Source organism: Heloderma suspectum, chromosome 1 (genome assembly GCF_057233095.1).
Source record: "Heloderma suspectum isolate Gila_16-S chromosome 1, 16-S_ref, whole genome shotgun sequence".
NCBI classification, from domain to species: Eukaryota; Metazoa; Chordata; class Lepidosauria; order Squamata; family Helodermatidae; genus Heloderma; species Heloderma suspectum.
In genome coordinates this window covers 190,456,559-190,528,647 of record NC_139458.1, presented here as the reverse complement: position 1 = coordinate 190,528,647, position 72,089 = coordinate 190,456,559, and the positions used below count along the sequence as shown (strand labels likewise).

The 72,089-nt window shown below is 44.2% G+C and overlaps 1 long non-coding RNA gene across 1 annotated transcript; it reads right to left on the bottom strand.

Moving 5' to 3' along the window:
- Window positions 1-36,710: 36,710 nt before the first annotated feature.
- LOC146358555 (uncharacterized) lies at window positions 36,711-70,388 on the bottom strand. Its single transcript, XR_014787106.1, has 3 exons — window positions 70,256-70,388; window positions 42,165-42,248; window positions 36,711-37,870 (listed from the first exon to the last, which is right to left on the bottom strand). It is a non-coding gene; the product is annotated as an uncharacterized LOC146358555 (long non-coding RNA).
- Between the last annotated feature and the right edge of the window lie 1,701 nt (window positions 70,389-72,089).

Sequence of the window (72,089 nt, the reverse complement as noted above, 5' to 3'; positions counted from 1 at the left end):
CCATGCTCTATGGACTTGAGCACGCTCCGGGAGAGAGCGCAGGACAGGAAGGCCTGGTGTGCTATGGTCCATGGGGTCACGAAGAGTCGGACACGACTGAACAACTGAACAACCATGCTCTAGCTATCAATGGCGTGTGTGTGTGTGAGTGAGAGAGAGAGAGAGAGAGAGAGAGAGAGAGAGAGAAGGAACAGTGAGGTATGGCATACAGGTAGATGGCATAAACAATCCTCCCATGTCATTTCCTGTCCCCAAGGAAATTGGCTAAGAAAGAGGCCCTCAGAACAAGTTTCTAAGAGGCCCTCACTACTGCTCACGCTTCTCCACAGAATAGGCCTACAGAACTCATGCAGAAGATTTATGGTTATACCAGAGTTTCTCATACTTTTTGAACCCAGGCCCCTTTCTGAATTTCACTGTGCTCCACAGCAATCTGAGACTGGAGAACATGCCCAACACAGGTATTAAGAAGGGAACAAGGTACCTCTCCAAGCAAACCTACATATGGTGGCACAACTTCCATGTGTTTTTAGTGCCTCAGCTATGCAGAAAGAGGGAGACAGGGTAGCCCCACTCAAGCTGGTGAGAAACAGCGATTCAATCACATTTCTGTTTGTGAAACTGATCCAGTGAAATCCCTTCCTCAACTTGGTTTTGCGGATTCATTTTGCAGATTCTTCTGTACATTTTCTTGGGAGTAAGTCCTGCTACTCAACAGGGCTTACTTCTAATTGATTACACATGCATAGGATTGCACTGTTGATCTTCAATCCCCCCCCCCCACACACACACACACAAATACAGCATGTGATGCCTTTTAAACCTCTGGGTTGGCTTTCGAATAAGGCATCTTTGGGTTTTTGCAAGACATTCTTTTTTATATTTTTAAATAAACACAAATATTCCAAAATCACCAAGAAGCCTCCAGTGGCCTCCTTCCAAAACCAGCCAAACCTGGGTATGCACTGCACCCCTGAAATGTGTCACTGCTCAGAGGTCTGGGGTGAGGGGCATAAAAAATGTTCCAGAAACTTCAGTTAGTGCAAAACAGGGCAGCTAGACTGCTAACTGGGACTGACCAGTGTGATCATATAATGCCCATACTTTTCCATCTCCACTGGCTTTTGACAGTCCATTTCAAAATGCTGGTTTTAACCTCTAAAGTCCTAAATGGCTTGGGACCAGTTTACCTGAAGGGATGTCTCCACCCAGATTTATTGACCTGGACATAAAGATCATCATCTGAGGCCCTCCTCCAGTTCCCCCCACCAAATTAGGCGAGGCGGATGGCTACAAGAGAGAGGGCCTTTTCACTGGTGGCACCCCATTTATGGAATGTTCTCCCCAGAGAGGCTCACCTGGCACCTACGTTATGGTCTTTTCACTGCTAGGTAAAGCTCTTTTTATTTTCCTAGGCATTTTAAGAACTGGTTTGGGTTTTGTGTGTGCGCGTGTGCTTTTGGTACTTTATTCTGCTGGTGGTTTTAATTTGGTTGTATGCGGAATGGTTTTATTCTTTGCTGTTGGTTTTTTCTTGGTTTTATTCTGTGCTGTTATTCTTTTTTACGGTTTGTATCTTATGTTTTCATAAGAACAGTTATTATATACTAATTTAGTTGTTTTACCCCTTGCTATTTAGGCTGCTTTTAACTGCTGTCTCTGTCTCTATTTTTACTGTTTCATTGTGTTGCTAACTTTGGGGCAAAGCAATCCTAACTCACGTTTACACCAGGGGTTGCAGGGGAGATACCCTGAAAACTCACTTGCAGAGCAACTGCCACAGCCATTGCCCTATTGTTTTGCTGTGGGTAGGGTGGGAGGCAGCTGCTGCTGCTGCTTTCTCTTCTCATTGAGTGCAATGAAAGGAACTAATGACACCAGCCCCAGGGCTGCTGTAGAGTTGCACCATTTCTGTGGGTGCATCAGAAAAAGCATGGGCTTTGGAAGTGGACATAGCCATGCCCATGCCAACACACCCCATTTTCCCCCAACCCCACTGGCAGAGCATCACAGACAGAACCTCTGTGCCAGCGGAGCTTTCCGCCAGTGTGCCAGAGGGGACTTCCAGCAGCATCAGTGTCATTCTGCTGGTGCCCCCCCCCCCCGCATCTCTGCCAGCAGTGCAGTACTTACGCTGCCTCCTAAAGCCCCTTGGCCAGCTTAATGGTAGGGTCAGGATTTCTCCTTTAAATAAATAATTTCAATTATAACATTCTAGTTTTCTGCGCAAGTCCTCCCACCCCTTACATATACCATGTTCTTTAATTGTGAATGTGACATATGTATGCTGGACTTTCCCTGTACATCAGTCCCATTAGAAAACTAATTTTCATTAGAATTAAATCTGAAGCCCACTGAGGTGCCCCCTTCCAGTCACATGCTGGTATATAATGGGAATCAGTAAAATAAGGTCCCCCATTTTTCTGAGGGAGATCCTGTAATGCCACATTCTCACAGAGCTGACTTTGATCCAACCACAGGAATCCCAGTCCCATGCAAAACTCACACTGCAGCTTTATCCCAAGCGTGGGATATATTGAGTGCTGGTGAAATTACATTGTTTTCATTGGGAGAGCTAATCACCTGCTTAACTCTCTCCCACTGAAATTGATGGAACTTCAAAGTACTTTGACGTGATCATGGCCATTATCTGTTTATTAATCTTGGATGTACATTTTTGTATTGATGTTTTTTTCCTTTTTTATAATCTTATTTTTCAGAGTGAAGAGCCACTGTGCAATATGTATGGATAGGATCCATTTGCATTGTAATTAGGGATAGGGAAGAAATTCATTTGGCTTGCTTTCAAACCAATAAGAGAGCAATCCTATGGCCCCTAGCCAGGGTTTTGGTGGCCACAGGACAGTTTGGATTCCTGGATCCCAGGTCGGGGCAATGCTCTGACCCGGGCCCAAGTGTCCGAGCTCCCCTCCCACTTGCAGCCGGCGCAGAGAACCGTGCCAGCTGCTGCTCCGAGGTTGCAGCAGCAACCTCAGAGAAGAGGGAAAGGTGTGTGCTGGTGGGCAGGGAGGGGAGAGTCCTCCTTCCTTCCCCTTCCCCAACGCCTCAGCTAGATGGGCGGAAAGGACTGTCCAGCTGAAATGCAGGGTGGGAGACATGGCAGAGGTGTGGCAGAGGCATGGATCGCCTCTGTGGCACCTCCTACTTGTGCTCTGGATGCTCGTAAGCCTCTGAGTTTGAAGGCTAATGAGTACCAAGGGCAGATCTGATAGGGTTGCTCCCTAAGCAAACCAAAGTTCAGTGAACTTTTGAAATTTGCACTTTGCCGAATTTTGCAATGGAGTTCTCCAATCAAATACAGTGTGCCAAAAATGCATAAATTAGGGGAAAGTGCACACACAAATGTGTATATTCATTAAAAATGCATCTTATAAGGAAAACTGTTTGCAAAAAATATGTATATTAGGGTGCAAAACTATATGTATGATGAGAAATGCATACAAAAGTGCACACAAATTTCCTTCAAACCTTTTTCTTTAAAAAGTACTCAGAATTAAGGACAAATCAAACTTAAGACTGGAAACATGATAAACTGAGTGAAACCGAAATTAGCAGATTTGTCCAATCCTAACTGTAATAGACTTATCTATCACAGACAAAAGTGTGTGTTTTTCAAACCTTAAACGAGTCCATAACTACGTACGCTTTTCAATAGTCCTGATCCTATTGAAATAAATGAAAGGAGCCTTAATTTCTATAGAGCCAGTGATTGGTGTATATATACTGAACTGACTATATGCTTCTCTGTAATCTGTTAAATAAAAATAGTATTTGGACTGGCTCTGCCACGCCATAGAGATTACCCACTTCATGCCTCCAACAAACTGGAGCTTCCATGAAAGTCTATGGGCAATATCTGTTAGTACAATGACATTGCCCAAGCAGAAACTAGGCACTGAACGATGTGCAAGAGGAGAATCCAACTAAAATTATGTTTATGCAAGCACGGTTGCGCATTATGCTTGCACAACTGCCTGCACAAGCAGTTGTGCATTATGTTCACGCATTACACTTGCACGAGCATAATGTGCAACCTCTTGCACAATGGAATGATTCAGCAGACCTTGGCTAGTGCGGCTTGAGTTTGTGGAATGTCACCGTTGGTCAGGCCAACATTAGTTGCCATCATTAATTTGTGATTTGAAGTGCGACATGACTCTTTGTTGAATTGCATTCTGTTTTCCTTGGAAAGGAAAACTCTGGAGTTAAAAAAAAAAGGTTAAAGTTGATGCAGAAATGTGTAAGATATCATCTGACAGATACCATGAATGCAATTTTTTATACATATATATATAAAAACAGGCAAGTATTGTGTTCCCCATCCCCTGTAGCAAATGTTTCCTGTCACACAGTTGGCACTCAGTCTGGACAGAGACCTCCCATTTCCATTGACGTCACTGGGAGTTCCATGTGCAAAACATGTTGCCAAGTTCTCTTTAGCTGTACAGACAGTGACAAGGATTGAAGGGTGAGGCTTTTCACAAAGCTGTTGGCATTTTTCCCCAGAGACCCCAGGGAGAATCATGGGTCACACTTTCTGGCTTCTCCTATTTCATGGAAACAATTCCATAGAACAATTGGGATAGAATTTTAAAAAAGACAAGGAACCAAGGCTATCCCCTGCAACTCTTTACTCATACATAAGGCCCTTGAAGTCAATGGGTTGGATCCAGATTTACACTGGATCAACTGCATTGGCAGAATTGGACCTCTACCTTCTCATGACAGGCAGCTCCAGCCCCCTGAAAATGCTACACAGAATCACAAGACCCTGCTGAATGGGTTGAGCTGTGTTGTGGGGGGGATCCCCCCAAATCACAGAAGGTCCCTTTCCTCACGGAAGTTACTGGATCCAGCCCAATGAGATTTGCACATGCATAGTAGGGTTGCACCCCAAAGCCCTATCAAGTCCAATACACACATACAAACCACTTAGCTAGGAGTAGGCTCCTTCGAACTCAGGGGGTAGACATGTATAGGATTGTGTTGTTAGTATTTTATTATTTATTGTTGTGAGTTTTAAACACTTTACTGGGGCTTCATGTGCGTGACTGCTATGTTGCAAAGTCCTTTGTGGGCCCAATGGGCAGAAAAAAAAATGGGTTATGGATTAAAAATAAAACCTACTTCAGTTCTTTCCCCTCTCCCATGTCATGGTTTTGCTTGTTGGGAAAGTACTAGAACATCTCACTCTGTTCTGGTTTTCTTGGGAATATATAGTTCAGGAGTCTTTTGCTCTCCCTAGCCCCTGAATAGGAGGATAATGTAAGCCGCCTTGGGTTCCTTGTAAGAGGAAAAAAGGCGGGATATAAATGCAATAATAAAAATAAATAAATAAATAAAAAAATAGTGGCATTCCAGACAACCAGATCTGAAGCATGGTTTTGGTACACCTTCATCTGCTTGGGTTGTCCCTCCTGTTGCAGTGGCTGAGAGCATGGGCTGGCTGTCAGCCTCCTGGCCAAATACAACTGAAAAACTGAGCTGGGGAATGCCCACAAAAAAGCTTCCATTTCCCATAGCAGTTGCCCAGATCTCCACAGAGAGGCTCACTTCATCATTTGGAAAGCGATGTGCCTGATGATATTATGGAAGACAAAGTCACTTGTTCTTAAATGTTGCCAGCATTTGGAAGACAAACACACAACACAAGTGCATTAGAGACTTGGGGTCTGAATAGTTTTTAGTGCTGAAATATGTTGTGTTGCATGAATCATACACATATAGGGATCGGTTTCCTTCCTTCCTTCCTTCCTTCCTTCTTTCCTCTTCTTTCTTTCTTCCTTTCTTTCTGTCAGCCTGAAAATCTGTGAAAATAGGCCACTTCCTTTTCGAGTGTTTCACATCAATGTCAGGCGCAAATCTCCACTGAGGCTATTATAAACATGTGAATGAATAGTGTTTCCAAATGATTAAAAAACAACAATAACCTAAAACTTGTATGTTGAGAAATATATGCCAGAGAGAAAATAATGGCAGGGAAGGGGGGGAAAACATGTATCATTGTTTTCATTGGTTTCCCTCTATTTTTGGCGATGCTGCCACTGCTGCTGCTGCTTTTTCTGAAACAGCAGGGGGGGGCATGGAAATTAAACAGAGTAAATTTAATTATGAAACAAAGTCACCCAACTTGCTTTCAGGGCCAGGAAATATAATCACCTCTGCTTTTGACATAAGAATGAGTTGCACAACATATGTTAAGTGAGCTATTATTTCAAATAAAAGGAAATGACCTTTAAAACAGCTGCAGCAGTTTAGGCTGGAGACCAGAAAGAATACTGTAGGGGTGTGCGTGCGTGATAGCTAATTGTGTAAATGTGACATGCCATACATACACACACAGATCCGAATACTCCTTCAAAAATCAAACCTGGCAAACAACCTGAAACAGAATTGGACTACAACTTGTGTTGCACTTTATCTCTCCGCTATTTCCTTTACAGTGGTTGATTCCTGTAACACCATGGCTTGTAGCAAAATTGTGCAAAGGAAAAGAGAGGCATTCATGGTGAAGAGGCTGGGCCCCAAAACAAAAGGATTTGTGGCTAAAAATTCATCATAACATTAAAAAAAAAAAAAACTTTTTACTGAAACATCCCAGAGTCATATGACCAAACTTCTCATATGCATCAACAGCAAGAAGTCTCCACTTGAAACAGTGAAGAAATTAACCCACTCTGCCTCCTCCTCCCTTCTACTCCTCACACCATGCTGATGTGTGGCGTGTCCATCACAGCGCATCTGTACAGCTATTAAATTGGATAATCCCTCTGGCCTTTGATACATTTCTGGACATGATTATTTCATTACTAGCAGTATATCAGTAGGATCATAATAAAAAGGGACTTCTGACAGCCTGCCAAGAGTTTTGTGGCCTTGTAAACACAAAAGTGCTCTAATAAAATTTTATTAAGTGTTAAAAAGTCATAAAAAGTGAAATAACATAAACTACAAAATTTACTGTCCTCAGCAAATGCTGAAAATATCGTCCATAGTAAAATTAAATTAGCATGTAAAAGAGAGAGAGAGAGAGAGAGAGAGAGAGAAAGAAAGAGAACCGGTGTGGTTTAAAAGATGCTAGGAAAATAATCGCATTGCAACTAAATATGGGTCATGGGGATTTAGCTTATTGAGAGCCTTCCTTTTTTTATTGGGAAGGGCATATTTGACTAAATATGCAGGTTAAGGACCAGGGTTCTAAGGTCACTTATATTCCTGAAGTTGTCAATACTTCTTTGGTGAGAAATAATATATTACGTAGGCGGGTAAGAAACTATGGACTAGGGAAGAGTTGGTGCCTGCCGCTGCCGTCCACTAGGGTGCGCTGTGTGCCCAAGAATACCGACGCTATGCGGAGGCCGGGGATGGAATCGGTCCTACACCGAAACTCTCCCTAATACATCAAAAAGAATGCCGCCACTCCCCCGCCTTAAAGAAACTGTATTTAGTCTTTTTTCTTTTTGACGTTTCCTTACAACTAGGAAAAAAAACACACACAAAAAAACACGAAGAGCAGAAAATAATGCAACAGTGTGTACAGCCGCTTCCTCCTGGGAAAAGGCGTGCAGGAGACAAATCCCCACCGGCCTGGGGTGCTGCGGCTTTCGCTCCACGCTCCCCACACAACTTGAACTCCCCGAGCTCCGAGAGGAGGCACCCGCCCCCCGCCGCGCCTATCGCTTTTAATGGGGTCCTGTAGCAACACGCGTCTTTCGCTTCCCTAAATCTCAGCCACCCCTGCGAGAGGAGAATCCGGCCCAAGTAAGTTTGGAATGCGTTAGGTTTCTCCTTGGATCCCGTTAACAGATGCAAATTGGCCCCACGATGGGTGGGGGCGGGGCACGGCCAAGGGGAGTGAGCGGGACAGAGGGTCTCTTTCACGTCTTCTCCCATCTGCTCAGGAAAGGAGAAAAGAAAAAGCCCCGTGGGTCTAAGCCTCCTCCTCCCACTGAACTCAGTGGGACTTACTTCCGAGTAAACATGCCTAGGATCGGGCTGCGGAGCACGCGTCGACGCCCGGTTTGGACAACCCACAGCGCAGCCCTATACCCACGTCTACTCAGAAGTAAGTCCCACACTGAGTTCAACGGGGCTTGCTCCCGGATCAGGGATTGCGGCCTGAGGTTGTTGGGAGTCGGCCACCCCAATCGCGGGCCGGACCGGGCAGCAGCGCAGCGCCTGGTTCCTTGCGAGCGAGCCTCCTCGGCGGGACTGACCCCCAAGGGCGCGCGCCAGAGGATCGGGCCGCGAGTCCCGGGGACTGCGCGGAGGGCGGCCGCCGAGGGTGCGCGCGCGCGCGTGCCGCCCGGGCGGGAAGCGCAAGTGCGCGCCGTCCCCTGCAGCGGGCGTCCGGGCGAAGGTGCGGCAGCTCTGGGGGCCGTGGCGTGCCAGGCAGGGCGCGCTCGAGAGCGGCTCGAGCATGTGCAGAGAGCGAGCAGGCGACCGCGGGGGCGGGGGCGGGGGCGCGGCGGCCCTTCGCTGTCACCCCCTGCCCCACGAAGAAGCCCCCCGCCTCCTCTCGTCCTGGCTGCCGATCAGAAGGGAAGCAGCAGCAGCAGGCTTCGGAAATCCGCACGAGAGCCGCCGCACCTCCGGCAGCCCCGGGCCGCCTCTCCCGCGCCGGGCCAAAGGAGGTGTCGGTGTCGGGAAGGCGAAAGCGCCTCTGGGCCGGGGAGGTGGGCGCCGGCCTCCTTTCCTGCCCGCACATCCTCTGATTGTGTCCCGTATCCAACGCCGCTGCTGGGGCGCGAGGGGCAGGCGGGCGGCCAATTCCTCCGAAGTGGCCGAGGTGGGATTCAGCGTCGCTGGCTGTCTTCGGGCCAGCACGGGGAGCCCCGAGAGGAGGCACGGCCGAGTTGACCTGCCGTCTTCTGCAGGATGGCCCTTTTTCTTGCCGCTGACCCCGTCCCGTCCCGTCCCGCGCCGTCCCGCGCATGTGATTTTCTCCAGAAAGGAAACGCGTTCCTACGAGGATGGTCCACGAACCTGGCTTAGGTTCTGCAACCGAAAGAGGCGGCGGGGTGGGGTCAGGAATGCACTGTCTTTCTGCGAGGACAGAAGCACGTTCCTGTTCAGAAGGGAACTGAACGGGAGTTTCACGTTAGGAGGCCGATGTTCAAGGCCAAACTGGAGGCCGACGCGGAATGCATCGCGTTTAATCCCAGGCGGCCTATACATACTGCAGTCCTTATGCTGCATACCCAGTTTTTTGGGAAGACGCCCCATTGTATTCAGTAGGACTTACTTTTGAGTAGGCATGTATGGTAACACACTCCTAAACAGACTTCGGTGGCAGGTGGTTCCAAATACACGCAGTGACTGTCACGTCGGAACACAAGCCAAATGTATGGTGCTCTTTAATGCAAAAGCATTACATGGTCCTTTGAAAAAACGACGTGAGAACATTTACTGGGCAAATGCACTGATGCAGACTATTTTGTGAAGCATTCATTGAGCAGAAGTCCACTCTGGGAAAATCCTAGACAAACGCGTAGGAACCATTTTCAGAGTGAGCCTTTTTCTGTGGAATTGTTTTAGTAAGAGATGCAAAACATGGCACAGTTCCAACTGAAGTTAGTCATGAATTCGCAGGGGTGGGCAGACCAAGTTTTGGGATCTACTTTGTTTTTATGTTTTTTATGCGAAAGCGTAGGATCCATCAACTGCAGCCTGCTGGTGCAGAAGATATACTCTTAGAATTAAAGAATTCTGAGCCCTGGAATTTGTTTTAAAAACCAGAACGGCTCACGTTCTTTCCACACCAAAAATCCACACCTGGTTACCCCAAGCTTGCTTCATTTCAGCAATATAATTCAAGGCATGAGAGAGTTGTTTTGTTGTTGCTGCTGTTGTTAAACCATTGGGGGTCAGAAATCCTTGCTGATCACCCAGAGATCTATCAGTAGATCTGATCCTGATATACTTTCTGCCCACCACTGGAAACCAACTGGGAAAGTCTGTGGTGATGTAACTGAAGTCCCACTGCTGTCAATGAGACTCGATCGGGAGTCTTGAGTACTTTTAATTGGCTTAGGAAGTGCAGCAAGAATCAATGAAGGCTAAGGTACAATACAGATGCAGTTTTACATTAATTGTGTACTTTCAGCTATATGCAGCCATACTATGTGTGTTTACTCAGACGTTCCACTGGTTAAATGGTTCCACTTCCTAGTAATTTTGAATAGAATTGCAGCTTTAAAGTTACAGATGCACGTAAGTACCTCCTCCTCTCCCACCCCAGCTCCCAATTCTACACAAACTTACTTTGGATGGAGTATGTGCCCTTAATTCAATGGGACTTGCTTCTGAGTTGATATGCTTATGATTGGACTACACCCATCTTAGTACAAGGACATATAACACGTGGAGTATATTTTTCATTACATCTCAAGATTACAAAGTTGTTGTTGGGTTTCTTTGTTTTAAAAAGCCTTGTATGCTCCTTTCCCTTTCAAGCGGAAATAATACTGTTAGGGCACACAATCCTATACATGTTTAGACAGAAAAACAGTCCTACAACTCCCAGCATTCCCCAGCCAGCACGGCTGGCTGGAGAATGTTGGGAGTTGTAGGACTGTTTTCTCTGTCTAAACATGCATAGGAGTGTGCTCTTCGGTGATCTTGATTCAGTTACAACAGCGATTTATAAAACTGGGTAAGGAGTGAACATTTAAGTTTAACCCATTATAAAGTGGTCTTTAATACCAGTTAATTATCAATGCCGGCTTGCCGCAATCCACGTACTTGAACTGTAAACAGGACTACTTTAGAGCAAGTGAATTGTGGGTACAGACTTAACAGGCAACCTCCACCACAGAAATCTATAATGAATTCTTGGTAGCCTGATCCTAAAACATTTGTTTGAATGGAAACCCCATTAAGCTTATTTCTGTGTACCTAGAACTTGGTTTAGACCACATTTTGAGAGCACTTGAATTTTTTTTTTAAATAAATATTTAAAAAGATACATCTGATTCCCTATTGCACTGCAGGCCGCTGAATATACTGTCCTGTATAAGAGTGTGTTTTACATCATGGATATTTCAAATGGTTACTTGCATATTGTACTTAGTAGACTGCAAACATGTAAATGACTACCTAAAATAATATGTATACTAGAAGCTGTAGAACAGCCTATTTACCACTCTTAAGTCCTAAGCATTCTATATCCAAGAAAGCCTTGTTGAAATCCTTGGCATTTGCAGGCATAAAAGAAAAAAAACTCTTGATGAACTTCTGTATAAATATATAGAATTTTAGAAACAAAAATGAATAGATACATTAAATAAAATAAATACATTTGTTTTTATAAACTGTGTAAGAACCCAGTCATTAAACCAGAAGTCGTGTAATGTCTCTTGATTTTGGAGAAGAAATCTGTTTTGGAGGTGAAGCTGGAGCTGGCATTGGGATACATGGCATTTTCCAGTTTTCTAGCTCTGCCAGTTTTTTTCTTAACAATGCATTTGGTTATTGCTTTCGCTCACAACTCTAAGCAAGGTGCTTAACATCCTCTATATGACAGTTGTTGTTATATGCAGTTGTGTTCGTTTTGGGTTCTTAGACAGAGTTTGGCCTTAATATGCCTGAGAACTAGTTTCTGTAACTTCTGGTTTATGCAGGTCACTTGTGTTACCCACTACAGTGGATTTTCTAAGCAACTTCACATGAAATATCACTGCTATTCCCTCCCCCCACCCCCAACCTAAACTCTTTGGTGACAACAGCAAAGAGAGCAGCAGGCATGGCCATGAATCCATTCCCAGTTCAAATGGGAATAGATATGATGCAAGGAACTAAATGACTGAGCTTGAGGGACGACGGACAGACATGCAGATAGATATGGCTGGCAGAGAGAAAAGTAGCTCTGACTCTGGTTATTTGAGGTTTTTGTTATTTTGTTTCGTAGCACTGAAAAATGGACTGGAACGGAATAAATTACAAATATGTCATAGACTAAACTTACTGTTGATTATATCAACCTAGTTAAGGCTGTCAGGAAGGCAAGTCCAGTACAGACAGAGGGAAGAGAATGGGGCTATATAAGAAAGAGCAGCTCCAGCTGCTTTTCATTTAGAAATAAGGTTGCAGACACATCTCTTTTTTGCACTTATATATGGCATTCTTCGTGTTGTGCATTTTTTCAGGATCCCTTAGGACTTCAGATTCCCCCCTTTAGAATCTGGATGAGCCCATCTGACATAATCAGATACGTGCCGTATTTCTGCACTAAAATTAATAGCATCACATCTTTTCAGATACCTGTTTAGTAAAGGCATCAACTGCATGGTTTCGGACTGCGTTCAAAAGAAACTTCATTTTCATACATGTATTCCAGTTTGCTAAGTCGTTTTTCTCCAAAGTAATTATAAAGTCAGCGAAGTAAGAGTACTTCAAAACATGCTGCAAGTCATGAATATAGTTATTTGATTTTGTTTAATTGGTCAGACCCTATAACTATATATATGTTTCTAATTTACTGTGGCAATATACTGGCTGAGACCTAATTTAATCCCTTTGACCTCAGTAGTTTTTAACCAACTAATAGAACTCCAATTTAACAGTTTTGTGAACTGGGAAGATAGATTTTTTAAAAGGGTATATCTCAGATAAGCCAGTGAAAGCCAAGATATTATATGGGGGGGGGGTTGGTTTTTTTTCTGTGGCACTGGGAATTTGGAAACGTCAGACATTATACATAAAGCTGGCATGGAGGAACAACTTGACTCAAAAGATGCAAACTGCATCTTTTCAAAAGAAATGGGTTGAATTCACTTAATAATCCATACAAACCCATGTGTTTAGAAAACTGGTTTCCCCAACATCTGACTGAATTTCTGAATCAATTAAGGAACAGAGTTCTCATTCATGGAGCATAGGTCTATCAACCTCTCTTAACCAGGATTGCGAAATGGGACCTCCATGTTCAGAAGCAGTGTGTTGTTGTTGTTGTTCAGTCATTAAGTCGTGTCCACTCTTCATGACCCCATGGACCATAGCACGTGTGTGTTAGTGATGGCTATATGCTGGGACTGAACCATAACAGATCTCCATCATCTTCATGCCCTGCCTGTGAGCTTCTAGAGGCATTTGGATAGTCACCGCTAGAATCACCATAGAAAGCACACACATGGGAGTAGCAAGACATTTATTGTGTTCTTATGCTTTAATTTGCTGGCTTGGGTTCTGGTCCTGAGCAGCAAAGCACAGAAGAATTCATATGCCGTATATTTTATGTATTTTTAATTACATTTCTTTACTACCCAATAGCTGAAGTTCTCTGGGTAGTTCACAACAATTAAAATAACAAAATACAACGTACAACCATATGCATTCTCATGCACTGTGATCAGGATCAGCTCCCTCCAGTGAAATCAATGGGAAAGGATTCCAGTGTGCTTTCAGTTTCCCATGTCTACACTGGTTTAATTTTTAATTTAACCTCAGTTAAGAAAAATTACTGTCTTTTTTTTCTTCCAAAGAACACTGCTTACCATCCATCCACCCACTTACAATGGCCCAGCTTGGACATAACAACAACCCATGGGTTTTTAGGGCCATGTGAGAGCTAGTGAGCTGGACTGCTGGTTGCTTCTGCTTTGTTTCCAGATTACAGAGCAATCCAGGAAGGCCCCATTACTGGGTTGTGCTCTGTGATGTGTGAACCCAGAACTCTGGGTTGTTGAGGAAGAAACAACCCAGATTTTTAACCCAACAACAAACCATGGGTTGTTTCCCCCTCAACAACCCAGAGTTCTGGGTTTGCACAGCATGGAGCACAATCCAAGAATGGGGCATTCCTGACTTGTTTTGTAAAGCAGAAACAGTACGCACGTCTGCTCCCGCACGGCCCCAGCTAACCATAAGTTAAGCAATCTGGTTAAACAACCTATGGTTCGTCATTATGTATGAATGAGGTAATTCTTTTCTGTAGTTTGAGAGGGGTGTTGGTCTTTTGACAGTTTTTATTTTGGTTTAGATAGAGCAGTGAGTCTTTGAACATACTGTACTATGGCATTGTACAGTTTGATGCAACCTGGGGATTTTATTCTAGGTAAATTCAGATAATAGGGTTGTTGTTTTTCTCTCACAGAAGCATACCTGATATTTAGCAACAGGCAGGCTGGAAATCTTAAGAAATAGGACCAGCTTGAGAAGGTGGCAGGGTTGGGCATTTGCCAGGGGCGAACAACCAGCAGAGGCTCCACTGCCCTAACATTTCCAATTTGCATAGAGTATCCAAGAAAATCAGATGCAGCCTAGCTTGCATATGCTGCCTGTCCCAGGTTATGGGAGCCGATTGAGGGTGCTATGCCCGCAGACTCCAATAAACCTGGAGCCAGCATGGATAGCAAGAAATAATAATGATTTAAAAATACATAATGTGTTCTGATATTTTTTAACGTAGATACCAATCTCCCATCAAATTCGTCCCTGAAATTAATTCTCCAGCAACTACAATGTCAGTAAACAGGACCAGAAAAACACGCATAGGTACATGCATATTTCCACACAAGCTTAATGCACCCTTCCCCAACTTTCTGCCCTCCAGCATAGCTGGCTGGGGGATTCTGGGTAGTCTAACACATCTGGAGGGCGACAGGTTGGGAAAGGCAGACGTAAAGCTAGATTTTCCAGCCAATTTCTTAAATCAGGAGCAGAATTTTCATGAGAATGTAACTTTACATGAGCATTGAAATAAAGGGCGTGATCCAGCTCAAGTTATGTATTGCTACGTCCTTTGGGCTTCAATGGGAGAGATGTAAGCACACACTTAATTTGGGCTGGATTGTGCCCACTTTTCCAGTTTGAAGATACTAAGTACCTGGAAACTTCCACTGCCCCTTATTATATTAAAGAAGATCTTAGGAGCTTGTTCTGTGAATGGTGGCTGAGCATTTGGAAGAACAAGTAATAAAGACAGTAAGGCAACCTTGTACTCTGTTCTGAAATGTGCTCACTTGGTCAAAAGCAAGTCCCACCAAATCCAACGGAACTTACTTCCAATTAAATATTGCTATGCACGTGTCACTTCCAAGCGCTGACAAGCTTTGGGGTTTTTTTTTAGCACTTCCCTGGGGTTAAATTTCCTTAGAAGGAGATCACAGGAATTGTGGTGTTTCTGGGATGTTTTACCCTGCTACAACAAGGTGGCTTAAAGGGCTTTCCCCCACAATGCTCATTTCGTTGCAGAATTTACACAAAAGTAGACCTGCAACATAGTCCTCCCAGGGTATTGTCAACTGTTGTCACCTGCATAATATCCCCAAATGTTAGCGACATATGACTTACCATTTACCCCGCCACAACAAGGCGGCTTAAAGGGCTTTCCCCCACAATGCTCATTTCATTGCAGAATTTACACAAAAGTAGACCTGCAACATAGTCCTCCCAGGATATTGTCATCTGTTGTCACCTGCATGATATCCCCAAATTTTAGCCACATATGATTTACCATTTATTTTCTGGAAACAAACACACCTGGGGCAAAAAAATATGCCAAGTATCTTCATTCTGCATTTGGGGTGTAACATATGGGGGTAAAAAATGCCCCATGAGTTTTTTCAAAGAAAACCAGTATAGGGAAAACAGTCTTAAGCGGTCTGGAGATAAAAATTTGTCCTGTCATTGGATTTGCACAATCCTCCCATTGGTGGGTTGGTGCAAATCCCCCCCCCCTTTGTCACTGAGTTGGCACATTCACCAGAGACATCTGTAGGGTTACAAAAAAACCCACAACACCAAAAATGTCAGTTCTTAATTATAATAAAGGTTTATGTAAAGTTTTACCTTGACATTTTATGATATTTTCCGATATTTAGAGTTTAAAACACAGTGTTATTGTTGCAAATAAAAATAAAAATAATAGCTTTTTAAAGGCATAATGTGTTGCTTACTTTGTATGCAGCAAGGAGGAGCAAATATGTACTGAAAGGAAACATTCCACTTCTTGTGAAAGTTTATTTTCTGGCTAAGGGTGTTTGAATATTTGAAACACTTCTTCTGAAACCACAGGCACATATTTCTTCATGGAATCCTAATAAGGCAGAGTCCGTAACCACTTGTATTTGAGTGACTGCGAGTAGAGCTCCCTTTCAGACCTTGTCAGTTCAACACAGCAAGGTCTGAACTGAGGGGAGCGGGACCAATGCACCCAGAGACATAAGGGGCAGGGCCAGCATGCAGGGTCCCGACTCTCTACCCACTTTAAGCCCTCACATGTTCAGGTGAATGCCTGTCAGGGCTATTGAAATCAATTAAACTTAAGTTTGGCTAACTTAGGTCCTATTAATTTCAGTGGGTCCCATTCTAAATACGACTTAAGTCTGGACTCAACACCAAAATTACAGTCTAAAACCAAAGAGAACAATGTTTGTTTGTTTTTAAGAGGGAGGGGTTAGTAGCAATTTATATTAAAAAGCAGAAGAAGAGCAAAATGCCTGGGTAAATAGAAAGGTCTTTTCCAGGTGCCCCAAAGACAAGATACTTGGTGCAACACACTCCTCTCACATCACCTGTAATGGAAGGCTTAGAGGACATACTGGTGAGGAAACTAGGCAAGAACTTTATTGTCTGTCTCCGACAAGAAGAGAACAGACACAGGAAACTCCTGACTTCACCCAAGGAAAACAGAAGTCCAGTGCCACCTAGTGACTAAACTAGGTAATGACATTATCCACATTCCACACTTCTCACCTCTGTCAGTAGGGGCACCCGGAGAAGGGCCTCTTAATACTTTGCCAGGTATGTGTGGGAGTAGGCAGCCCTTCAGGGCATAAAGGTGAAAGCCAGCACTTTGAAATGTGTTCATAATTAGACCAGTAGCCAGGGAAGCTGTTTAAGAAGCAGTGGGATGTGTTCCATCCAATTGGTCCCAGTCAACCATCTAGCAGCTGCATCTGGACGAACTGAAATCCCTGAAGGAGCTTGAGAAGCAAGCCCACATGCTACACCTTGCAGTAGCACAGCCTTCTCCCACCTGGTGCCCAGTTAGCATGGCCAATGATCAGGAATGCTGGGAGCTGAGGTCCAAAATACCGGAAGGCGCCAGGGGGGTGGGAAGGCTGCAGCAGTGTAATCTAAAAGTTGTAACAGCATGGAGAAAAGAAAGCCCCAAACAAAACCTGGAGTGGTTTAACATGCCAGGTGCTTAAGGGAACTCAGAGCAGGCAGCCAGCTCAGGGCATGGGATAGGGATGCCACGTTTGATCCATGGGCTAATTTTATGTTGATTGAGGAGTGAGCTTGCCCGCAGCCAAAAATCTGCATCTGCTCCTCTTTGAAGGTGCATCTGTCTCCACCGTTAAATGGGTGCATGATATTCTCCCTTTATGGATGTGTGAAATAGGGATGGGATAACCAACAGGTGGGGTGTCTTAAACCTGGGGGCATATTCCACCTGGGTTTTGCAATCATCCCTTCTTCTTCAAAAAACCCTCTGAGGTGTTTTGTTGTTGTTGTTGTTGAGTACTTGCCAGGAATGGCTGAAAAAATCCAGATGGTTTTAGAGGCAAACAGGTTGTTTACCCATGCTGAACGTGAACACACGGTGTAAACAGTGACCTGCCTGCAACAACCCCAGGACTTACTTAAGACAATTTCGCTCCATGCCAGATACAGCTCATTAAAGCTCGGCTGGAATAAATATGACTTTATTCCTTTTTTCCCATAGAGGTAGTGTAGTGTAGTGGTTATTAAGGGACTGAACTGTGACTGGGAAATCCTTGGTTTGACTGCTACCACAGTCTCAAACTCACCAAGTGGTCCTAAGCAAGCTGTGGCCTCTCAAGGGCTAGCTACATGTGACATGCACCCATAGGGCGTAACAGAATCCCTCCACCATTTTACAATGATTTGTTTGTTTGCTTGTTTGTTTGTTTATTAAATTGATACACTCCCCAACTGATGAGTGCCCTCGGGGATGGTTTACAATCATGAAAACCCCAAACAACAATAAAATGGCAACGAATACTATAAATACAACAAAAACATGAAACATATAAAATATAATGGGAGAGATTTAAGCACACACTTAACGTGGGCTGGATTGTGCCCGTGGTTCCAGCTTAAAGCATGCTAAGTACATGATGAAGATGGTGATGATGATATAAAGCAAAGCCCTATGTGTTCACTGAGGGAGGGGAGTGGTAATAGCAGAGAACCAGTAGGGAGAGGGGGACAGAGGTGATTTTTTATCCCTTTCACCACTAGCCACTTCTCCATTACAATTACAATTTCATTACATTAATTCTCCCCCAGATACACACACACACACACACACGCAGCTGTTCTACTGCCACACAACTCAACTATAAGTGTAATAATACTAGCCTACTTTAAAGGGCTGTTGTGAGTATTACTGAGATTATGTTTGTGATGTTGGCTGAGTACTAAATCACTGTATAATAGTTACTATGTTCCAGATTGGAGGAATTTAAAAAAAGAAATTCACAATCTACTGTTTGGATTGGAAACAAATTCCTAGTTTATTGACTCTGAAGCGCAAGCACAGCATCTTTGTCATCTGATCATATGGCTTTCCAAATCCCCTTTAAAGCCAGGCAACTGCATTGCCATCCATTCGGGCACCCATGCACAGCCATAGCTTCAGGAGTGGTTTTGAGAGGGTGGTTTGAAATGTTATCTGCAGCTGTGTAATCCCCCATTTGCAAGTCACTACCTGCAGACATCCAACTCTTGTGAGTACTGTCTGTCTAAGCTACAGAGCCTGAAATGAAGGCCCGGAGCCATGCATTCACCTGGGTGCAACTAAACAAGACGAACGAGGCTTTCATAATGAAGAGCTATTTATCAAAATCCATGGCTTTCCCAGGCAACGAGAGGAGTGCTCCTTAAGGAAGCAATCATGCTTTCAGGAAAACACCAAATTTTGCAGTTCATTTCAACAGGCAAAATGTAAAGTCCTATGAATTTGGGGTAGAGTTTAAGAGGCAAAATGGCACCTGAAATGCCATTCTAAACACAATGCCGGCAATCCCAAAGAGTGTTTGCGATGAATCTGGGCATGCTCTGGATGTTATTATTTTTTAAATGTTCTATTTTTGTGAATCTGATTTGGGTGCTTTGAAACTATTTCTGTCTGGACTTTATGTAACTATGGGTATTTTATTTATTTATTTGTTACATTTATATCTAGGGATGTGTGAACCCCCAAAAGTCCAGTCGGGGGGGGGTCCGTCAGGGGAAAATCCGGCCGTCTTGGGGCTCAGTGGATTTCCCCGGAGCCCTGTCGCATCCTCCGGATTTCACGCGGTTTGTTTTTGTCTTTGCACAGGGCAAGATATGCCAATTGTGGCTGCAATTAGTGTATCTTGGGCAAATTGCAGCCATAATTAGCATATTTTACGCCATTTGGGGCCATGAAGTGCTTAGTTATACGTAAATTGCAGCCACTGCCATTACAGCCGTGCAAAAGTGTTGTCCTGATATCATCAAAGCCTATGCCCATTCTATTGACACATATGAAGACATCTGCAGTTGCATCTGTCTACCATGGACTGGGGCAGAAGTTGCAGCCAAAAAGCTAGAAGGACAGAAATAGATTGAGTCCACGTGTGAACAGTTGTACTCTTTCACTTGAACGAGAGTCCCACACATGGCCCACTCCCTTTAGGAATAGCAGTAAGTCACAAGCTCTCTCAATGCATTTAAGCGCCATTGGGACATCAGCAACCAAGACCCAACCACGTCCTTCTGGCTGCCCTCTGCCCTATTAGCATACTTAGAATTTTTCAAACTCTATGTAGCAAACTGGGCTGTGATGCAGATTTAAAATATCCCTGCCATTTGGTGAGCAGTCACTAGTATAAAAAAAACATTCTTCCTGAATGCATTTTCATTATGTAACCGACCATCCTCCGCCCACCTCCACCAATACCCCTAACCCCCTTAAATTTCCAGATAGGCTTCTACGGTTGCAATATAATCTGCAGGGGCAGGATTGTGCCATAGGAAGGCTGACATAGCTGTATGTGTTGCTTGTATGGCTGGCATCTCCATCATGTTGAAACAAGCATGCAAATAACTGTATAATCACGGCACAGTTGAAACAGTGCTGGAATTGTCGTAATTGTTATATCATGCTGCATTACAACATTTAAATAAATGGCTTGATGGAGATCAGCAGCACAAGGGCCAATTCATTCTTGTCTATCTTTAAAAGGCCTTGAAAGAAAGAACACACACCCGCATCATATTTTCACATCAAAGAAGTTACAAGGATCTTTCTGCAGCTTTCTGCAACACCTGTTCATTATGAATGGTTGCAGAATAAGAACACACCAGTTTATCATTATGAATGTAACAATGCCTGAAAAGGCCTTAAGAAATCCCATTTTTATATAATCCAAGTAATGGAGAAGAAATGTGTAAATATGTTTTTGGTATAACGAGCATCCATTTTAGGTTGCCTTTTACTTTCCAGTGATAGATTTCTTTCCGTCCCCACATCCCAATTTCCCAGTCAAGATGGCAAAGTTCATTAGTTTGGCTGTGGGCATATTTTGGGATAGATCGTCTCCTTTAGTGTATATGGGTTTTTTTTCTAAAAAAAAAAAAAAATGGCCACAGAACCTTAATAGCATTGCGACAAACCCAATTTTTCCCCCTTCCATGCATCAATATATCCCTGCCCAGGAAACATACCCAGACTTGCACAGTCATGACCAGGGATGTATTGGTACCAAAATCTATTGGTACAAAAATCTATATTACTACTAGGGATGTTGCGAGTGCAGTTTAGGGTTCAGAAATTCATCGAGCAACCCCTGCCTGCGACCCCTGAACTGCACCCACCGAGATGCTGTCCTTGTTCGCCCCCCGCTCGTGCCCAGTTGTGCTTCCCAGTACTCACCACGAACCCATTCGGTGAGCGCCGCCATTTTCGCACCTTTGATTTATACATGAAACAGGAAGTTAAAAAATGCACATATTCAAATAGGCACAGTTTGGAGCTGGAAAAGCTAAATATGTGCAATATTAGAGGTGTAATCCCTCTAATATTGCGCTTATTTAGCTTTCCCAGCATTTTTTATTCTTCATCCTATTGATACAACAAAATACTGCTCCTGGCTGCTTCCAATGGGGGGGGGGGAGCAGGCAACATAGGCTGCAGACTGTCAATGGGGGAAGCGGCTCAATCGCTATATTTACTCCCTGGAAGTGCAACTGGGGTTTTATGACTGGGCAACACAGGCCACAGACTGTCAATGGGTGAAGCGTTTAGATCCCTGTATTTACTCCCTGGAAAAGGAAGAAGGGGGTGGGAGCTCTAACTGCCTGACTGTTGGCTGGAATGGGACAAAATTGCACTGGTGGGGTGCTCTCATGGGGAGTCTTCAGATGCTGTTGGGGATAATAACATGGTGGGGGGAGCCTGGAGAGGGGTGAGAAACAAGGTCTCTCATTGGTTGAGCAGCACCTGCCGGGTTGATGACGTTCAGTTCTACTCCCCCCACCCAATCCGGAAGTATGTTGCTTTCAAGCACTGTGTGACCTGTGAAAAGTGGATTTTTTAAGGTACGATACACTCAACTTTTCTTGCTTCATGACGAAGCAAAGCTGATTCCATGAAAATCCGGATAATACTCCAACACACTTCTCATTCCATTGTCATGAAGACATCCCCCACCCCTTCCAAGTCATTGCAGACTATTGATTAGTGAGTTTGAATTTCCAACCTCTCTGCAGCTGAAGAGACCATCAAAATGATTTTAAAAATAGCCTCAAAACAACATTCCCCACTGCATATGCAAATCCACAACAGGCAAGCCAGAGTGGCAGAGCAGTTAAGACTGTTGGATGTAGACCTGGGACATCTGGGTACAAATCCTCACTCAGCTGCAAACCTCACTGGGTGACCTTGGGTCAGTTGCAATCGCTCACCCTCTGCTACTTCATAGGGCTGTTGTGAGGAAAACTTGTGACGAGGGTGGTGGCCAGACCGTGTTTGTCACCCTGTCCCTGATAGGGATGGCAGAGAATTCCACCACGGATCTCGGTGAGGCCGAATGCCAGTGCATTCGGGCCCCTGAACTCTGTGGCGGAACGGCCTGCCACCCCCCGCGGATCCCCTCCAGGATGAGACTTACCCGGGGCGGATCTTCCGGGCAGCGGCGGCGGCGGCTCCGGCGGCAGCTTCAGCGGCCAGTCTTCTGCCGCCGCCGTTTCCAGTGTTAAAAAAAAAAAAGACATGATAGGCTACGTAAATCTTTACGTAGCTTATCCCGTCTGACTTTAAAAAAAAAACACGCGTGCATACGCAAATGGCGGCGGCTACGGCTGCCGCCATTTGCGTTCCTTATTTTGGCCCATCTTAGTCTACGTAAATATTTACGTAGACTAAGACAGCAAAAATAAGGGGGAACGCAAATAGTGTCCGCTGCACTATTTGCATTCCCCTTATTTTCGCTGTCTTAGTCTACGTAAATATTTACGTAGACTAAGATGGGCCAAAATAAGGAACGCAAATTTGCGTACACGCGTTTTGTTTTGTTTTTTAAAGTCAGACATGATAGGCTATGTAAAGATTTACGTAGCCTATCATGGCTGTCTACAGGGACGCAAACAGTGGCGGCTACGGCCGCCGCCATTTGCATCCCTGCTAGCCAGCGGCCGGATGTCCGGCTGCTGGCGGAGCCGGCCGGCAGCTCTGCGGAATCCCCGCAGAGCGGAGCTGGCCGGCCAAGATTCTGGGGGAGAGGCGCAGAGCGCCTCCCCCCCCCGGCGAGGAATCCGGGGGGAGGGACAGAGCGCCTCCCCCCCCCAGTGCAACCCGGCAGAGCCAGGTAAGGCCAATTTTATACATCCCTATGACGCTCTTTGGAAGAAAGCTGAGATTTTTTAAAAAGTAATAAATATAAAAAAATAGAGAATCCACATCGCACAGTCAAAAGTAGCGTTGTATGCGAATTTTGGTTTTGCTCAGAAGACATGTGAGCATGGCCTGTTCAAAGCCCCAAATGTATTCGTGATCACAAATTGCCGAATATGTTCACAAATTGCCAATCATAAATGCTCATGTTCAATTTGCTCAACTTTCCCAATTTGATTTTGCGCATATTTCCTAATTTGCTCATACAGGAACTCGCATTTAAAACTACAGTACCCCTCCGATGAAGTGAAGGGATTTGCCTGCTACAGATTGGCCTACTTGTTGTCACCTATGGCTAAATTTGCTATAATATATCATCAGTTATCTCTAACCCATCCTGGACAATGATCGTTTTGTCTTGTAAGACCAGGGACTGGAAGTCTTCAAGCCCGCAGGACTTACTTTGTTTTTTACTAGAACCGCGTAATCCAGCAACTTGAGCGAGGTGCAAAATAGTGGCTCAGGATGGGGAAGCATACTCTCAGAATTAAGGAACAGGGGTGCTTCTGAGCACATGATGAGAGCTAGAATTAATTTTCAGTACCAGAATTGAGTCCAACTCTTAAACAACTGGGTGATCCTGAACTACCTTCTGCCCACCCTGCCTTAGATCATCCTTCCCCAACCTGGTGTCCTCCAGATATGTTGAAATACCACCTCTGTCATCCCTAGCCAGCATGGCTGATGTCTTGACAGCCCTCTAAGTTAAGTGGCTACTTATCAAGTTCAACAGACTAACAGAGACAGAAACCCAGATGCAGTCTCTATACCTCCGATATCTACCAAGGCAACATTATTATAGGTCCTAATAACATCAGTTGTGCTATCAGGAGCTTCTTTACTTGCTCACCCTCTAACATGACATATTCCATCCCCTGCTAATGATGCCCTTGTGCAGTCTACACAGGACAAGCTTTTTGCAAGAGTTAAAGGGACACAAATACAAAATGGCATCATTCAGAACCCAGAGGGAGAACATTTCATTCTCCCAGGACACTCTGCTGCTGACTTCAAAGTCACTTTAACAACAACAAAAGACTTCAAAGGGAGGCGCCAGTATGAAATTGCTGAACTAGAACTGAGCAGCAAATTAGATTCTATTCAGTTTAGACTTAATTAGGATTCTGGGTTTTGTTCCTGCTCCTGGTGTTAGATTAGGTCAGCATGGCTAGAAAGACAGTGTTATGACAGTGGCTGCTGCTGGGAATGTGTCGCTCTGTCCATATCTTCCGTACATTTGGGAACTGCATGGAAATGACACACAGCTACTGCTACCCCTTACACTTTACAGGGCATCACTACACCAGCCTAAAATCCTGCATTTAAAATGGGGCTTTCTGCTTCCGTTTTAAATGCAAGATCAGAATGACTCCCTTTTTCACCCCCTTCCCTTCTCCCCTCCTTCTCCCCTTATCAGGGTCTTCCATTATCTTTCATTGATCTCGCTCCTCTTCCTGCTACTTTAACTCGTTTCACAGAGGAACTCAAGCGGAACACAAGGGGGTAATTTGATAGCTCATTATCTGCAATCTATTTAAAAACGGAACAAAGGGCATTTGGTGCAGGAGGGTCACAGCAGGGCCACTGTGTCATGTAAAGAGCCTGCAAACTTCCGTGAAGGAGCAATCTCAATTGCAGGATAAAAGCTCCATGTGAAGGATCCCTCAGCCTAACCTACCTCACAGGGTTGTTGTGAGGATAAAATGGAGAGGAGGAGGACCATGTGAGCTGCCTTGGGCTCCTTGCAAGAAGAAAAAAGGCAGGATGGCTTTGCTGGATCCAAAACTGCTGGATCCAAAAACTGCTTCATTCACCTCAAATCTGGGCCTGTCAGCTACCTACACCAGACCTGGAAGCTGTGTAACTCATTCCCCCACCCCATTGCTCCCCAATGGGGGGAGGGAGTGGAAATGCAAGGACTGACCAGGCTGAAAACTGCAGCAAATCCCCCACTCTGGGCTGGTACAAGCTGGCAGGACTGAGGATAAGGCAGGAGATACACCTTGTCATTACATTACACCTACCCCGCCCCCATTCAGGATTGCTGTGTTAGTCTTTAGGGTGTCACAAGACTTTGATCTATTCATATGCGATTTGCAAAAAATCTGGGATCTGCCTGTGCTGGACAAAACTATCGCACAAAACTAAATTCCCACAAGATTATTCAGTCCCTTCTTCCTACACCTGAATGATGCCATTATATTTGCATAGAAAGTAATGATGTTCTAGTTGTACAACCAGCTAAATGCAAATGTTATATATTTGTTCATTTCAGAAAGGTTGCTAGGATGCCTATCTCTTTTTTCTTTTTTTTAAGATTATTTAATCTTTTCTTTTTAAAATGAGATTCCCCTCCTGGTACATCTAAGGTCTTCCAAGGCAGCAGTCATATGCACATTTACCATATACTCGTTCAGGCTTACTTCTGAGAAGACATGCATAGGATTGCACTGTAAAATATATGGTACAATCCTGTACATGCCTACTCAGAAGTAAGCACTACTGAGCTCATTGGGACTTACTGCCAGAAAAGTGCATATGGGACTATAGCCTTGAACAGTTGAGATTTGCATTCCACGTAATTGTAATGTTTGAAAATTATTTTTAAACAATAGCTTTAAAAATGGATCTCTCATTGCAGATCAGCCATACTTGTAGTATTATACAAGTATAAAGTGTACTGTAAAAATGCAAATAAGATGGGCTTCGTACATATTTAATTAAAATGGAAAAGGGAGTGCAAGGGCAAATTCAGCATAGATGTTGGGATGAAAGTGTTTGTTTGTTTGTTTGTTTGTTTATATTCCACCTTTCCCCCAAGGAACTCATGGTGGTGTACCTGGCTTCCCTCCAATTTCTCACAACAACCCTGTGTGGAGGATAGTCTGAGAGGAAGCAACAGGCCCAAGGTCACCCAGTGAGCTTCATGTCTGTGCAGGAACTTGAACCCAGGCCTCCGTAGTCTTAGTCTGCCACTCCAACCGAGGCACGAGGAGCCTCTGGCCCACAGCCTCTGGCTCGCAAAGCTTCTTCCCCAGGCCCCACCTCCTCTCCCAGGCCCTGCCCCTTTCCCCTGCTCCAACGCCCAGAATGTCCACACTTCAGTATGAGAAAAACATGATGGTGATGCTTGGGGGAGTGGGGGGGAGGGAGGGAAACTGTATCTCTTGTCCCCTGGTTCTAATCTACAGCAACTGGTAAAAATTATTGTAGCAAACATTTCCACTCTTGTTGGGATGTTGTTGACTCTGCCACACCGGAGGCATTCAAGATGAGGCTGGGCAGCCATCTGTCGGGGATGCTCTGACTTGGATTCCTGCATTGAGCGGGGGGTTGGATTCGATGGCCTTATAGGCCCCTTCTAACCCTACTCTTCTGTGATTCTATGATTCTTCCCTCTGTAATCCCACAGAAAACATTCCCCCCGCCCCCATATTAAAAGGAACAGGAGTTTTATTATTGACCTTAAATTAATATAAGTCTCTACCCACTGACATTTGGCTGGATGCTGCCTAAAATGTATGAGCTCCTTTTGCAGGTTTCAAATTGACAGCAGTAGAAAGTTTCAGCCAGAAACAAAGCCTGCGGTTTCACCCCATGACTTCCCTGAAATCCTTTGCAACCAATTTTATCCCCATCTATGCGTCATGTTCTATATTGGTCTGATTATTAATTTCAGTGAAGTTAGTAGCATTGCTTTTGGCAAAGGAATGGAACAGGGAGGGGATTATTTTAAGAATATATTGTGAGAGTTGAGGAAGAAGGATGAAGTATATCAACACAAATAGGATCTCCTCAACTATTCCCACGAAACAGACAAGCCATATAGGACCTACAGCCACATGTTCTACATGTGCTCACACATCTGGCTCAGGCTTTTGTTGTGGAATATCATTCATCACCCTCTGACATGCTAACTGTGCAGCTCATGATCCATCAATGTGCCATAAAATAACTTTTCTTCCCTCAGTGCCATGCACTTAATTTGTTCATACTGGCATCATTTTTATGAAGAGGAGAACATACACTCCCGCTATTGATGACTAGTACAGCAATGTATGACTGTGAATTCCCTAGCAAGGACGAAATGTTCCACATTTTTATCATAGGTATATGTGTATAAATATATATTTCTTCTCCTCCTCCTCCTCCTCCTCCCTCCTCCTCCTGCATGCCTTCATAAAACCCTTCACAATAATATATGGTGGGTTGCTATTAAAGATTCAGATTAAATATTAAGGAGGTATTGCTGTGCCTTGGTTGGTACCCCTAAACTGAAAGTTACAGGATAAAAGTTAATTGTAAATCAATCCAGGGCCCAAAGTGTGTGTGTAACATTTTAGTAGGGTGAAGAGATCCAGGGCGGTCGGCCCACATGGCAATCCGATTACCATAAGAGGAAAAAAATGAGGCTAAGATGTACTTGAGGATATTTATGGAAACTCCCCCCACACACACACAATTGTTGTCCAGATCTTGTGAGACTCGCTGGAGCCAATCCAAAGCAACATTAGAGTAGAATAAGCACCCCTGTCCATATTTGTACCCCCAATTTTGTGGCAATTCAGTAGTGAGGAAAAAAAGCCGAATTCTCCCTTTAAAACAAGGTGCATGGGTACTGCATGCCTTGTTTTGATGCAAAATTGTGCTCTCCTCAGGGCCTGTCTTAAATGGGGAATTAATTTTATTTTCTCATCATCTAATTGCCGCTGAAATTCAGCAGCAATTCAGTGAAGGTGATTTCAGCACCAGTGGGGGATGCAGCCCCTGGTGGGTTCCGGGGGGCAGAAATTAGCCCCTGGACCCTCAGATGTTGTCCACCCCTGATCTAAATAGTCAGTTGCTGGCCCAGACCCTTGTCTAGAATAGAGAAATTATGAATGTAGAGTTATACTAAGACTTGGACTTTGAGAAGCTACGTGGCTTCTGCTTCCCTATCTGGCATGCTCTCTCAAGAACTACCAGTTCCAGAGTTCCTTGTGCATAGGCAGGAGGGAGGGATAGAGCACCATAGTAATTAGGGAAATTGATCCCAGGGACAGCAGGAGCCAGTGCTGCTGGTAGGATTTACAGGCCCTAAATATATCTGAATAAATGTCACGCGCTCTCTCTCTTGCTCTCTCTTACATACACAAACACACCTCCTACTGCCATGTCTGGCTAATTGCAGAAAATGTAATTTCAGAATTAAATTAGAAGTTTCTTTCATGACTCATGAAATATAAAGGGTGGGATCATGGTATATATCTGACAGTGGGTCAGTATTACAAGTTTGTACTGGTTTGTGCACACCAGTACATCCCTCATCTCCAAATCAATCTATGCGCTATGCAGTAATTTTCCAACTAATGATAGAACTGTCAATAAAAGCTAAAATTGAATCAAATTTGCTTGGGTCATTCTAGTTCTAGAAGTGAATTTCTACATGGAATACAATTCCCAACACTTAGTCATTTCAAGGGCAGCTTTTAGTCCTGATGATGGACTTACAAGATAGTTGGGCAGCAAATAATAAATGAGTTATTAAACTAGTTATCAAAGTGGCAGATTCGAAGTTTCCTACTACAATCTCTTACCTCTAGAAAACTGCTAAGAGGTCAAAAGGAATCTGAACTCCTGTAGAGTAACTTGAACTTTAGTTCAAAGATGTCAAAAATTGCTTTGGTCATAAATCTTCATGGCACATTTTGGACGTCACAACAGTTCACAGATAGTTAATACTGAAGCTCATAAGTGACCTTCTCCAATGTCATATCAAGTCCGTAGTAGAACTCACAAGCCAGCTCTGTTAATCCCATGCATTTGGTCACACCAACAGTCAAAATAACCTGATAATCAACTTCAGTGTCCTTGTTTCCACCAACAAGAGAAAATCAACACCAATACAATAAAGTTAAGACATTATTTATATCTTCAAGGCTGCAATCCTATACACAATAAGTCCCATTGAGCGCAATGGGACTTACTTCTGAATAGACATGTATATGCAATAATAATAACAATAACAACAACAACAACAATAATAATACCAAAGTGGAAGAGGAGGAGTTGTTGATGTCAGAAGAAACATATCCATAGGCTAATGAAAAAAAAAGTAAGGTGTAGTGTGATTTGTACTCCTATGTGCATTGGGGCCCCAGTGATGATAATGATGATGATAGCACTCTTCCTCTCAAGGAAGCCCAATGCCAGCTATAGAGGAGAAGATATGTGAGAATATAGGGGTGACCTGTCCATAAAGGTGAACTAGGCAGTTGCCTAGGGTGCCAAGTTAAGTGGGGCGCCAAATTTGAGGTGGGGGGAATAAAAAAACAAAAAAAAAAGTAACAAAGATGGCATTATTTCAGTTCCCATGCACATACAGAAGGAATATGACTGAGGCTGTGGAGGTCAGCAAGGGACTGACTGGGGATGGTGGGGCTAAGTCAGGCTGCCTGCCCACCTTTGGAACCCGGTCCTCCCTCAGGTGATGTGGGATATCCTCCTGCTCTGCTGCAGCTCCAGTTGGAGGCCGGGAGTGACAGCGCCCCCCTGCCCCAGCAGCTGCTTCCTTTGTCCTTGGAGGGCTGAGCCTAGAGGATGATGGGCCTTGTTGGCCATGTCACCCCGAGGATGCAACTGGGACCCTTCTTCCAGGGAGCCCCCTGGGGCGTTGTGGATGGGACTTCTGTCCCTTCACAGAGTGGATGGCTGTGCTCGTCTCCTTTGTTGTTTTTATCAGACCCACCATGCTGATTCAGTGCTTAGTTTAAAAAAAAACAAATACAATTTTGGGCATGTTTTATTATAAATTATCATATTTCTGCTTCCAAAGATGGGGGGGGGGTGCGTCTTCATTAAATGGAAAATAGGGGTAAAATGTTTCCCAGTTTACCAAAAACCTCTGCCTAGATCTGCCCTTGGTGTTTGGGGGAGGGGGTGCTGATTGCGTGGTTCACCTAGGGCACCAGTTGCTGGCAGCTAGTCTAGGGCCGCCCCTGTGAGAATATAGTGCTCTATTCCTTCCCGTAGCTGACAAGCACATGGAATAATAGCTCTGCTGTACATGGGCCCCTCTATCATCCTCCTCCTCCTCATCATCATACCACCCTTCCTCCAAGGGGAGCCCAATGCTAGGTACAGAGGAGAAGGTATGTGAGAATACAAGGCTCTGTCCTTTCCCATAGCTGACAAAAGTAGAATCCTGTTAAGCCCATGGAATAATAGTTCTGCTGTATCTCAAACTATGGCAGTGCAGCATTAGTTGCCACCACAGTTATACAGTATCATCAAAATGCTAACGCACACAGACAAGGGGGTTACTATGTAGTTCCCTCTTAGAACCCCTCTGCTATCTCAGGTCCTCACTAGCCATATTTCCACTGCCCAAACCTAGCACAAGTGAACTCTGACCTGCTTTCAGCTGGGGCAAATGCCCGTGTCTCACTTGAGTACCACACATTGTTTTGTTTGTGTCCTCCCAAGAAGTTTATTAACAGCGAGGGGGGGGGGGGGATCTGGATAGAGCAAAGGACAGATAGAAACAGTTGCACAGCAAAACATAAATATGAATGCAGTTTCTAGCTTACAGTCATATTCCTAGGGCACTTCCAGAGGAGTGCAATCGCCCTGCCTTGAAGACGGAATTTTATGGGGGTCCAGACAATGTCATTTTCCATTTGTAATCCTCTTGCATTTTCCCACCATTTCTCCCAGGAGGGAAAGGCAGAATAGCTGCTCAATGCCTTTTTGATTGGTAGTGCTAGGAGCCCTCCATATGGAAGCATCCTAAGCCTGAGGGTGCAGTGATTACCTTCTAACTTGGCCTGCGTATTAACAACTGGGATCCTTCTTTCATGATAAGGCACCTATTTCTATCTCAGATGATTGCCCATAAATCTACCTACAACCCTGCTTTTATCCCTAAAACAAGGGTAGGCAACCTTTTGGGGCCCATGGGCCCATTTGGAAATCTGAAAAACTGTCCTGGGCACAATCATAAAATGGCTGCCATAGGTGGGCATGGTTAGTCACAAGTAACAAGTTAGTCAGAAAGGACAAGTAACCTGCCCAGAGGCTCTCGTGGGAAATTAAGATGGCAGCAGCTAGAAGCTCCCACTTCACTTTGAAGCAATGCAAGCTGTCAATAAAATTTTTTAAACATTGAGAGCAATATGGTGTATCATATTATATGGATGATATTCTGGAGGTGATGGACTCGACCTTGGGGGATCGGGGGGGGGGGGTGACGTCCGACAGGAAGCTCTGGCATGGGCTGGTCCATGAAGTCATGAAGAGTCGGAAGCAACTGAATGAATAAACAACAACAAATGGTGTATCAGTGGGCACAAAGGAAGGTGTCTGGGGGTACACTGGTGCCCAGGGAACCATGTTTCCTACCCACTGCCCTCTCTGTTGGCCCACGTCCCTTTGCCAAGTGCCAACAATGTGTGACAATACTTAGAACACAAAATAGGTTCCATGATAAGGCCAGCATAAAGTGCAGGCAAGATAGGGCACCTGCCTGGGGCCCACACCCCAGTAGGGGCCCACTGACAATAGCCCCCTAGACTTGTTCCTCCTCATCACCATTGCAATTTACTTGTTCACCTGCCTCGCATGCTGGGCCAGACAACAGTGAGAAGCCGGAAGAGAAAACACCACTGCTTACCTCCTCACTGGCTCTCTGCCTGCCAAGCAAGCAAGCGGAAGCAATGATGAGAAAGTTGAGGAACAACAGGAGCTGCTGACAATGGCAGTGAGAAGGGAGACTCACTGAGGGAGGGGGCCCATTGAGGTTGCACTGCCTAAGGGCCCTCAAAAACCTGGCACTGCCCATAGCCATGCCCCCAAGTAGAGGCCAAAAATCCCTGTCAACAAAAATCCCTATCAACAAACCAGTTCTAGCAGTTTTCATCTGCACCGGAAGCAGGTCTTTTGTAAAGCTAATGGATCTTAATTGCTCATTCAATACCAAGCCACCCCAAAATACTTTGCATTATGAGAGAGAAGAACATATTGTTGCTGAGAAAATTCATTCCCACGCCCAAAGCTACGGTGAGGATTGCACATAAGCTCAGAGGAACAAGGAATTCTGTGGGGGTGGGTGGCGGATGACATCAGCGTCTCCACTCATCAAGAATTGCTGACGCTGTGTACCCTGTGAACCCTGGCTCCACTGCACCACGGCTGAGGATACAGGCTGGACAGTGACTTCACCTGCAACACTTGGTATGTGGGATCCTTGCTCAACTGGGCCACCATTAGGGATGTACGGATTCCACACCATCCATTCCGATGGGGAATCCGCCCGCAGCGGAGGCGATCTGTCCCCCCCCCCCCGGAATCCTCCGGAGCAGCTCTGCTCCGCGAGGATTCCGCAGAGCCACCCAGCTTGAGGGCCGTTTACCTGCTGGACCCGTCCCGTTCTCCTCTGTGCCGATCGCCATTAAAAAAAAAAATGGCAATCAGCAGGATGTGCCCATAGTCTTATATGCAAACTAGAGCCGTGAATCTTGCCTTTAAGTCAATGCCGATCGCCTTAAAAAAAAAAAAAAGTGATCGGTGCGGAAGCGAACGGGATGGGTCCAGGAGCAAGCAGCCAGAGCCGTTCCGCGCAGAATCCTCCTGGAGTGGAGGTAAGTGGGGCCAATCCGCCGCAGATTCCGGAGGCCAGATTCCAAAGAAGCTGGCCTCATTTGAATCCGTGGCGGATTTCTCTAACATCCCTAGCCACCACAGAAGCTCAGCTGGTAAGGCAAAAGACTGAATTAATGCAGCCACCAGTAAAGTGGGGAAAATGCCTTGCTGAAATTAGGGATTGTGTAAAATCTGCTACATCTGTATTTCGCAGATTGTTAGACGCCTTTTGTTCCATCATCCATTTATGGATGGATTCAATTTTTGTTGTTGTAATGAAGAAAAATATGCAAATAATTCCATAAGAGGGTTTGCAACAATTTATATAATTTAGCTTAGTACGTAATATTTAGAATATTGTCCCCCATTCCATTCAACTTTTCCTCAGCAGAAACTTACATATTTTCCTACAAATAAATATGTATACATTTCAGGAAAGTAAAAAAAGGATCCAAAAGTCCATGGACTCTGCGCGGCCTGAGGTCAATCCGCAGCAGCCCTTCCAGCTCCCTGAAGATGCTACACAGGGAGTCAAGAGACCCTGCTGAATGGGGTACGCTGTGGCATGTGTATGGGGAGGGGGGATCCCCAAAACTCAGGCAGAGGGACCTTCCACAGCCAGCAGAGCCTTTTCTCTCAAGGAGGGCAGATCTTGGATCCAACTCTGCACGTGCTCCAGTTTTAGGCAGGTCATGTCTCCTGCCAGGAGAATCATCCCCTAGGTTGCCTGACATGTTACATGATGGCCGACTTCGCAAATACAAAGACTGTGTGGTTTGTTTGGACAATAACCGGGCCAAGCTGTTTCCTCTTGTGACTGGATTTAAAGACCGCTCAAATATTGCAGTGTTTAGCTTGCAAGTGTAATTTATGTCCTTGTTAGGGCCAGGCTCACTCAGCCATGAAAAAGAGGGGGAAACACTCCTTTCCTCTTTCTATCCGTTCAGGGAGGGCAGTGCTAACCTATGGGAGCCAGCTGAGTTCATTACATGGACATTTCACTAGGTTGAGGAGGAATCCACTGGTCCTCTTTAGATGGCCAGTCACAGGCATGAAATATGAGGGAATTTGGGGAAATCAATGGATGGGCTGCAGATGTGGGGAAGGCTGAAATTTGGCTGCCGTTGCCAGGGGTAGAAGAGGCTGACCCGACAGTGCAAAGAGGTCTGAGCTTTTGGGGGGTGATGTGCTGTGTTGTCGAGAACACAAACCACATGGTCTCTGCCTGAAGTGGTTTCCCTTCTGGTTGGAGTGACTCCATCCATCCATGCGGAGGAGGGGATCCTTTGTCAAGCATGGTTAAAATCATCTGGACGATGGTGAGCCATTTCACACAAACAAGTTCCCATGCATTTAGGAGTCCATATGGTTTTGTGTTCTTGGTTGCTACCATGCCAAAAAGGGTAGCCGCGTAAGAAAGAAATGTAAGAGAAAACCGAGTTGCATGCTTCCCAGCCACTCTATTTTCCTTCCATTTTTTTCCGCAACCAGATTTTCACATATCTGCACTGGCATTTTACCTAGGGATGGCGGAGAATTTCTCCCCGAAACTTCGGGGGGCCGAGCGCCAACGTGTTCGCAAAAGGGCTATTTGCGTTGCCCTTATTTTTGCCGTAGTCTACGTAAATGTTTAACTTATAAAAATAAGTAGCCCTACAGCAACTAAATAAGGAACGCGAATGGCGGCTCCCTATGGGGGCCGCCATTCGCGTATGCGCTTTTTTTTTTTTTTTTTAAAGTCACCCGTGATAGGCTACGTGACGATTCACGTAGCCTATCACGGCTGACTTTGCAGATCTAGCCATGATAGGCTACGTGAATCGTCACGTAGCCTATCAGGGGGCGTTGTTTTTTTTTTACTTTCGCGTTCGCGGCCGGGCGAGGCGAGGCGCCTCCTCCCCGGCCTGAATTTCGGCTGGGCGAGGCGGGAAGCCTCCCCCCCCGGCCTGAACTTCGCGGGGGGAGCAGCGAAGCGCCTCCCCCCCACCGCGAACGGCCTTCGACGACAGGTAAGTGACTTTCGTCCACCCCTAATTTTACCACCTGTGTTTAACATCAGTTTAATTGCTGTGGTACCTGGGAATGGTAGTTAGATGAGGGTGTTGGGAATTCTCTTAGACGAAATCCCCAACATGCTTTAGTAAGGCCCTTACAGAACCTAGTACCCCAGGGGTTCCTTGGGAGAAGGCATGATTGTTGTCTATAGCAGAGGTGGGGAACTTGTGGCCCTCCAGATGTTGTTGGACTACAACTGCCGTCATCACTGAAACATGTCCATGCTGGCTGGGGCTGATGGGAATTGGTGTCCAAGAACATCTGGAGGGCCACAAGTTCACCACCCCTAGACCCAATCTACAAAGGTGATTTAGTGCAGATTGTGACTGACCCGGATGTGTTTGTGCTCCACACTAAATCACTGTAATCACACAATTGTGCAATGTTGCAACAGAGTGCTTTAACTAATGCAGGGAGAAAAGCTTCACTATTGCTGCTTCACAGTCCTGGTGGATGAGAGGGGAGAGGTGTGGGATAAATTATGGGATGTTATTCATCTCTTCCATTAAACTTCCCTGAACAGGGGAGCACTGAAAAAAGCAAGCCCCTCTCATTCACTGACCAGCACTTAAATGGTTGATGACATTCAGTTCTACTCGCTGGACTTCTCCCACCCAACCCTGAAGTATAGCAAGTTCAACCTGTGAAAGCGGGTTTTTAGGTAGTGTATACTCTGCTTTTCTTGTTTCATGTGCTTAGGGATGTCAGAGATTTCAGCCCCCCGAAATCCGTCGCGAAACAAATCCCCTGCCCCCCCCATGAAAGGCACGCGGGACGAAGTCTCCGCCGCCCCCACCCCACGAAAGGCGCGCGAAACGGAGCACTTACCTGCTCCCGTCCACGCTGCTTTGCAAATGGCGGCCGTCCTGGCCGCCATTCGCTTCCTCCTCTTCCTAGCCATGATAGGCTACGTAGATACTTATGTAGCCTATCACGGCGGGGGGGGGGGAACCCCAGCGTATGCAAATGGCGGCGGCTACCGCCATTTGCATACGCTGGGGTTTTTCCCCCTGCCATGATAGGCTACGTAAATATTTACGTAGCCTATCACAGCTCAATACAGGGACGCAAATGGCGGCGGCTACGACAGCCGCCATTTGCGTCCCTGCAGGGCTGCCCAGCTGCTGGATGTCCAGCTGCGGGTGGCTGGAGCCAGCTGGCAGCTCCGCGGCTTGGCTGCGGAGCGGAGCCAGCCGAGCAGGATTCCGGGGGGAGGGACGGAGCGCCTCCCCCCCACTGTGGATGCCCTTGCACGGAGCCAGGTAAGAGATTCGTACATCCCTACATGTGCTGCTGATGGACCAAAGCGATTTCATGAAAATCCAGATATAACCAGAAAACGCATCTGAAACAGTTTTCATGTAGATTACCTGGCTGGTCTACAGTGAAGAAAAGTTAATAGTTACTAGTGCTGGTTGAACAGCACATTTTCTCTTCCCCAACCAAGGGATTGAAATTTTGGAGCATTTTAAGGCCTGTTCAGATGTTACAGCCACTGTGTGGAGGCCATTTGAAATTATCGAGCAGGCAGATTGGAATACTTTTTACCATGCTACTTGAAACTAGGGATTTACGGATTTTGTTAAATCCATTCCATCTGTGTTTCGTGGAATGTCTTGTGTTCCATCATCCACTCATTGACGCAACTGGACTGTTTTTAGGGATGTACGAGAGTTTTATTTCACTTGTGGTAATGCACCTTTTCACAAGTGCAAATTTGAACGCAGGTCTCCTTGGTCTACATCTCACTGAATTCAGTCAGGGTGATGTTGATGGATACTATTGCTCTTCCGAGGCAGATGTTTTCTATCTGGTGCCTCTTCTCGTGTGATTATTTGCTGCAGGGTTGTGAGGTGCTCAGATAATCGCTTCAGTCAGGCAATCAGCTCATCAACAAATCAGAGCTTGCAAACAAGCACTTCTTTGCAAGTTTTGCTTGGGTTCTGTGGCTCCATCCATCTTAAGAGTGTGGAGGGTGTGGATACTAATAACTGCACTTTGATCTCAACTGAGTTCAAGGCCATTTCAGAAACTCTTTTCTTGGCCCTGTGAACAGTTTCCCATGCCTCAGATTCACCCCTCAAAGCTCAGATCCTGGCTTTCCACCAGCAAAAGACATGAAGATGAAAAGCAGACATCTTATCGGTTTTTATTTGTTGCTAATACCAACCAGCATTACAAATTCAAAACAAATACATATACAGAGCATAATGTAAGCCAGACCAAGACCACCTCCCCAATAAATGTAAACTCTCCAAAGAATCTGATAAAGCTTTTCTCAGAAATGTATAGCTAAGTTACAGGCCCCCAGCCGTCCTTCTCCGAACCCAGTGGGCTGCTCAGGGAAGGGAGAGATTGGTCTTGCCAGAGGTCTGAACCGATCACATGCAGATAGGGCCATGTGAAATTAGGCTGAGAGCCACAGGTTGTCTACCTCTGCAGAAGATTTTTTAAAAGTTCCTCACAAGTAGAAAAGTAGTGCAGCAAAGAGAGGGCTGGGCTGGATTCTTTCTTTCTGATGTGCTAATCTTTTACTTGCAGAGAATTTTTTTTTAATGTGAAGGAGCATTCAAACCCACCTCCAACCTGCAGTCTGAAGTGGCAAAATCTACTGTACTACCTCATCCTGCTACATCTATAGGATCAGACAACAGTTTTAAGGTGCAATCAAAAAGTCCTACAATTCCCAGCATGCCCCAGCTAGCACGTCTGGCTGGGGAATGCTAGGATTGTAGACTTTTTTCTACCTAAACAGGGATAGGATTGCACCCTTTGTGTAGATACACCATTAGAGTGAATTGGGACTGCCTTATCTCTTATACAGATGTAAAGTTAAATGGTGTTATTTCATAGTATTTAAAAAAGAAAAAAAAAACCTTTTTGTCTACTGCTGCATTAAGTATATTCAGGGACATCACTCCAGTGGTTCATGTTCCTCCCCAATTATCTACCTTTGTATCAGGTAGCTGCTGCTCTAGTCTTTGCTGCTAGATTTGATAATCTGTCCTTGTAGATCCATCCTAGGGAAGGCGGGGGCAGGGGAGAACAACACACACACACACACATACACACGTCATGATAGAGATAACATGGTAAATTCAGTTTCTTTATGTTCTGGAAAGTAGGATCATGGCACAGAACATCCAGTTGCAATTTTGTTGGTGGAAACTGTGAATCTCCTGGATATATCCACATTTCAAAGCGCTTACATCCCACTGATTCTGTCACGGGCCAGATAGCAACAAGATAACAATGAACATATTGATTTAATCCAGGTTTCAAATCCTGAGGAAAGCATAGGATAAAGACCACAAATCATAAGCCAAAAAGTGTTTTCCTTAAAGTTTACCAGGTGAAGTTTAGTTTCCAACCAAGGTCAGGTTTAAACATGTTAAGCCAGTATACAAAGTAGTATAGTGCTACCTGTACAGTTGGGTGTTACACAAAATGCACACTTTCCAGTAATGTATTAATTTTTGTTGTTGTTCAGTCGTTCAGTCGTGTCCGACTCTTCGTGACCCCATGGACCATAGCATGCCAGGCCTTCCTGTCCTGCGCTCTCTCCCGGAATGTGCTCAAGTTCATATTCATTGCATCGGTGATGCTATCTAGCCATCTCATCCTCTGCCGTCCCCTTCTCCTTTTGCCTTCAGTCTTTCCCAGCATCAGGGTCTTTTCCAGAGAGTTTTCTCTTCGCATTAGGTGGCCAAAATATTGGAGCTTCAGCTTCAGTATCTGTCCTTCCAATGAGCACTCAGGGTTGATTTCCTTTAGGATGGACTGATTTGACCTCCTTGCAGTCCAGGGGACTCGTAAGAGTCTTCTCCAGCACCACAGTTCGAAAGCATCAATTCTTCGGCGCTCAGCCTTGATCTTGCCAAAATTCTTGCCTTGGACATTTAGTACTTAGGGTTCTTCATATAATTCAGTGCACACAGATGTTTCAAGTGACACCTAAATATGTCAAGACTGAATGATAAAAACAGGTGTTTGAAAACATATGTATCATACAACTGTCAGGAAGCCAGGATTAGATCTGGCTCCTCCAAGCCCCAGTCAAGTACCTTTCTCCATGCAGAGAGAAGCTCCGTATCTCTCTGCATGAAGTAAAATGGGCTTTGGGGAGGAGGCAAGGTTTTATGTCAGCGGCAGCTGGCCAGGGGGAGACACCCTTTGATTTCATCCAGCCCACTGGATTGTTCCTGGGGGGCAACTGGGACAAAGCCAGTTCCCCACCCATGCTTTGGGGGAAGCCATGGGCTTTATTCGGTTCTATGAAGACCTACAACTTTATTCGGTTCTATGAAGACCTACAACACCTTCTACAACTAACACCAAAAAAAGATGTCTGCTTCATCATAGGGGATTGGAATGCTAAAGTAGGAAGTCAAGAAATCACCGGGATAACAGGCAAGCATGGCTTTGGTGTACAAAATGAAGCAGGACAAAGGCTAATAGAGTTTTGCCAAGAGAACACGCTGATCATAGCAAACACGCTTTTCCAACAGCACAAGATACGACTCTACACATGGACATCACCAGATGGTCAATATCGAAATCAGATTGATTATGTACTTTGCAGTCAAAGATGGAGAAGCTCTATACAGTCAGTAAAAACAAGACCTGGAGCTGACTGTGGCTCAGATCATGAGCTTCTTGTTGCAAAATTTCGGCTTAAATTGAAGAACGTAGGGAAAACCACTAAACCATTCAGGTATGACCTAAATCATATCCCTTATGAATATACAGTGGAGGTGAGGAATAGATTTCGGGGATTAGACCTGATAGACAGAGTGCCTGAGGAACTATGGACGGAGGTCTGTAACACTGTTCAGGAGGCAGCAACTCAATCCATCCCAAAGAAAAAGAAATGCAAGAAAGCAAAGTGGCTGTCTGATGAGGCTTTACAAGTAGCTGAGGAAAGAAGGGCAGCGAAAAGCAAGGGAGAAAGGGGAAGATATACCCAACTGAATGCAGAGTTCCAGAGAATAGCAAGGAGAGACAAGAAGGCCTTCTTAAATGAACAATGCAAAGAAATCATAGAATCATAGAATAGTAGGGTTGGAAGGGCAAGGCCATCGAGTCCAACCCCCTGTTCAATGCAGGAATCCAAGTCAGAGCATCCCTGACAGATGACTGTCCAGTCTTGTCTTGAATGCCTCCAGTGTGGGAGAGCCCACCACCTCCCTAAATCGAGGAAAACAACAGAACGGGGAAGACTAGAGATCTCTTCAAGAAAATCGGAGATATCAAGGGAACGTTTTGTGCAAAGACGCGCATGATAAAGGACAAAGAAGGCAGGGACCTAACAGAAGCAGATGAGATTAAGAAGAGGTGGAAAGAATACACAGAAGAACTATACAGGAAAGATCTTAATGTCCCTGATAGCCATGATAGTGCGGTCATGGAACCTGAGCCGGACATCCTAGAGAGTGAAGTGAAGTGGGCCTTAGGAAGCATTACTAACAACAAAGCTAGTGGAGATGACAGTATTCCAGCTGAGCTATTTAAAATCCTCAAAGATGATGCTACTAAAGTGCTGCACTCAATATGCCAACAAATTTGGAACACTCAACAGTGGCCACAAGACTGGAAAAGGTCAGTTTACATTCCAGTTCCAAAGAAGGGCAACGCCAAAGAGTGTTCAAACTACCGTACAATTGCGCTCATTTCACATGCCAGCAAGGTTATGCTCAAAATCCTACAAGCCAGGCTTTAGCGGTATGTGAACCGAGAACTACCGGAAGTGCAAGCTGGGTTTTGAAGAGGCAGAGGAACTACAGATCAAATTGCCAACATTCGCTGGATCATAGAGAAAGCAAGAGAATTCCAGAAAAACATCTAACTCTGCTTCATTGACTACACTAAAGCCTTTGATTGTGTGGATCACAACAAACTCTGGCAAATTCTTAAAGAGATGGGAGTACCAGACAACCTTACCTGTCTCCTGAGAAACCTGTACGAGGGGCAAGAAGCAACAGTTAGAACCAGACATGGAACAACCGATTGGTTCAAAACTGGGAAAGGAGTACGACAAGGCTGTATATTGTCGCCCTGCTTATTTAACTTATATGCAGAGTACATCATGAGAAACGCCGGGTTGGATGAATCACAGGCTGGAATTAAGATTGCCGGGAGAATTATCAACAACCTCAGATACGCAGACGATACCACCCTAATGGCAGAAAGCGAAGAGGATCTCAAGAGCCTCTTGTTGAGGGTGAAAGAGGAGAGTGCAAAAGCTGGTTTGAAACTCAACATTAAAAAAACTAAGATAATGGCATCTGGCCCCATCACTTCCTGGCATATAGAAGGGGAAGAAATGGAAGCAGTGACAGATTTTATTTTCTTGGGCTCCAAGATCACCGCAGACGGTGACTGTAGCCATGAAATTAAAAGACGCTTGCTCCTTGGGAGGAAAGCTATGGCAAACCTAGACAGCATAGTAAGAAGCAGAGACATCACCTTGCTGACAAAGGTCCGTCTAATCAAAGCTATGGTTTTCCCAGTAGTAATGTATGGCTGTGAGAGGTGGACTATAAGGAAGGCTGAGCGCCGAAGAATTGATGCTTTCGAACTGTGGTGCTGGAGAAGACTCTTACGAGTCCCCTGGACTGCAAGGAGGTCAGATCAGTCCATCCTAAAGGAAATCAACCCTGAGTGCTCATTGGAAGGACAGATACTGAAGCTGAAGCTCAAATATTTTGGCCACCTAATGCGAAGAGAAAACTCTCTGGAAAAGACCCTGATGCTGGGAAAGACTGAAGGCAAAAGGAGAAGGGGACGGCAGAGGATGAGATGGCTAGATAGCATCACCGATGCAATGAATATGAACTTGAGCACACTCTGGGAGAGAGCGCAGGACAGGAAGGCCTGGCGTGCTATGGTCCATGGGGTCACGAAGAGTCAGACACGACTGAACGACTGAACAACAACATGGGCTTTAAAGTATTATGAAACTTAGATATACCATCTGATGCAAACATTTCCAACAGCTCTCCCAAATTATCTTTTGTGTTCTTTCTGCCTTTGTAGTGCTACCAGGTAGGTTGCTTAACATATGCCATGTGTGTGTGTGTGCACGTGCAATCTATGTATACCATCTTGGGTGAAGTCAGTGAGTTACGTGATGAGGTGTTGTTGTTTTTAAAAAATACAGTACATCAGAATGCAACAGATGCTCATCAGAATGAAAGGTCAAAAGTTATGGTCTTCCTACTTGAAATCTGGGCTTCAATTTGAGTTGCAAGACTATAGGATCTAGGCCATAGATGACTATATGACCTTGCATTTTCATTAAAAAGATTTGTAAATACCACACGGGATTTATTGATTCAAAGTACCTAAAAATTTCATCATTCAAGGCAGATGAAAGCAAGTATTGTAAAACATCTAAAATAAGGCATTAATACCTTAACATAAATAATTCTAATAAATCACAAACATGTTGGAGAAAATGGAAACTTGCTAATGGAATAATGTGTGCAGCTTGTTTATTTGGGTCAAGCACGAAATATACATCAAGCAAAAGTGCAACTGTGAATAAAACAGCTAACAACACTTGAATTGTCAACCCTACCTGATTTTCAGTTGGGTTCATTTTCAGTTCAGACTTGACCTCAGTTGGGTGAAGATGCTTCCTTCTACCAGCTTAACTGGGTTTCTAAAAGCCAAACCCCAATGAAAATGGCTTAGAATCATTCTTAAAAGTATTGTGGTTCAGGCTTTAACAAGCTTCCATAGGTCTGAGAACATACCTTGATTTCTGAATTGTGCATGCATGCATGCACACACATACTAACATTAGCAACATCAAATTCCGGTTTTTCTAAATACTCAATTTACTTTACATGCATCATTTCAATAATCCTAATAATCACCCTGTATTATTATTCTCATACTACAAATAGAGGGTTGACTTCCCTAAGGCCACCAGAGATTTTGGACTGAATCCCCTATTTAGTCATAGTTAAAGTAGACCCACTGAAATCAAAGGGAATTAAGTTATGATTAACTTAAATCCCATTGAATTCAGTGGCTCTACTCTGACTAAATCTTGATCCAACCCTTTGTGGCTGTGCTGAAATTTAACCCAGGGGCTTCCCAGTTCATAGATCATGTATTTAACCACTATAGACAAGTACTCACAATCTAGGGAGGATAAACACATAAACGTTCTCTAAAGAGTCAAATTGTTGTTTTAGGAGCAGAAGGTTTTCACTGGGAAGATGGTGGTTGTGGTGGTGAGGAAAACTGTTAACTTAAACTTTCCACCACCAGCACAGCAGCCCCGATCCAAATCCCCCAGCTCCTATGGCTGCTTTTGCAAACACTACAAGAAGACTTGATCATTAATCCCCTTCATCTCATCTACTTTGGCCTTCAAATGAAAAATGAATGGAGGAGATCCCAACTCCCCAGGTTCTGTTTCATATTTTTAACCAGCTACACTTAAGGTAGAAAGCAGTATCTTCAATATGCTGGAGCAAAGCTGTTTAAGTCTTTCTTTCAATTGGGCCTGGAGGACAAAGTATTAATGCAGATCAGACCATTACCGGCCAAATGTCTGGCTACCATATTCTACACTAGCTGAAGCTTCTAAAGCACCTCCCCTAATCTGGTGCCTTCCAGCTGTTTTGGACTACAACTGCCAGCATTCCTGACAATTGAGCATGTTGGCTGGGGCTGATGGGAGTTGAAGTCCAAAACATGTGGAGGACACCAGGCTGGGGAAGGCTATTCTAAAGGAGAATTCCATATTGTGCTTGTTGCAGTCCTGCCTTGAGATAGCGAAGGCATGAATGCTCACTGCTGATGGGAAGTGTGGCAGATTTTGTATTGGTGTTCTTAGCATACCAAAAATTAATATCCAAATTCTGGCACATATTCGCTGATTTCAGCCAAACCCTTGTTTGGTGCTATGAGAAAACAAACCTGGAAGGAACCTTGGTCTTGCATGCTTCCCCCTCCACACTCATGCTGAGTACTTATTTTGTACTTTGGGGCAAACCATAATTTGCTGTTACATCTGAGCCAGCAATGATGGTTATCACTTGCCCTGCACACCAGGATAAGCACAAACCATAGTTTGCCCATTTGGATGTAAGAGCAATCTCTGGTTTGCTGCCCAACAGGAAGTAACTAATTAAGCCAAGCACGAGTGGAGGAGGAAGAGGGACAGGAAGGCTGGATGAGTGAGAGCCTGAGTCCAAGGCTCTTTCTAGGCTCATTCTCCTCATTCTGTACCAAGGCTTGGCATTACATCTGAACTGAGCCATTGTCTTTTCCTTAGACAGAATACATTTAGAGTGGAAAAAGTAATCAGGAAAGTGTTGTGCTTCCAAATGTACATTTCAACCTTGTTGATCTCAGGCAGCTACCATTTCTTATTAACAAATTGAAATGCTTTTGAAACAAGGCCAGAATGATGGCTTGCATAATGAAATCCCTGAGATTCTGACGCTGTTGATCGTAAAGCCACCTGTAATGTTAGAAGGAATGGAATCTTCTATTTCTCTGTTGATAATAATAATATTTTGCTTATGGTCTATTTCATATGAAATATTTTCCCCATTGGCACTGAATGAGTTTTTAAACCGAGTGAATTCTCATGTTAAATTAGTAATAGAAAGCTGAGACTGGGAAGGGGGCCACAAATTAACAGGAATAAACAATTTCACCCTAGGGGGAAAACGAGTCATTAACTGCTCTTTTCTTATTGGAGAATAACCCATTTTGGGCAAACCCTCTGAGACTCCGAGGATACTTGTAAATACAAACAGCGTTTGGAAACATTTCCTTACAGAGAAAATTCCAGACTTCCATTTTTCTTCTTGAGAGAGCTCACTGGTTGCTCTCTTCTGTGTGTTTGTGCGCCTTTTATACACAAAAATTAAGTTCCAGCAAAGGGAAGGAGCATTTATGCAAAAGCAATCCATCAACCACTCCTGTGCTCAGAATTCACTGAGGTAATTTAGATACTTTAATGGCAAGGTACTTTAGGTTGGTATGCAAATAAGTGTTTTCTCCACAATATTACCTCCTAATCTTCTCTGTCAACCCCTACCAACTTCCAGATTAGTTCAAAATGTTTTCTTTCAATTAATCTTTCCTGTAAAGTAATTCTCTGTTAGGAAATATATAATATAACCACAGTACAAATTTCCTTTTGATACATATTTTCACACTATGGAAGTTCTCTTTTACAACATATTGCTATGCTGATGCAACAATAATATGGTACCAAACACCGTGATTTTTATCATGTTCAATACGTACCAATAAAAATAAGGCCTTCTGAATCCATTATTTGCCTCCTTTTAAAAACCATGGCCTTGACCTTAGTGATGTCAGGCATATACTACAGCTCTTCTATAATTTACAATTGACATCATGGATTAAATTTGTTGTTTCAGCTAATGCAACAGAGCAAGTTAAGGTAGATTGTGAAACAAAGCCAGTCACTGAAATACGAGGCTTGTCAAGTATAAATTTACAAAAGATATTCAGACTGAGCACACAAGACACAAATAAATGGATGGAAAAGCTGTTTTTGACAGACTGCAAGGGGCTAGAGACTTAAACTTGAACATTGTAAATCCAAGTGTCACAAAATGCTGTTGCAGAGTGAAAGACGTGTCTATTCTTCAGGAATATAAATGGTGATATGAAAGCAAACTTCCAAGATGCTGCGCATTTTGGGAAAGTATATCACTGCTATCTTATAACAAATTTAGTGAGTCTTCCTTGTGAGTCCCCCCAGCTTAGAAGCAAAAAGATTAATAAGTTAAAAATTCTACAGGATAGGAAGTTTTGGGTGGAATGATTTTTTGCAGAATAGCCAAAATATTAGCTTTGGTTAACCTTCTACTTTTCAGCAAACTGAACTATGCTGAAAAGCACATCACTTGGCTCAAAATAGATCAGATCAGATCCAATCCATTGATTACGAATATAAAACCTGACAGTTCAGCCTGAAGCCTGTAGTAGATTAAAATAAAATATTTTAATTTTTTAATTAAATAACCAAATATCAATCGTGTACATTGAAGGGCAGCATCTCACACAATGCATCTCTGGTGAACAGTGCCGTGGGATGTGTAATGACTGATATAATTGGGTTCAAACTGAAAAAATAGCAACACTAAAATTCATGGAGATGAATGTGATCTTCTGTTCTATTTTCTTGCCTCTTCCTTCTCTATCTCCCAATTGCGTCCATCACTCCACATATCTCTGGGGAGATCTTTTTAATCCTCTGGTTTCGTTGCTGCTCTGTGTATAAAAAAAAGACCACTAGGGTGCAAAAATGCCCTATAACTCCCAGCCATTCCCCAGTAAGTCCCATAGAACTCAATGCAACTTACTTCTGAGTAGACATGTATAGGATAGTGCCATTATTGTCCCTTTGCTTGCTCACTTTCTTACATCCCATTCTTCTTTCCTCACACACATAAATGTGCTTTCCAGTCCCACCTTCAAATATCTCATCAATTTTAAACTTCTGTCTTTTTGGCTCCCACAACCCTTTGGAAATCCCAATTCAGCATCTCATCAGAACAAATTTTTATCTCTGCAAATTATATGGTGACACCTGCCAAAACCTACAGCTGAGTGAGCATCTTCCCAAAGCATGTTAAGCTTTCTATTTGGGTCGACGTTCTGTGGTCAGGGTGAAACTAACATTGTAGGCAATGGATTGGGCAGTGTGTTTGGATTCAATGGGTTTTCATTTTAAGCAGTTTATATATGTCATGTGAAAATTGCCAAATTTATTATTATGGTTTGCTAGTTCCTTTATGTGCTTCTAACCCACCCTGAGTCCTTGGGGTGACATAGGCTAAAAATTGGAACGGGGCAATCCTGCAGTCAGTTATGCATGGGTAAGTTCCATTGACTCCCACCTGATTTCTCCACTGATACCAAGGTGCAGAATTACAGTCATGCATACTTCATATTTATATTTTTCTTTGCTATTGTTCCACTGGTTCTTCCATGCCTTTTGTCTTCTTATTCTCTGAGCCATCAGTCCTATTTTTGATTTTTGACTCCATACTAGCTATTAGTCATCTTGAGTTTTCAGGAAAATTCTGGTTACATAAAAATATATACATAAATAGCTACAAACTACTATAGGTTGATTCTCACAGCACTCTTTTTTCAATTGGAGATTGAAAAGACCCTTGTGATATGCTGAACCTTTGGAATTTCTATTTAGTGTTGTTTTTTCTCCATGATATCCTTTCCAGTTCTTACTGTTAGGGTTAATGAGAGGAAAGTCACTCATGATAAACTAGTCAACATGTGAAGCAGTTATAAAGAGATTACAAGGTTTACACTGGGCATACAGTAAGTCCTCTTCTCTTGGGTGTTAAACTAGACTGCCAGAAACTAGAAGTAGCTGGCAAAATCTGGAACATCCTAATTATGCCCCATAATGGTGATTTCTTTCCATGTCACATTTACTACTGGCCTTTATCAAGTAGAAAATGATGGACTGGATGAGTCAATGGATGGCTCAAGTAAAGCAGTTTTTTACTGTCTTATCCCAGTTTTGTAGTTGTTATACAGAATAATGCTATACTCCGTTTTACTTATAGTCACACAAAGCCCTTTTCACATCTAGGAAATAAAAATTATAAATTATAGTTCCCTTGATGTGGAAAGTGCCCCGCAATTAAAAGCCCACAACAGAATTTAAAATATGTCATTTAAAAAAATTACCTAAGCAAAAGCACCCAATTCCAGCACATTTCAAGCTCTTGATTCAGGAATATTAGAATTTAAAAGAAGCAAACAAACAACATCAACCATTCCTTGAGAATAATGTGAATTTGTCTCTCCAAACCAAAAGCTTCTTCTGTCTCTGAGACTGTGGCATATTTTTATCCATATACACAGAGAAAGAGAACAGGCACTGTTTGTCACATAATCCAGCATGGCTTCCCTTGTATAGGATTTACTACCGTTTCAAGAATGATGTAGTACCTGGCTGCCTATTGACAGGATGCAATAAAGCACGACATCCAGGAATTCTAGAGGTGCAGGCAGGCTTGTGTGTGTGCGTGTATGCATGCTGTATCCTGTGGAACATTTTTACCATATTTTCTGTTTATCCCAGATGCTAAAATCACAAAGAGAATAACTACGGCTATAAACACAGGAAGAGAATACCAGCCGACGTGTAGAATTTCAGTTGCTTCATTTCCAGTATAAACCAACCACAAGAATGCACATGCACTCTCTCTCCTCCCCTCCCCTCTCTTTATAGAGACAGGGCTGAGCTCTGGGGAATAAATTTGACCCAAGGAAATGAAAACACTCTGGCTGTATAGCCCAAATAACATGTCAACAAGAGATTTAAGAGAAACTTTGTTGTCACAAGAGACCATCAATGAAGTTAAATACAGGCAGGTTTTATTCTGAGTGAGGCATTCTGAGTAACTAAAAGGCAAGCTGAATATTTCATGATATGAAATCCTGAAATAGGGAGTGTTCTGTTCAGAATCTGTAACATACAGGGGGAAAGTGCAGAGGGAGAAACTGAAAAGAAACAATGGTTTGCCATCAGTATACAATGTCGCCCAGGTAGTCCCCGCTGAAATGACCATGCTACAGGCTTAAAAAGAAGGAAAGACAGTTTGTATAACAAATCCACACACATAAATTCATCAGTAAAACAAGCCACCCAGTTCATGTGTCCCTTGGAGCATTTGTGTGTGTCCCCTCCCCTCCCCCATAGAGACAACAGACTGGGGGCCTCCATGTGAATGCCTAATTACATCATGGCCCATGCAGGCAATTTCTCTTCCTCAAAGAGGTGGCCGGGGGAGGTGGGGAAAAGTTCATACATTATCTACATGGTGATGGGGCTCTGTAACCCCAAATATGTGTTACAGGGAGATGACTGGACACCAGCAATCTTCACTTGTCTCCTCGGTAATGTTGTGCTCGGAGTAGTGCAGGAGCTGGAAAATTGTAACTGTGACGTCATCATCCTATTACACTTTTTCACATTACCAGGAAGACATGGAAAAGGCATGGAATGGTGGCGGCCATGTGTCTCCCTGTAATTTATAGTTTGGGCCTCTGCTAAGACATGTGATGACCATTAGTAACATTGGATTAAGTAGAGCACTGCACAAAGAGGTACATCAGATGTCCATGAGGATACCATGGCAAGGAGTGGGCAGAATGGGGAAGATTTGCCTTTTAGGGCACTTCCCGATGGAGCGCACTGAGGAAGCTGCTTCTGCTCTGTTGGATCCATACCGCAAAAGGCCTATGTCTGCTCCCTACGTGTTACCCAAAGCCAGCAGGACACATCCACTTTCCCACTTTCCCCCTTTCTGCTTGGCTATTTTCGGGAAAAAACTGCTATTCCCTGGTTTCCAAGGTCACTGTTTTCCCAGCATTAGCAGCAGTGGAGAAACAGCCATTTCAGTGGTAATCATGGGGAGCGGGAGGGGCTTTTACCCCCAGCGATCCCTAGATCTTAGTGGGCAGGGAGGGGAGATGTATATAGGTGGAGGATGAGAACAAACACCTGAAAGACTAAGAAAATTATGTTGGCATTAGCCAAAATAATGTATGTGGAGTGAGTTGGGGAATATGTGCATGCATGTGCACATGTATGCCCCCAAACTGACAGTGGATGTGCCCCTTGGGGCTGTAAAGGTTGTGCACCTCTGATCTAAAGGATGCCATCACTTCTATATTGGTTAAATTATATGGTTGCTTCTCCTGTTGCCAGCCTCCTTTGTGTGCCAGTGATCTGCTATGCACGGCAAATGTGTAGTTCTCCTAACCCATGTGATTGTTTCCTATATATTATTACTAGGGCAGCACAGGATCCAGCCACACAGAAGCAAATGCCTACTCCGTGCTGGTTTCATATGCATCAGCCCTGAGCATCATGACACACTGACTCAGTGCACCCAACCCCCCGTAATTTACCTGGACACTGTGCTAATCAACAGGCTGAGCTACCGATGGAGGCAGCTGTGACTGTAGGCTGATGGCATTGTTACTGCTGAACAAGAACATTCTGTGGTTAACAATTATCACCCATGCTCGAAGTTGAAACCACCAAGGGCACATAGAGGTGCATTTTCATTAACATATTCATATTCATAGAGTTCCTTTCCCCTGGAGGTTCACCAGAGCCCTAGCTTGAATGCATCTCAGAAGCAATGTAAGGTACATCTATGTCAAAATGACTCCTTCATCTAGCCATGGTCTTAGCCTGTATCTTCAGTCGCCAGTGTTTTTTGCTGGGTGGTGGCTCAGCATCCCTGACTCAGAAGCGGAGCTTTCCACCTTTCAAGGAGGAAGATCTGAAGTCTTCTCTCCTGAAGGCCCAGGACCCTCTTTGTCAGCCCCAGGATCCCCTGAAGTGACTTGTTCCCCAGGGACATCTGACTCAGGAGCTCCAGATCATTGTCTGAAGAGGAGTCCTCTGGTGGGAGTGGGGGCATGACATTGTGGCTTGCCCATTCATTTCTACATGTACATGCCTAGGTGTTTGCACATTCTCTTTGTGCAAACATTTGCTAGCTGGGGATGAAAGAAAAGTGGGGAAAGAGGCTATATAGCAGCCTTCCCCAACCCGGTGCCCTCTTGATCTCTTGGACTACAACTCCCACCACCAACAGTCAGCATAGCCATGCTGGCTGGGGATGATGAGACTTGTAGTCCAACACACCTGGAGGTGTGTGGAAATGGCTGCTATATACTTGTATGGGTTTGTTGGTTGGTGTTTTGAAATATTTAATTATAACATTTCCCCCATATCCTAAGAAGAACCATGCTGAAGTTCCATTTGAACCTTCAGAATAGGACTGAATATAATACTACATAAAGCTACAATAACTGTAAGTACGTTACTGGGATAGTTTTTGTAAAGTGATTTGAATATTTGAAAATAATAATAACAGCAACAACAGTGTACCAGTGTAGTGCAGTGGTTAGAGTGTTGAATTGGCACTGAGGAGACCCACTTCTGGTCCCCACTCAGCGACTTTGGACAAGTCACTGACTCTCAGTCTAACATACCTCACAGGGTTGTTGTGAGGATAAAAAGGAGAGGAGGAGGACCATGTAAGCAGCCTTGGGTTCCTTCCAAGGGGAAAAAATATAAATGTAATAAACAAACAATAATAAGATTGGAGCCTTAGAATGAACTTGTTGAATTTGCAGAGCTTTGTACACACAACTACTAATGCCTGCAATGAGTTCTCCTGTGTGGTAGTGGTAGCTGATGTAGCAAAGAGTTAAATGTTGCTTTTGCATTAAAAAGGTCGCAAATGCTTTTGAGCAGTGACTGAGCTGAGACAGGATGTGGAAACAAGTGTCTCAGGTACTTTGTGGTAAGAAACTTAAAATGAAGTTAGAAGTGTGGTTAGCTAAGCAAAGTAGAAACCACATTAGAAAATTAGATAAAAAACTAGAGTTAGGACATGTGGTTATTATATAACTGCATGTGCTTAAAGAGCTCATGAATATTATGTTACACATCCTGCATAGTTAATAAGGTCATTATAATGTACATGCGATGTATGTAAAGGGAGGGGGAACATGTCAAGGAGATAATGTGAATAGGCGGATCAGAAAGTTGTGAACCTTGGAGTACCTAGCCAATGGGGAAACAAGGGAGGGACTCAGCAGCGAAGGAAAGGGAATAAAAACTGTGCTTTGATTGTCACGTGTGCCTACTCAACTAGACACCCACCTTTACGAATGTGCTTAATAAACATAGAGTGCTGCTTGAACGTGTGTCACGAAGTTATTTTACAGGTAATGGTTGGACAAACCAGGTTCTAACAGCTGAGAATGTTCCATGTCAGTGCAGTCTAGAGTAATGCTAGAATATGAAAGCAATATTGCCTTTTGGAGAAGCTGCCAAAGGTTATCATCATGTACACACCCAGTGCAAATGCGGAATAAGCGGATCCGCTCTTTAACTCACCTTCGTACCTCACAGAATCCTAGGCTAGGTGTTAGGCAAGGATTGTACTGCGATTCATTCACCAGACAAAAAGCAGTCCCTATTATTAATGGCTGGGGGAGGCCTCTATGTAATCAAAAGGCACAGCTGCAGTGATGTACAGCCAATGACAAAGCTGGCGATCGTTCCCTCTGCCAGCTACAAGCTTGCGAGTGAGCAGCAAGGAACTTCCTGTGCTGTATATCTGCAAGATAAATAGCCCCTGGTGTGAATATACCTAGTGATCGCAGTCTTGAAAAGTATTGTTATAACCCACCTCATACAATCATTCTCCAAGTGACTCACCTGCATTTTTCACCATTTCATTGCTATTCTTGCTGTTTGTAAATAGGAGATGCTGAGCGAAGATTTAAAGCCTGCGGAGGCCAGTGCAGCTTTCCTCCTCATCCCCATTCTGAAACTGATTCCTCCTCAATTCATGGTGTCAGCACAGCACCTTGCATGAGATATCCTATCCGACTCTTTGGTGTGACAAGAAGGAAGCCAACAAATTTATCTCTGAAAGGGGATCTTCAGAATTTACAGGAAATTATTTAGAAAGAAAGAAGACCTGAACTCTCTTTTGTATGTGCATCTGACAAAAAGAAATCAAGATCAGCATTTCAGCCTACTGGGATCATAATGTTTTAAAATAAATTTGGGGGGATGGGGGTGGCAGGGGGGGGAACACCATTCATAGTTGCATTCATTCATGCAGCCGAGTATGATTGTAATGCTGAATGCATTTAAACGGATTCATGTTTAAGCCTCAGGCTAAGAAAACTGCCAATGAAAAGCAAAGCTGACAACGACATTTAATCCACTGAATTAATACTGGAAATTGTGTATGTATGTATGTAAACATTCTCTACTGCAGTCTTCATAAACATATTTTTGTAAAAGCTTGTTTTTTGTGCATGTTTTTTCCTCAGATCAGTGGTAGCGATGTTCACTCACTCACACATGCATGCACACACACACACACAGAGGATGTCTATGCAGCTCTGTGACCCTTTTGTGAACTTTGTAAGAGAGGGAAAGATCATTGAAGGAGGCAAAGGTCAATATTCATGCCGATCACAAACAAAAATCTGTTTTAGCCATGTAATGAAGGGTAGTTAATAAACCTACTATGATTTTGAAACAAAATGCTACGACTATTTGCCCTTTTTGGTGCATCTCTACATAGAAAGAAAATGGTATTTTAGGCTCCAAGCCGCATCCCATTCACTAAAAGATTGAAGGTTGCGCTAATGTAATGAATAGTTAAAATCAACATCATCGCTGTATTGCTTGCTAATTTGTCAAGTGTAATTATTCTATTTAAACACTTAGATCATATTACAGTTAAGGAATTCAAACGATGTGAATAAAGAAAAGTTTTATCAGATATTGCAAAAGATTATGTTCTTCAGTGTGTTTCAGTATATGAGGACATGCATGCAAAACACAAACATGAACTGAGGATGCAATGGCAATGAACAGGAACATACAAGTTTTAAATGTGATTTAATCACTAACCATAATAAATATATTGGTCTCATAGCGCAAAATTATTGGGCAAATAATGACATACTAATGTGTAGTCCAGTCTATTGCATATATCCTATGTTGCTTATTATCCCAATTGCCAGATGCAGCAACCTCATCCTGCATAACTTATTTTTGCCCATATTAGGATGTGATGCATGATCACATGGAGGGGGCCGTAGCTCAGCTGTTTTGCATGCAGAAGGTCCTAGTTTCAATCCCTGGATTCTCCAGCTAAGGCTAGGAAAGCTCCTGCCTGAAGCCCTGGAGAGCCGCTGCCAGTCACTGTTGACAATACTGAGTTACATGGACCCATGGTCTGACTCAGTATAAGGCAGCTTCCTGTGATCCAGTTCTGTACAATAGACATTTTCTGCTTTTACAAAGTCCAAGTGGTACAAATCAGAACTGAAGACCATCCTGTCAGATTTCCTGGACAAACCTACAGAATGTATATGAAGAACTTATATAGGATAACTCCTTAGCTTTCTAAAGGCCACTTTCTCTAATACCTTTGAGACATGGGTACAAAAAAGGAGAAGGATAATGTAAGCCACCTTGGGTTCCTTCCTTGCAAGAGGAAAAAAGGCAGGATATAAATGCAATAAATAAATAAATAAAATCCACAGAGTGCTGTAGCTACAGTTATGAAGGCTGTAGAAAAACCAATGTATTTCCTTTTAAAATACACACAAGTTGGGGATCTGATACTTCATTGACAGATTAAAAAATAAATAAAACCTATTGACAGATAATGAACAGAATTGAGAGCCAGTGTCAGGGCCGCTGAAAAAGCAAGGTATGGTTGGGCACCTGCCAAGGGCCCACACCCCAGCAAAAGCCCATTGACTGACTCACACAGTGGTGTACACAAGGGGACCAAACTGATCTCACATCCATGCACCGACCAGATCCAAACCTATAAGGGTGGCCACCTCACAGTATTTTCACTATCATAACCCCTTTATCCTCCAGAAAGCTATTTGGAGCTTTTGGAGCTCTTCCTAATTTCAAAACATTTTAGGGGTTCCTTGAAGGTAATACCTGAGCATTTGGGACATCTTTCAGAGGAAAATGTCCAATATTATAAGCATATCAACAATGGGCCGATTTTATGATAACATTTCCCTTGTCCGTATTTTTTTAAAGGAATAATTTGGGCAATTTTGTTTTATCAAGAGAATTGTAGGAGGACATTTTCCTTATTTTGGCACTGGTTTTCCTTCAGATGTTCTTCGTACTGCCATGACAATCACAAGAAACTGCTATATTAATCAAATTGATTCTAATATGATGGACATTGTTGTAGGAAGTAGCAACTGAGCCTTTTAGAAAGCGGTTCATTCACACATTTCTTTTTAAAACTCAGACTGACTACTGAACTTGTGTCTGCGAGTACCACTTCAGACTGATTGCAAGTTTCTCCATACCAAATAATCCCTATACCCAGAAAGCTAGTATATCAGGGGGAAGTGTTCTAGGCTTGCCTAGCCTTCTCCCTGACATGCTAGCTTTTTATGTACAAGGAGGATTGATGGATGGATGGATGGATGGATGGATGGATGGATGGATTGTACGGAGGCACATTCAGTCATGTGAGCCTGCACATGCAGTCCAAACAGATACAGCCTAGAATAATAGAATCATAGAATATTAGGGTTGGAAGGGAACTACAAGGCCATTGAGTCCAACCTCCTGCTCAATGCAGGAATCCAAGTCAGAGCATCCCTGACAGATGGCTGTCCAGCCTCGTCTTGAACGCCACCAGTGTGGGAGAGCCCACTACCTCCCTAGGGAATTGGTTCCATTGTCGTATTGCTCTCACAGTCAGGAAGTCTTTCCTGATGTTCAGCCGGAATCTGGATTCCTGTAACTTCAGCCCATTATTCCATGTCCTGCACTCTGGGATGATCGAGAAGAGATCCTGGCCTTCCTCTCTGTGACAACCTTTCGAGTACTTGAAGAGCGCTGTCATATCTCCCCTCAGTCTTCTCTTCTCAAGGCTAAACATGCCCAGTTCTTTCAGTCTCTCTTCATAGGGCTTTGTTTCCAGTCCCCTGATCATCTTTGTTGCCCTCCTCTGAACCCTCCCCAGTTTGTCTGCATCCTTCTTAAAGTGTGGTGCCCAGAACTGGACACAGTACTCCAAATGAAGCCTAACCAGTGCTGAGTAGAGGGGAACTAGTACTTCCCGGGATTTGGAAGCTATGCTTCTATTAATGCAGCCCAAAAAAGCATTTGCCTTTTTTGCAGCCATATCACATTGTTGGCTCATATTCAGCTTGTGATTGACAACAATTCCATGATCCTTCTCGCTTGTAGTGTTGTTGAGCCACATATCCCCCATCTTGTAACTGTGCATTTGGTTTCTTTTTCCTAGGTGCAGAACTTGGCATTTATCCCTATTAAAGGTCATTCTGTTGTTTTCTGCCCAGCGCTCCAGTCTATCCAGATCACTTTGAATTTTGTTTCTGTCTTCCAAAGTATTAGCTATCCTGCCCAATTTTGTGTCATCTGCAAATCTGATCAGCATTCCCTGCACCTCCTCCTCCAAGTCATTAATAAAAATATTGAAGAGCACTGGGCTCAGGACTGAGCCCTGTGGTACCCCGCTTGTTACCTCTCCCCAGTTTGAGAAGGTCCCAGCACTCTTTGAGTCCAATTCTGTAGCCAACTGTGGATCCACCAGATCACTGTTTCATCTAGCCCACTTTGAGCTAGTTTGCTCATCAGGATATCATGGGGCACTTTGTCGAAAGCTTTGCTGAAGTCGAGATATAGTATGTCTACAGTATTCCCATGGTCCACAAGGGAGGTTACTTGATCAAAAAATGAGATCAGATTCGTCTGGCAGGACTTGTTCTTGACAAATCCATGGTGGCTTCGAATAGTCACTGCATTGTTTTCAAGGTGCTTACAGATGGATTGCATTATCATCTGCTCTAGAATTTTCCCAGGGATTGATGTCAGACTGACTGGTCTGTAGTTCCCAGGTTCCTCCTTTTTACCCTTTTTAAAGATAGGGACAACATTAGCCCTCCTCCAGTCATCTGGCACTTCACCCATCCTCCATGATTTCTCAAAGAGAATAGACAGTGGTTCTGAGAGTTCTTCTTCCAGTTCCTTTATTACTCTAGGATGCAGTTCATCTGGCCCTGGAGATTTGAACTCATTCAAAGTAATTAGGTGTTCCTTGACCATAGGCCTATCAATCTCAAGCTGCAATCCTGCCCCTTCAGCCTGTATTTCGCCTTTGCCAAGGGGGTCATAGACCCTCTTTTGGGAGAAGACTCAGCCAAAGTAGGAATTGAGCACCTCTGCCTTTTCTTTGTCATCTGTTATCTTTTTGCCATCCTTATTTAATAGCTGAACCACCATTTCTTTCCTCTGCCTTTTACTATGCACGTAGCTGAAGAAAGCCTTTTTGTTGTTTTTAGCATCCCTTGCTAACCTCAGCTCGTTCTCAGTTTAGCCTTCCTGACGCCATCCCTGCAATTCTGTGCTACCTGCCTGTACTCTTCCTTTGTAGCTTGGCCTTCCTTCCACTTCCTATATGTGTGCCTTTTCATTTTCTGGTCATCTCTAAGTAGGGATGTCTGAGAATTCCGCCATGGATCTCGGGGAGGCCGAATGCCAGCGCATTCGGCCCCCCGAAATCGGTGGCGGAATGGTCTGCCCCCCCACCCCCCCGGGACGGGACTTACCTTGGGCGGATCTTCCTGGCTGCTCCGGCGGCGGTGGCCGGTCTTCCAACCGGCCGCCGCCGCCGCCATTTCCAGTTAAAAAAAAAAACGTGATAGGCTACGTAAAGATTTATGTAGCGTATCACGGCTAGATTTTTAAAAAACACCGTGATAGGCTATGTAAATGTTTACGTAGCCTATCACGGCTGATTTTTTTAAAAAGCGCGTTTGCAAATGGTGGCGCCCATGGGCGCCGCCATTTGCAGTCCTTATTTTGGTACGTCTTAGTCTACGTAAACATTTACGTAGACTAAGACGGCGAAAATAGGGAGAACGCAAATAGCGTAGACGCTACGCTATTTGCGTTCCCCTTATTTTCGCCATCTTAGTCTACGTAAATGTTTACGTAGACTAAGACGTGCCAAAATAAGGAACGCAAATGGCGGCGCCCATGGGCGCCGCCATTTGCGTACGTGCTTTTTTTTTTCTTTTAAATCATCCGTGATAGGCTACGTAAACATTTACGTAGCCTATCACGGCTGACTGCAGGGACGCAAACGGCGGCGGCTACAGCCGCTGCCATTTGTGACCCTGCTAGCCAGCGGCCAGATGTCCGGCCGCTGGCAGAGCCGGCCGGCGGCTCCGCAGAATCCTTGCGGAGCGGAGCCGGCCAGCCAGGATTCCGGGAGGGAGGAACGGAGCGCCTCCCCCCCCCGGCCAGAATTCCGGGGGGAGGGACGGAACGCCTCCCCCCCAGCATCAGCATAATCTGCGGACAGGTAAGTCACTTTCGTACATCCCTATCTCTAAGCTTTTTGTGAAGCCACATTGGCTTCTTCTGTTGTCTTCCACCTTTTCTTCTTGTTGGAATTGTTTGTAGTCGACGTAATTGTGCCTTGAGAATTTCATTTTTTGAAAGCTCCCACCCATCTTGGACTCCTTTTCTCGTTAGTGTCACTTGCCATGGGACCTTACTGATCATTGTTCTGAGTTTATTAAAATCAGCTTTCCTAAAACCCAGGGTACGCGTTTGACTACACTCAGCTTTTGCTTCCCTTAGAACCAAGACTGTACAAAACATTTGCCAGAGAACCTGAGCACTAGACTTCAAGTTTAAAAAAAGTACCTTAGTTTAAATGGCAAAATAAATGAGCAAGTTGCCTCGAATAACAGTCATACATTTGAAAGTATTACATGTGGGAAAGGGCCCAGGGGGTTTAGTAGACCACAAGCTAAACGTGAGTCAACAGGGTGTTTAAAAAGCCTAACATAATTCCAGGTTGCATCAATGGAAGCATAGTGTCCAGACTGTGAGAAGTAATGGTACCACTCTATTGTGCTTTGGCCAGATTTCACTGGGAGTACTGTGTCCAGTTCTGGGCACTGCAGTTTCAGAAGCATATCGAAAAACTGGAATGCGTCCAGAGGAGAACAATCAAGATGGTGATTAGCCTGAAGACCAACTCCTATGAGGAAACTCTTATGAAGGACTTGGGTATGTTTAGCCTGGAGAAGAGACGATTAAGAGGTGATATGATGGCCATCTTCAAATATTTGAAGGGCTGTCACATACATGATGGAGCAAATTTGTTCTCTGTTGTTCCAGAGGGTAGAGCTGTTGGTTAGTGAAGCAGACTGCCTCAGAAGGTGATGGGTTCTCTTTTGTTAGAGGTTTTTAAGCAGAAGATGGATGGCCACCATCAGGTATGCTGTAGTAGTGGCTTTCCTGCATTGCCAGGAGGTTGGACTAAATAATCTTTGAGGTTCCTTCCAACTATATGATTCTACAATTTAACATTTCACATGCCAGCAAGGTGATGCTCAAAATCCTACAAGCCAGGCTTTAGCGGTATGTGAACCGAGAACTACCGGATGTGCAAGCTGGGTTTTGAAGAGGCAGAGGAACTAGAGATCAAATCGCCAGCATTCGCTGGATCATGGAGAAAGCAAGAGAATTCCAGAAAAATGTCTATTTCTGCTTCAATGACTACGCTAAAGCCTTTGATTGTGTGGATCACAACAAAGTGTGGCAAATTCTTAAAGAGATGGGAGTACCAGACCACCTTACCTGTCTCCTGAGAAACCTGTACGAGGGTCAAGAACAGTAAGAACCGGACATGGAACTACTGATTGGTTCAAAATTGGTCAAAGAGTACGACAAGGCTGTATATTGTCGCCCTGCTTATTTAATTTATATGCAGAGTACATCATGAGAAACGCCGGGTTGGATGAATCACAGGTCGGAATTAAGTTTGCCGGGAGAATTATCAACAACCTCCGATACGCATACGGATGTCAGAGAATTCCGCGACGGATCTCGGTGAGGCCGAATGCCAGTGCATTCAGCCCCCCGAAATCCGTCGCGGAACGAAGCCCCCGCCCCCCCACCCCACGAAAGGCACGTGGGACAAAGTCCCTGTTGCCCCCACCCCACGAATGGCGCGCGAAACAGAGCACTTACCTGCTCCCATCCATACCGCTTTGCGAATGGCAGCCATCCTGCGGCCGCCATTCGCTTCCTCCTCTCAATTAGCCATGATAGGCTACATAAATACTTACGTAGCCTATCACAGCTAACGCAGGGATGCCATTTGTGTCCCTGCAGAGGCCGTGATAGGCTATGTAAATACTTACGTAGCCTATCACGGCGGGGGGGGGGAACCTCAGCATATACAAATGGTGGCGGCTACCGCCATTTGCGTATGCTGGGGTATTTCCCCGTGCCGTGATAGGCTACATAAATATTTACGTAGCCTATCACAGCTCAATACAGGGATGCAAATGGCGGCTACAACAGCCACCATTTGCATCCCTGCAGGGCTGCCCAGCGGCTGGATGTCCGGCTGCGGGCGGCAGGAGCCGGCCGGCGGCTCCACAGCTTGGCCGCAGAGTGGAGCCAGCCGGGCAGGATTCCGGGGGGAGGGACGGAGCGCCTCCCCCCCGTCGAGGATTCCGGGGGGAGGGACGGAGTGCCTCCCCCCCACCGCGGATTGCCCGGCGCAGAGCCAGGTAGGTGTTTCATACATCCCTAGATACGCAGACGATACCACCCTAATTGCAGTAAGCGATGAGGATCTAAAGAGCCTATTGTTGAGGTTGAAACTGGAGAATGCAAAAGCTGGTTTGAAACTCAACATTAAAAAAACTCAGATAATGGCATCTGGCCCCATCACTTCCTGGCATATAGAAGGGGAAGAAATGGAAGCAGTGACAGATTTTATTTTCTTGGGCTCCAAGATCACCGCAGACGGTGACTGTAGCCATGAAATTAAAAGACGCTTGTTCCTTGGGAGGAAAGCTATGGCAAACCTAGACAGCATAGTAAGAAGCAGAGACATCACCTTGTTGGCAAAGGTTCATATAATCTAGGGATGGACGAAAGGGACTTACCTTGTCCCGCAGCTTGCTTCGCGGTGGGGGGGAGGCACTTCGGTGCTCCCCCCGAAGTTCAGGCGAGGGGGGGGGAGGCGCCCCGCCTCGCCGAAATTCAGGCCGGGGGGGAGGCGCCCCATCCCTCGCCAGCGAAATTCAGGCCGGGTAGGAGCGCCCCGTCTACCCGGCCGTGAAAAAAAAAGTAAAAACACACACACACACACCCGTGATAGGCTACGTAACGATTTACGTAGCCTATCACGGCTAGATTTCAAAGTCAGCCGTGATAGGCTATGTAAATCGTCACATAGCCTATCACGGGTGACTTCGGGGAAAAAAAAAAAAGCGCGTACGCAAATGGCAGCTCCCATGGGGTCCGTCATTTGCGTTCCTTATTTTGGCATGTCTAGTCTACGTAAAGATTTACGTAGACTACGGCGAAAATAAGGGCAACGCAAGTAGCGTTGCCCTTATTTTCGCCATAGTCTAAGTAAATCTTTATGTAGACTACACGTGCCCAAATAAGGAACGCAAATTTGCGTACGCGCTTTTTTTCCCCCCAAAGTCACCCGTGATAGGCTACGTGACGATTTACGTAGCCTATCACGGCTGACTTTGGAAATCTAGCCGTGATAGGCTACGTAAATCGTTACGTAGCCTATCACGGGTGTGTGGTGTTTTTTTTTACTAATTTTTTTTTTTTGCAATGGCGGCGGTAGCAGCCGGTCGGGAGACCGGCCGCCGCCCCCGCCCCCAACGAACCGCTGCCGGGACCCGCCGCCGAGAGGGACATTCGCCGAAGGTAAGTCCCATCCCGGGGGGGAGTGGGGGGCCAGCGGAGAATTTCCCCAACACTTTCGGGGGGCCGAATGTATCGGCATTCGGCCTCCCGAACATTCGTGGAGAAATTCTCCGCCAACCCTAGTATAATCAAAGCTATGGTTTTCCCAGTAGCAACGTATGGCTGTGAGAGCTGGACTATAAGGAAGGCTGAGTGTCGAAGAATCGATGCTTTCGAACTGTGGTGCTGGAGAAGACTCTTACGAGTCCCCTGGACAGCAAGGAGGTCAAATCAGTCCATCCTAAAGGAAATCAACCCTGAGTGCTCATTGGAAGGACAGATACTGAAGCTGAAGCTCAAATATTTTGGCCACCTAATGCGAAGAGAAAAGGCACTGGAAAAGACCCTGATGCTGGGAAAGATTGAAGGCAAAAGGAGAAGGGGACAGCAGAGGATGAGATGGCTAGATAGCATCACCGATGCAACGAATATGAATTTAAGAGCACACTCCGGGAGAGAGCGGAGGACAGGAAGGCCTGGTGTGCTATGGTCCATGGGGTCAAGAAGAGTCAGTCATGACTGAACGACTGAACAACAATCCAAGGTAAGGGTGTATAGGATTAAAGCCTAAAATACCAAGGCTTCTTCAACACTGGCAGTTCTTAGGGCTATCTGATAATTTCTCTTCCATTCTGCAGAACTGCAATTGACTTTTCACGCTCTGGGAGAGGGAACAATGTTTTTTTGTTCTTTATACCTCACTATATTCCGTCCATCTTAGTGGGCTTCACTTAGCCATATGGGTGGGGAAGAGACTACTCAGGAGGATAACAAATCATGCAGATGCCCTGTAAATAAAGGGTGAACAAAGTGTGGCTATTCCACAGTAGACACCCAGGGTGCCTCTAGATACACAGCTTCCTAGCACTACCAATCAAAACACATTGCACAGCTATTCTGTCTTTCCCCCGCCCCCCTTAACTTTGTTTATGTTTTTTGGTGGAAAGATAAAGGATGGAAGAACGTGAGAAAATATGGGAGGGTTACAAGTGGAAAATGACATAGTCTGGACCCCCCATTGTGGTAGGGAGATTGCATGGTAAAAGCCTTGCCTGGAACCATGCCAAACCCTGCTTGGAGCCAGGCCTGGCATCAGGGGTCAGCATGGTTGGGCAGCTGCTGAGGGCCCATCCCTGACCATGCCAACATTAAGCCTGTCATGGCTGGCATCATCACACATCAGATCAGGCATTCCATTTTGGGTCATCTAACGCGATGAGCAGTAGGCTTGGCTCCCATTCAGAAACTCCACTGCTACCACCTGCTGGGGAAACATGTGCATGAGGAGATAAGTCACTGGTGGTGGCAGGCCATGGGGGGGCGTGCAGCATGGGAGAGGCATCAAAGTCTGGCTGGTAGATGGGTAGAGCGGCACTGAGGTCTGCTGTGCAGGTGGGGGGCGGGGCATCAGCAGCACTATGCTGAGGTCCACTGGAATCTGGTGCTGGCCCTGCCTGGGAGCTGTAATACTATGGAACCACAGGGTCAAAACAGACATTACTTTAAATCTGTGTCTAGAAGCTACATCTTTTTATGTTTTTACAGTAGAGTAGGTGCTGTAGCCCTGATCCAGATCAGGACCCTAGCATGGGAGGGTAGCGGAGCGTTTAAGATCTGGATTGGGGGCCTTGTGCCTATATTAGAGTGAAACTGAAATAGCGATGTAGCTGCTAGACACAGATTTAAAGTAATGTCCCTTTTGGCCCTAAGTCTCCCCTACAATTAAGCATGGAATCAGGCACCTGATCATTTCTCAGTCGTGCTCTCATGTTTATTGTATCTGTGCTCCATTTGCAATGGATGGTTTCATGTTTGTATTTTGCCTTTAAACTTGGTTACTTTTTGCACCTGAGTTTAAACAATACCATGTAAATCAGTCCTCAGAGTTTGTTGTTCATTTGACATGGCTCAGTGGCCTACCAGGTCCTCAGGCTCAATGGCTAATCCTCCAGTCAGGCAAATTGGACATTTCTCTGAAGCACTCCTGCGTTACCTAGGAGGCAGCAGCCTCCACCGCCACTGCCACCTGCCGTTGGGACACCATCGAAGAGTATCCTCCACAGTCTCCAGCAGGCCTTGTACAGCAGCAGAAGTACTGAAGCCTGCAGAAGGCTGTTTGACATGTGAGCTCAGCATGTGTCTGTGAATACAGAGATGCATGCATTTCATTTGGAAGTTGATGGGTAGACTACAAAGTGTTCAAAATCACAGGGTGACTGTTTCTATTTTAGAAATCCCTAACCGGGGGCAGTCTAAGGGAAAGGATCCCATTGATCTTGGGGTGGTTTATCCATTTATCGATGGTCCCAAATTGAATAAATGACAGGTTAAATATTTGAAAATATTAAATAATCAAATTCCCAGTGGCTTCATGCACTGAAGTTTCTGTATGACCTATTCGCTGAAACCAGCAAAGGCAAATCTAACATCATAGGGAAATGCTGTGTGGGAGTGAAATGGTTAAAAATGGACACTGATCATTCCTTCTGTTTCCAAAGTTATGAGGTGAATGTGGATGCTTTGAACAGCCAAAATGGCACTATCCCTGCATGATAAGGAGGTATTGGCAGCAGGCTTGAGGGAACCCTATAGTTTGCAGAAATGCAGAAACTTTTCAGAAAAAAAATCCTAACTGTTCAACTGAACATGCTCAGTGGCGACAGAATACTGACTGACTGGTGGAGGGGGGATGTGTGGAATGGAATGGAGTATTGTGGAAGAGGCCATGTCTGGCTGACTGGAACAGTGAACAGCAGCACTCCAGACTGCAATCTGTTGTTGTAGGTCCCACTTCTTTTTACTAGTTCTGATTCATGAACTGGACTCAACCTTTGTTTTTTAGTCTGTTAATATCATTGTGGCCCTCAAATATGGTAGTGTGAACTTGATACTAATAGACAGGCAGACAGAAAGACAGACAGACAGAGATATATAGTTACTGGCAACCAAGAGCTTTGGATATGCCACTCTCCTGAAGAAACTGTTCCTTGGAATTTTAGTTTCTTCATGTCTGCTTTTCCTATGTGATCATCTCTCCACGGAATGTATACATGCTAGGTTTGAAAAATATTACAAACATGTTACATAAAGGCTGTGTCTTCACACATTTTGACTTTCTATTAGGCAAATTCATTAACTTCAAAACTGTGGAACCCACGTGAAATTGTAAACTAAGCAGCTGCAGACAATAAGAGATGGTTTACACAATTTACTTTGAAGTGTATTTGAGAAACAATTAACCAGATGATGGGTGGTCCTTTGCTGCTGTTTTTTCCCCCTCCCTACAGAAATGTTTGTGCATGGTACATGTTCATTAGGTGATTGCTTTTACTGTGCAGCAGCAACAACCATTTCTCAGGATTTGTAGATCATTAAATATACACAGTATTATTTAGCTTAAATGTAGGCAGATTGACACAAACGATAGCAGGCATTTCTTAGCTTGTTTGAGGATTTTACAATGTGTCTGTGTACTCTCACGCTCTCTGTTCCCCCCATCCCCCACATGTCTCTGTGAACCTGCTTTCAATTCTACTTATATACCATTTTGAAACAAGGATATAGGTCCATCAGACAGATCAAAGCTACTTTTGGGGAGGGGAAACGCTTTAGGAAGGGCATATTTGTTAACTTCACTGCTCTTTTCATAATAATACTCTGCTCGAGGTAATTTGGAAAACGGTCATTTTTAATTGTGTGTGTGTGTGTGCATTATAATATACACCTTTTATTATTGCTGTTTCAGCTCGTGTACCAGACTATGGCTGCAGTCCTGCACACACTTTTTTGGGGGCAACTTGCACTAGATTCAATGGGACATACTTCTGAATAAACATACCTGGGATTAAACCTCAGTTGGATGGCCAGGTGGCCTCTTTTAGAGAGAACCGTCCTCTATTTGAAGGCAACTTCTATTTGAAGGGCTGTCAAGTCCTACTCCAGTTTAAAAATAATGAGCCACAAGAAAGCAGAAGAAGAAGAAGAAGAAGAAGAGCCATTTGAATCGTCAGGCACACAAATTGCCACAATCTTCCTCAGTTTGGTAGAACTACTAAATTCTTATTTAAATTATAATAATTGTTTCTGAATTTGCATCTATACATATAAATTAGCATATGCACAAGACAGGCAAATCACTGTCCTCCTTTTGTCCTGTTTTGGTGAAGCATTTCCTCTTTTTTGGTGATTCCTAAATGGCCAGCCTAATCTCAGGGGATATTTATACCCTTTGTCTCTGAAAAGGATTATTGAAACACATCGGGCAATTTACATATAACAAAAAATGCTTACTTTTTCAGCACCAATTTGAAGCTTCATCTCTTGCTTTTTTTTGGTAATGTACACTACACAAGTAATCAAAGGACTCTGTAAAAGCAGGTCTGATAAGAAGTTTTGAAAGTCTGAAAGCCCAGAAATGTAAAGTGTAGGAGTTCTGCTTGTCGATTTCATAGGATTTCAAATCCTATGACTTGAAATCATAGGATTTCAGTTTATGAACTGTTGCTACCTCAGTAAAACTCTTGACTAAACTTTGTTTTAATATATGTAAGGGGGTCAGTATATGGAGTTACATGTGTTGGTGTTTTCTTCAGAAGGTGAAAAGTGTGATAAATTAAAATTAGGGTCAATATTGCAAGTACTGTTTAAAACTGGTCCTTATTAAAACTAACAACGTTCTGTAGATTCATCTCTTGTCTTCCACCACTGACAGCCTACACACTCCCTAGATGTTTAGTGGTAATTTTGCAGAGACGTTAAGTTTTATGGATTTCACTAGAGCAATTTAACAAGATACTGACAATAATAAACCGATAGCAAGTTGTTTCAGTTTGGATACAATTGCAGCCATATAACCCTTGGTGGCTTCTTTTATATGAACTTCTCTTTCTTTCTTTCTTTCTCTCTCTCTTACAATTGCTAACATGGGAACACTCACCTGTCCAATAGAACAGTTTGTATCTGCTCAGGAAATGGTTACATTACAACTCGTCACCTGTGTTATCCCCCCCAGAGAAATGCTTTGATTTATCTCCCACACAAAACCAGTCATTTGCTTTACTAACAGCTCCCACCCGAGCAGAACATTCATACCAAGTATCTTTCTTTTCTTTTCCTTCTTTAAAAGAAAAGTTATCACCTTCACACATGACTTTGCTGAGAGTAGTATTTCTCTCTGAAGGGTCAAATTTCATAAAAGATTAAAAGAACTAAATAGGGCAGGATTTTATCCTTCCTTCCTTCCTCTAATGCTTATGCATGTGTTTAGATAAATCTCAGGACATCCAAGTCCTGAGATTTATTTATAAGCAGTAACATTCATTAAGATGAACAATACATGAAAGGCCTCATCAAATGCTCTCAGGGCTGAACCACCAAGCACTGGGGGAACCTTTGCTGGTTTTACTTTCACATTTGCTAGACAAGTATTTCCTACCACTCTCTTAAAGAAATAATACACCACGCTGCCTTCCTCTTCCTCTTTTAAAATTGCTTTCTAGAATTTTCAGGAGATTTCCATAGAATGCATTCTAATAGGTTCAGCCATATTTCCAGAGAAGACTAAAGTGAGGAGAGCTGAAGATAATGTTATCACAGCTTCAACAGAAACATTGACAGGGAACCTAGAGCTTCCTTCCCTTTAGATGTAGAATATTAGAATTAAAGTTCCCTTTCAAAATAAACCCACTCAGGGCCACCCTACCATTAGGCAGAGTGCGGCAGCCTCCTCAGATGGTGGATACTAGGTCGTTCCTCCTGAGCCCCATCCGAAGCTATTCCTGTTCTCCTGAGCTGGTGCCCCAGCAACAGCAATGCTTGTTTGTTGGTGGGCTGAGCTGCCTGGGTGGCTATCTCACTTGTCGCTTTCTCCCAATGTGTCATAAATGGCATCACTGGGATGGAAAGGCTCCTGACCAAGCAGGCAGGTAGCCATCTGAGGCCACTCACTTCAGAAGGCCTCATGTGTGCACATGCATTCCTCTGCTCATGTGATGCATACTGGTGTCAATGCATTGAAGCCGTCGTTTGACCAGTCAGCAAGCAGATGCCAGGCAAAGCAATGACTGAGTTGAGTGGAGGTGTTGAAGGTGTGTTGAAGGAGAGCTGGGTGTGCCACATGGCCTGCCCCATATGCCCCAAGCTAGCCTGTGCCCTCAGTTGTGCTGGAGGATATTGTCCCATTGCCAGTATGGAAGTAAGATTCCACTGCCAATCTGGTTGGCTTCTGTATGTGGAATGCTGGTGGTGGCAGCCTCCATCTTGTCCTTTGCCTTATGTCTTGGGTTGGATGAAGCAAGCCCTGACCCCATTTAATGCAGCTACTCCAATTCAAGTACACTAGGTGGGCAGATTCTGGAGAAATTTGGTCCAGTACTTACCTTCAGTTCATACACTTTCATAATAAGATGTTGTTTCTGTGAATGATGGAGTTGTTTTTTGTTTTTGTTTTGCATTAGATGCTGCTGTTTTGCAGTTCCCCATCAGTTCCCAGATCTCAGTAGGGAGAGTTTGGCACCATTTGGGAAGTGGCACCTCCACGGGAAGGCTATATAAGCAGTGGCTTGAAAAACGGCTGCTGAGATGATGGAAGCCATTTGGCCCCAAACATGGAGGACATAAATGACACCTCAACATAAATGTAACATGTGGTCCCTCATGTTCCTGAAGCACTTATATCAGGGCTTCCGGCAACTACAGACAAACCCTATATCCCCACTGGGCATTTCTAGTTTATTTTAAAATCCTTAATGACAGCCTCAGATGTGGAAGAACTGATTGTACTTTCTGGGCTAGAACTAGAAGAGCCGAAAAAGCCCTCAAAGCATTTCGAATTTTACACAACTGCCTTCTAAGGGAACCAGTGTATATCAAGTCAATAACTTTTTTAAGACCCAATCAAAGCAGTGTTGTGTAACACTTTATTAATAGATGCTTTAATGTGGTATATTAAAGTTAACAAAGATAGAAATCTGCACTGACTCATCAACTTTAATATTCCATTGAACATTCCATTTTGAAGATGGATAGACTGTGTTTTCCCCCACTCAAAATAACCAAACTAAACAAGATAGGCATTGTTACTTTAAATTCAACCTATTATTATTAGTATTAGGATTATTGGAGTGTGTGTGTGTGTGTTTTAAATCAAAGCAGTTGTGTGAGCTTCCCCCCCGAAAAAATATTCACATTTATTTTAGAAAATGTTTTTAGATTAGGGAAAGAAGATATCCTCTAGCATATATTTGCCACTTAGGTCACACACTGTAATCCTGGCTACAAGACCCTGTTGTAAAACAGCTGGGCTCCCTGACACTTCTAAGGATTCATGGCACTTTTGCTCTACAACCCTTTCACCTCTTTGTCATTTCTACAAATCCTCACTTGCGTTTTTTGTTCATTTCAGCGGTAATCTAGCAGACACAGTTATATATGCTTAAATCCCATAGAGTTTGGATGGACTTAAATTACTAACATTGGATATAACCCAGTATTCACAGATGAATACAAAGATCTAGTGAAGTTAATGGGGTAATGTCAGGTCCAAATTTGGCTCCAATATTATTCTGGGAGGGGGGGGAATAAACAAACTTGGTAAATATCTACCCAGGATTAGAGGTGTCTGTCGCGGGGCAATCCAGTCTGTTTTGGGCCTGAAGGATTCCTGCGTCGCCCCTGACTCGACTTGCATTTGCAAGCCAAGCTGGAGGGTTGTTCCCCAAACCCTAACCCTATTTTTTATATGTGAAATATATATCAAAAGGTACAAAAAATGATGATGGTAGTGATGTGCCTGCTTATGTGTCTGCAATGTACACATGTGTATCTGCATGCGTGTCTAACCTTGAGAACAGAATTGTGTAATTAGAATTGTGATATAAATTAAAACAATCACTGAAAACCTGCACAACTGGATTAATCAGAGACTTTGGCAGTAGAAATATTCCTATGAACAATGATAAAGTATGACCATAAAAGTACAAAAGTACAAATTACAAATAAAAGTACAGTTTATGGGCTGCGTGTGTTTTGGATTGTTCTTTTTTCAAGGCACTAAGGGCACAATCCTATGGCCACTAGTAAGCGGCTAGATGGCCATAGCATAGGTCAGTTTCTGTGAACCGACCTCGGAGCCCGCACTCCAAGGTCAGTTCCTGGAGAACCCACCCCCTCCATCACTGCCTCATAGACAGCGCGGAAAGGCCCCGCACTCCATGCTCAGAAGAGCAGTGCAGAGTGGCGAAAACACGGCGTTCACAGGGGCGGGGAGGTCGGAAATGCAGGTAAGACACATCCTACGTGTTGTCCGGCTGCTGCTTCCCACACTCCAAGGTACCTTGGCTAGACAGCTGAAATCGGTTGTCTAGCCACAAAAGCTGGTTGCCTAGCTGCGAAATCGGTTGTCTAGCCAAAAAAGCCGGTTGCCTAGCTGCGAAATCGGTTGTCTAGCCGCAAAAGCCAGGTGGGGGGAGCGAGGAGGAGATCCGCTCCTTACCACTCCTCCCACCCTGCACTGGATAGGCAGTCGCCCCCAGGCTCCGAGGTGACCGTCGACCCAGATAAGTAGAGGCGGCTGCCTCCAAACTCAGAGGCAGCCACCTATCCAATGCACGGTGGGAGGAGCGTGGGGGGGATCGTCTCCTCCACACTCCAGCCGCCCTGCATTCGCAGCTAGACGGCCAATTTCATTTGGCATATGGTGATGCAATCACACCATCCTTTCACTTTCAGATCCACTGAACCCAGATTCCTGATATATCAAGTAGCCCTGTTCAGGCGTTCTCCCTCAAGGGATTCCACTCTCATTGCCACCTCCCCTTCTGTCACATCCTTGTTTCCCAGCCCTGCCTCCTTCCATGCAAGAAGGGAAAGTTCCAAAGCTGTGTGTGTCTAGGTTCCCCCAGTAATTAAAGGAGTAAAAATAGCATTCCACCATGTAAAATGGTAAGGGGGGAGCTCATTCTAAACTTCATAAAATCAGAACGGTTTCGCCAATCTTTCTGAAATTTACAGCTGCCAGAAACAAGTGTTGCCTTTTACATACATTGAGAATTTCAAGATGATTGGTGAATTATTGAGGGAGAAAGAGCAGTTTAAAATTGGTGACATTTTTTTGCCCAGGATCTGTGAAAAAAAACAAAGTTTTTAAATCTAAAACATTGATGATTTCCTATTCCTCATGTATTGGTGGAATACTATTCTTTAATCCTTTTTTAAAAGAAAGAAAAGCTTTTTAACAAGTAATGAAACTCAGTTAGACTCACCATAAGCCAGAGCAAATAGAGAAACCTCCCTAGCTTCCTATCAGAAGTTGATTTAGAATGTTGAGGGGGATGGGGGGAAACCTTCATAGGCCTTGTTTTCATGGCGACCATTTTGTTTTCTCCATCATGCCAGGTTTTCTGAAGGGTTTTTTTGAAAACAAAATGGCTGCCGCCATAAAAAAGAGCTGCCTGCTGGGAAGTTTAGTGGGTTTGTACTGAGCAAGCAAAGGACAGAAATTTTGCCTGAGTATTTCAAAGTAAGTAAATGCTTTAAAGAAATGCTGGTATACATCATTTCGTGTGTGTGTGTTCTTTCGGGCTGCATAGTTCTATGTATTACAACCGATTTGGATTCTGGTTTGAATTTTATTTTACTCTCTCCTTTCCTCCAAATTGTCTTTAAATGAATTTTCTTTTAGCTTTGCAAAGATGTGTTATTAAATATCATTTAATAACACATTTAAGACACAGAGGTTTAAAAGTCTCATGCTGTAATTTGGGGAGGGGGCATCATAGATTAACAGTGCACTCCTGTGCATGTCTTTTCAGAATTTCTATTTCACCCCCAGTTACGTGGCTATAGGCTTGCAGCCTTAAACCCTAGCCAAGGAACATGCTAGTTGGGGGGGGGGGGGAGGAATAGAAGAGTAAGGGAAAACAACATTCATTTTTTTCCTGAAAAGTTACAAAGTTCCCCTGTACCTCTAGAGCCAGTATACTTCTGACTCCGGTTTCCTGATGTTCCAGCTGAACATCAGGAAAAACTTCCTGACTGTGAGAGCAATACGACAATGAAACCTATGACCTAGGGAGGTGGTGGGCTCTCCCACACTGGAGGCATTCAAGATGAGGCTGGACAGCCATCTGTCAGGGATGCTCTGACTTGGATTCTTGCATTGAGCAGGAGGTTGGACTCAATGGCCTTGTAGGCCCCTTCCAGCCCTACTATTCTATGGTTCTATGACTCCAAAAGTGAGAAATGGAAAGATAGTGTGTGTGTACAGCACAAAAGGGAGAGGGATCTTTTCTTTCTGAAAATAAGAGCTTCTCACTGTCATGGCTGTAATGTACAAAAGAGGCTCCATTTTAAGTTAGCAGCCATAATAAGATTAGGGCAAGAATGTAAGGCTCATGGAAAGGCTTTTAGACAATTACAAGATGTAGTTCGTGGGGTTCTGCAGTTTCCTATAGAGCTTGTGGTCAAGCTAGCATTTTCCTGTCCGTCATCGTGACCTTTATGAATTTATGTCTAGGCTTCAAGTAGAGAAGCATAACACATTATTGCTTTCTGTGAGAAACCACAATGATGAATAGCAAATACAGGTGGGGGGAACATGGAAGAATGTAGTTTGGCATACGTTATTTACCACTGCCTATATCAGGGAGCTGGAAGCTCCACTCGGGGTCATTCAGTTGTAGAGGAGTGACCCATCGTGATGTCAATAATACTCGGTCTTGAATAAAGCTTTTGTGAGTGGAGACTGTGTCAGTGTGGTCCTTGGATGTCCAGCTGAGCCACTGCCGTGACATCACAAAGATCCAAAGGTGTGCTGTTTAAAAGTAGAAACAGAGGTTTAAATGGTATCTCATGTCTGTCTTTCTTTTGGAGGATGGGGGAGAGGGGAAAGGTGGACCACAGATTCTGGTTGCAATCCATACATACCTGGGAATATGCTCTGTTTAAAACAGTGGCACTTCTGAGTAGACAAGCACAGGAATGCAGTATTTATTAATCCCAAACCAAGAAATGTGTTGAAGGGGGGGGGGGAGGATTGATGAATATTGATAAATACACTGGACATGTGTGTCAGAAATTACTTTCTCTCTCAATGCT